Genomic DNA, 72,089 nt, shown 5'->3' with positions numbered 1-72,089 from the left:
GAAATGATCCAACCATTTAGGAGAACAATTTGGAACTATGCCCAAAGGGCTACAAAAATATGCATACTCTTTGATCCAGCAATAGCACTTCTAGGGCTATATCCCAAAGAGATCAAACAAATGGGAAAAGGGCCCACATGTACAAAAATATTCATAGCAACTCTTTTTGTGGTGGCAAAGAATTGGAAATTGAGAGGATGCCCATCCATTGGGGAATGGCTGAGCAAGTTGTGGTATATGACTGTAATGGAATACTATTGTGCTATAAGAAATGATGAACAGGCTGACTTCAGAAAAACCTGGAAAGAGTTGTATGGTCTGATGCTGAGTGAAGTGAGCAGAACCAAGAGGACTTTGTACACAATAACAGCCACGTTATGCAATGACTAAGATTGTTAAACTGAACCCTTCTCAGCATTACGAGGATCTAAGACATCCCCAGAGGCCTCGGGATGGAAAATGCTGTCCACATCCAAAGAAAGAACTATGGAAGTCGAATCACTATCACTTATTTTTACCTTCTGTTGAGTTTTGTTTCATCTTTCTGATGGTTCCTCCTATTGGTTTTAATTTTTACTTACAACTTCACTAATGTGAAAATATGTTTAATAGGTATGTAAATGTAAAGCCTATATCAGATTGTGCACCATCTTGGGGAGGGTGGGGGGGGAGGAAGGGAGAGAAAAATTTTAAACTCAAAAGCATATTGAAGTGATTGTTGATAAATCAAAATAAATTAATAAAATTTAAGAAAAAAAAGAATTCAAAAAAAGATATCAAGGATGTTAAAGTGAAGATTAAAATGTATTCTTTATATTTTCAAAAAAAAAGAAAAATCTACTTAATTAGGGGTTATTTATTTGAAAAAGGCTAGAAGTTAGAAATGTTTTATTATAAATAACTTACTTGAAATGGCCCTATTTTAAAATTGATTACTCAATGTTTTTATATATACCATTCCTGAGCCTTTCCTTATAGTTGTAGTTAATCTGACAACTTTTAAATGAATTAATTTATGCATTGGAGTCCATCTTCTTATAAAGTGTTCTGTTATGAATTCCTTAGTGGAATCTCATCCTCCTAATGGGGGAATTAATAATGCAAAGTATAGAAACTGGGTTCTAATTTTTCTGTTTTTATTTGAGTTCTTAGATATATCAATATGACAATTGGCTAACCTAAAAATATAAGTTCACTGGTCTAAAAGATTCCAATTTAGATTTTATAATAATAGAGACATAAGAGTTGAGTTAACATTCATTATTTGACCTGCTTATTGGCAAAGTAATTTAAAATTGTGCTACAAAAAATTCTGTAGGATATTTTTAACAAAGAAAGAGGATCTTTACAAGGAGTCTAAGAAGACAGTCAACTGGAAACTGCTTAGATCACTTCCAGACCAGAGAAGTTCATCAGAGGTGTCCCAAGAACAAGACAGCTGCATGCAATGAGACTTCTGAGCCTCAAATGGACAATTTTATTCACTGCTTACTTTTTCCCCTTTGCATCTTTTATCTGTATGGTTTACTTACAAAAGGGCACTGCCTCCTTGATTATGTCAATGCACTGATAAGTAGCTCCTTTCCCCCTCCCCCCCCCCTTGTTACCCATCATAAGTCCCAGAAACCCTTGGGTCATATCAGTTAGTGATTCATTGAGGAGGCTATGCCTCTCATTAGAATCAGATGGGTATATGTGAAAATGATTTTTAATAATCATTATCTTGAATATTCAGAGTTTCCTCCAGCCTCTTTCTTTCAAAGTCCTGACTTTAAGTTCAGTTTTTCTTCAGAAGGACATTTCTGATAATAAAATTGCATTGACTCTCCTTCTCCTGGTCAAAGCCCAAACCAAGCTTGCAAGTAATTTAATCTAAGGTAGGAAGCCCCATTGTGCTCTGCTCAGGCTTGGATGGAGACAGATTCTTCTGTCTAGGTAGCCCAAGGCTGGGAGTAGTCTGGTATGGTTGGGGGGGGGGGGTCTGATAGAAGAGGGATTTCCTCTGTCCAGAGATGAGATGATGATGAAATGGTATCAGCCCCGTTGGAAGGGTTTAAAAACTATGTACCCCAACTCCAAAGGGAGCTCAGGTCCAACACTGCAGCTCCTATGTAATGCATGACTTCCTGCTTTGAGAGAAATAAAACTATGGATACAATCTAATTCTGTTTGTCTTTCTTAGACCAAACCCTGGGTTTGACAGCAAGGGAGGGCTGTGCAAATTCACCAGCCTCACTTTCTCCTCTGGAGCCATCTGGGTCTAGTGGTCAGATATAGATCAGGACAATGGGAGATGGCCCAGGATGCAATGGAGACCTTGACCTTTTCAAGCTAAGGTCTTTAACAAGTCTCAGTTTGACTGAGGCTTAATAAGAATTGAGGCAGAGAATGGTGTCTTTACCTAGTAAAAAATTAAATAGCTAGACAGACACACAGACAGACAGATAGGTAGATAGACTGATCTGAGAGGGGAAGTTCCTCAGGGCTTCTGGCCAAAACAGAAACAATTGCTATTTACATTCATTCTGAGCCAATCTGAGTTCAAAAAAGACTAAATAAGGCTTGGCCAATCAATGAGAGCCAGAGTGATTTGAGGTTAATTGTGAACATGTAATGGATGGCCCTGGGAAAAAGGGGGAGCTAAATCTCTCAGTGAGCACCTGGTGCTGGTCCACTTTGCCAGAGGGTGATATTATCCTGCAAAGGATTATTGTTATGTCAAGTTCAGGGCACAGCCCACTTGTTAGGCTTTAGCTTTGGAAAACAAGATATCTCCAAAATATTTTGACAAGACTCTATTAGACTTAGCCATGTTGTTGTTATTGTTGAGATGTTCAGTCCTGTCCAACTTTCATGATCCCATGGACGAATAGCAGCCAGCCCCTTCTATCCCTCACTATCTCTGGAAGTCTGTCCAAGTTCATGTTATGACTTGGGGCCCAATCTTTCCTGCTTGCAGCCCCAGGATGTTAGGTGGGGTTTTTTGTTTCATTATTGAATAAGAGGCGTGTTTCTGGTCACAGACCTGCCACTATTCAAGGAGGAGAGCTTGTGCTGACCTTCCATTGGCCTGAGGGCCCTCGTGTCCATGTGACAGTGTAGTCAGTGCAAACAAGTCAAATCTGAGGTACACTGTTACTCAAAAGGGAGCAAGAACAGTGCAGCCCTGATGGGTGCTGTGGCCAACCCCAATGCACCTCCCCAGACTTGCCACCCTCTTTTATCCCTGGGGCCTAAACCTGCCCCAAGTGGCTCATTGACCAAGCCCAGCAGCCTCAGCAACATCCTTGGCAACCCCAAGCACAGCTACAGATGCCTCAATAGCCACATGAACAATATCAGTCTCTCCAACTGACTCATTTTTCACCACCTCCTCTGCTGATTATATACCAACAGACACCTCTGCAGCCCCAGCAGCAGTTCTAGACTCTCCCACGAGACCCAGACTCCCCCTAAGTCTCCTGTGCAGCCCCAGGCACCCCTTCTCCCAACCCAGCAGCAATCTCAGTTCCAGGTGCCCCTAGAACAGAGGACCTTTCCCTAGTATTTATTTTATTCAAAACACTAAAGAGTTAATTGTAAAGAATTGTAGGCAGAATACATAGTACTATAAGAAATAATGAGCAGAGAGATTTCAGAAAAACCTGGAAAGATGTACATGAATTTATGCTGGATCTTCATTCATTTGTTGAACTGAATTCACTGAGTTGAATCAGGACAACATTGTATAGAGTAACAGCAACACTGTGCAATGACCAACTTTGTTAGACTCAGTTCTTCTCACCAGTACAGTGATCTAACAGAATTCCAAAAGACTCATGATGGAAAATGTTATCCACATCCAGCAAAATAACTATGGAGTCTGAATGTAGATCGAAGCATATTATTTTCACTTTTTTGTTTTTTTAAAAAATTTTTTCTTTCTTGTGGTTTTTCCCTTTCATTCTGATTCTTCTGTCACAACATGACTAATGTGGAAACATACATAACCTCTATCAGATTGCTTTCTGCTTTGGGGAGGGTGGAGGGGAGAGTGGAAGAAAAATTTGGAACTCAAAATTCAAAAAAAATGAATGTTGAAAACTATCTTTACATGTTATTGGAAAAAAACACTATGAAGGGGAAAAAAGGAATAATAAGTTGTCAATTGACAAGAAAATACATAGATTCCAAAGTCCCCAAATCATAGCCAGTCACAAGAGGGTGGGACCTTAGGTCAGGCCTGAGAACAGATTGTATCTAGGATCTTAAGTGCCCAGGAGAAGAGACTGTCAGAATTGACAGGGTATTGTCAGAAAGGGATATCACAACTATGGAAGATTAGAATTAATAGTGGCCTTTTAGCCTAATGAATTTTAAGGTTGGAACAAGCCTCATGACACATCTAATAGGTACCATTTGCTTTAAGGTGGGAAAGCATTTTGCATTGTGAGCTCATTTGATCCTCACTACAACCAGCTGAGCAAGTTACTGTTATCATTCCTCTTTTTAGAGCAGAGGACAGTGAGGTCCAGAAAGCTAGAAAAAATGGCCCAGGGTCACAGACCTAGTTAGGTGTCTAAGGTAAGACTGGAATACAGCTCTTTCTGACTCTAGGCCCAGGGCTACAAGCTCAGAGGCAACAATAGGTCCCAGTGAGGAGTCCAAGAAAACCAGAAAACACTAAGAGGGTGCACATTGTTTCAAGTTTTAGTTTTTGGGTCAATTGCACAAATGTCTAGGGAGAGATAGAGGAACGACTAAATAAGCTGTGGTATATGATTGTAATAGAATATTATTGTGCTATAAGAAATGACAAGCAGAATGATTTCAGAAAAACCTGAAAAGACTTTAATGAATTGATGCATAGTGAAGTGAACCAAACCAGGAGAATGTTGTACACAGTAATAGCGATATTTCTCAATGAAGAACTGTGAATGACTTAGCTATTCTCAGGAGTGTGTAAACCCACTTTCTTTAATGTAACCAATCGTGATCCCTTGACCCCATGATATTAACAGTTCAATGACCAATGATATGAATTCTGTTCTGTTCTTTGTTCTATGTTTGTAAAAATGAGTCACATCTTCATTTTGGCATAAAGTGAGGCAAGTCATTGACACGTTTATTGACAGCTATACACATCACTGTTAACTAACGTTATCTTGCTCAGAGACAATATACTTTGGTCTCTTTTTTGTTAAATTGTGCTTGCGTTATAGTTATCTCAGAAGTTTTTAATCAAATAGGGATTTTATTCCTAAGTAATTTATGCTTTCAGATTTACCAAACATGGGATATGAAAATCCATTGATGCTGGTTCTCCCTTGTCTGGTCTGCTTTATTGATCTATTGCTCTATTTTTTAACTATTGCCAAATATGTGATGGCTGATGCTTTATAATAGAATTTGTGTTCCAAACATGTAGTTCTCCCTTCCTTCCAAACCTTTTCATTATTTCCCTTGATATTCTAGAACTTTTGTGACTCCAAATTATTTTTGTTATTTTTTAAGATATCTATAAAGTAGCCCATTGATCATATCATGGCTATAGCTTTGAATTTGTGAATTAACTCTGCAAGTATCATCCTTTTAATTGAATTGGCATTGCCTGGCCATGAGCACCAAATAAAATTCCACTAATTACAGCCATTTTTTATTTCTTTAAGGATAATTTTGTAACCGAGTCTATATAGTTATGTTGTGGTCTCAGACTGACCCCTAAAAATTTTATGCACTTTTTCATTATTCTGAATGGGCTAAGGGTTATCAGCTCTAAACTCCAGATATTTTCACTTTCTGTCCTTATGCCTGGAACTCTCTCCCTCCTCATCTATACTCCCAGGTTTCCTGGCTTCTTTTAAGTCCCAGTTAAGTTCCCATAATCTACAAGGAACCATTCCTGATCCACCTACATGTTATTGCCTTTTATTCTCTTAGTTGTCATTAAGTTTTCTTGTAAATATCTTGTTTCTGCATGGTTTTTTATACACTGTTTCTGAAATTAGACTGTAAGGTACTTGATAGTTGGGACTGTCTTTTACCTTTCTTTCTATCCCAAGCACTTAACCAGCGCATGGCACATAGTTGATGCTTCAAAGAACGCTTATTGATTATTGACTATCTATCTAATGCTCCTCACTGTCTCTCTGATCCCATGTGTAATCAGTTGCCTAGTTTTCACTCTGGACTTCCTCTACTTTGTTTCAACTATTCATCCTGAAGTTTCATTCCAGCTCTGGAATGCCTGCCTGGAAAATAGCCTTCCTCTCTGCAGTCCCTCCTTTTGATTAAACGGGTCCTCCCAGAACCTACACTGAAGGAGGGACTCAGGCCAGCCATGGAACATTCCTCTCCAGTTCCCTTTTCTACGACAAACCAGCCCTGCACTATCCCCTCCCCAACCTCTATGGCTTTTTAACTTCTATTTATGTGTTATCTTCTCCCATTAGAAGGAAAACATTTGGAGGACAGGGACCGTCTTCCTTTCTAGTTGTATTTATAGTCCCAATGCTCCGCACAGTGCTTGGCACTTAGGTGCTTGTTAACTGATTGACTTACTCATTCAAACTCATGTTTTCTCACCTGGACAATTGCAATAGACTCCCAGCTGGTCTCCCTACCTAATATATCTCCCCTCTGTAATCCCTCCTCCACTCAGCTTTACAAAGCATCCTAGATTCCATGTCGGCTCATGTCAATCCCATGTCTAACAAACAACTTCAGCACTGTTCTGCTCTCCAGCACCTCTGGGATCAAACACTTCTCTCTTTATATTGAATGCCATTCATAACCTGGCTAAAATCCACCTTTCTAGCTTTATCATGTATGATTCCCTTTCATACATTCTGTGGTCCACACAAATTTATCTTCTTGTTGTTCTTCACCTATGGCACTTTATTTCTCACTTCCATGCCTTTGCAAAGGCTGTTTCCTATGCCTAAATTGAAGTCAATTACAAGTCATGTCATCATCTCCCTGATGTCATGATCCTTCTCAAGAATGAAGCACAAACACAACCTGTGAGTAGTCCAAGCTGCTTGAATAAGGGACCCACCTGGCCAGTTCCAGTTGAGTAACTCAGCTGATGGTCACCTCTCCCTCTCCCTCTGTTCTCTGGGGTTTACTGTATACATTTCTTTCTTAAAGTAAAAGCCTTATGCCCATTCCTATTAAAAACACCAAAGAGCATAGGAATAAACTGAGTCTTCCTTAAAATGGTAGGTAGCATTTATCAAAAACAATTAGCAAGCTTTGTATGTAATGGAGATAAGGTAGAAGCATTTCCAATAAGAGTGGGGTTGAAACAAGAATGTCCATTATCACCACTGTTATTCAATATTGTGCTAGAAATTTTAGCTGTAGCAATTAGGGAAGAAAAAGAAATTGAAGGAATTAGAATAGGCAAAGTTATCACTCTTTACAGATGATATGATAGCATATTTAGAGAATCCTAGAGAATCAAGTGAAAAATTACTTGAAATAATAAACAACTTTGGTAAAATTGCAGGATATAAAAGCAACCTACACAAATCATTGACATTTCTATATATTACTAACAAAGCCCAAAGAGAAATTACATTTAAAATTACTGCAGACATTATAAAAAATTTAGGAGTCTATCTACTGAAACAAACCCAGGAACTATATGAACACAATTACAAAACACTTTTCACACAAATAAAGTCAGATCTAAATAATTGGAAAAACATCAGTTGTTCATGGGTAGGCTGCACTAACAGAATAATAATAACTGTTCTATGTAAGTTAATTTATTTATTCAGTTCCATGCCAATCAAGCTACCAAAATTATTTTATAGAGCTAGAAAAAACAATAACAAAATTCATCTGGAAGAACAAAAAGTCTAGAATATCAAGGGAACTAATGAAAAGAAATGCAAAGGAAGGTGGCCTAGCTGTACCAGATCTTAAATTGTATTATAAAGCAGCAATCATAAAAACTACTTGGTACTGGCTAAGAAATAGAGTGGTGGATCAGTGGAGTAGGTTAGGTATGCAAGACACAACAGTCAATGACTATACTAATTTGATAAATCCAAAGACTCCAGCTTCTGAGATGAGAAATCATTATTTAGCAAAAACATCTGGGAAAACTGGAAAAATATATGGCAGGAACTGGGCATAGACCAACATCTTACACCCTTTATCAAAATAGTCAAAATGGGTACACAATTTAGATATAAAGACTGATACCATAAGCAAACTAGAAGAGCAAGGAACAGTATACCTTTCAGATCTATGAAGAAGGGAAGAATTTAAGACCAAACAAGAGATAGAGAACATTACAAAATGCAAAATGGATAATTTTGATTACATTAAATTGAAAAGTTTTTGCACAAACAAAGCCAACTCAACCAATATTAGGAGGGAAGCAGAAAACTGTGAAAGAATTTTTAAAACCGATGTCTCTGATGAAGGCCTCCTTTCTAAAATATATAGAGAACTAAATCAAATTTATAAGAATACAAATCATTCCCCAACTGATAAACTGTCAAATGAATAGGCAGTTTTCAGATGAAGAAATTAAAGCTATCTAAATTCATATGAAAAAATGCTCTAAATCACTATTGATTAGTGAAATGCAAATCAAAGTGACTCTGAGGTACCACACCACACCTATCAGATTGGCTAACATGACAAAACAGGAAAATGAACACAAAGTGGTAAAAATAAATAAGAGTTGAGGCACAGCAGTGGTCCTCCTGAGATGATAGGAGAAGATCTAAAGAAAAATCCCAGGATGGAAGTTTGGTCCCTGTGAAGAGTAAACACCTTTGGGCTAGTTCTGCTGAAAACAGCAAGCAGTGAACCCTGGGGCTAGCTGGATTGGGAGGTAACCTTGGCCCAAGCCACAGGAACTGTCACCTCCCAGACAGTGTGGTGTGGAGAGTTGGGCATCTGAGCCAGGGAAGGTTGAGGGAACCTCAGCCGAAAAGGAACACCAGACCCAGCTGTATTGCCTAGATGTCAACCTGAGCAAGAAGGAGCCCACACACTCCTGGTGAGCACAGAAGTAGTGGGGGCAGGGACACCACTGGCTGTGGGCACTTACAGGAGGGTAGAGTTCTTGGTTTCAGTTCCACGCCAGAAGAGGGAACTGAAGGAGGATGTGAAGCCAGAGACACCATCCCTCATCCCCCAGGACTAGAGGTGATTACAAATTTTAAAAATGAGGAAGCAAAGGAGAAAGAATCCAACTATTGAAAGTTACTATGGACAAATGGAAACATACGTGTTTATGAAAAGGGGTTATTTGTAAGAAAGTCACCTAAACATGACTTTTCCAGTTTGGGGAATTCTAGAATGGTAGGAAGTCTCTCTAGCTAGCCTTCATGCAGTTTTGTAGATTAAAAACAAAAAGTACAGTACAAAATTCAAAAATGTAGATGCCATCCTAAATTGTTAAAATGCTTTACCAAATCTACATGATACAATCAGTGGTCAAATGTTCAAAATATCATGTTGTAGATTTACTACTAGTTTCCAGGGTTTTTTTTAGATTTAAGCATGTGAACATGTAACAACCACCACAAATTTTTTTTTGTTTTGTTTTTGTTACACAGATAAATGCACACAAGCATTAAGTAGCCTTTCTAGGTCCAATCCCGGGGGGAAAATTATTTGTGGGAGGAAGGGGGGAGTTATTTTTCATTTAAAATTAATTATTTTCCTGCAATATACATTTTTTCTCAGACATTTTACACATGAATAATAATGAGGAATATTTTGTGACTTTAATCAGTAATCATGTTAATATAACCAGGTACTTAAACTTTCTTTATAGTTACTTGTATCTTAGGTAACTTCATTGGTCTCAGTTTCACATCATCCATCTGTGGAACTCAGAAAGTTCAATCACTGAATTTGGGAATCATTACATCTATGTCCCTGCAGTGATACGGAGTACAAACATCCAGGTATATATTCCTGGCTCTCTTTGAGGCTACTTTTGAAATTTACTTTGATAAATTAACAAGGAAAAAAATTGTGGCAATATTAGGTTCACAATAATACTGGGAATAAAGAAGATAATGAAGAATTCTACATCATTTTCTTTAGGAAATCAACTGAGATCTTGCTTGTGGAAAGAAGAAATAATTATTCTGCTTATCAGTAGTGTGTATGTGTGTGTTTGTGTGTGTGTGTGTGTGTGTGTGTGTGTAAAATCCACCTTCTCTCTCTTGCCTTTTTAATTTGAAGCTGGTGAGATTAAGTGGGAAAAATATTCCTGTGAATTGCTACAAATATAAATATAGTTCTTGGGAAGTTTTAGAAAGTCAAATTCTACTATGCCCATACCCAGCCCCACAACCTCCACCCTAACCCCCTCTTAACATATCTTGATTTATGCTAAGTAATTTTAGTGCCATATTTGTTTTCAGGTCTGTAGACATCAGAAATTTTACTAGAATTTGGAAAAATACTCACATTTTAATTTGCCTTTTAGAGTCTTTGGGCTTCTATAGGACAGAAAGCTTTTAAACAGCACATTCCCCTATGGTTAACCAAAGCAAATCTACCATGCTTACCATTTCAAGGAAGGTTGATAAGGGATGTTTGCCCCTTCCCCTCACCCCTTTAAAATGTTTCTTGCTTCTGTAGATATTCCATTTAAAAAACTAGACTATGATGGAACTTATCATAATATTCTACAATTTTTCTTTCAATGACTGTTCATTGTTCTGCATGTGATAGTGAAGGCATTAAAAATAAAAAGCAAGCTTGTAAAGTACTGTTCTCTATAAAAAGTAACAGGAAGCATTTCATCTTTGTTCATATAATTTTTAAGCACATATTTTTATAATTGAGATTGTTTACACCCTCACCAATCTGGTCAGAAATCATGTTTGATTTTGTTAGGAAAGTTCAATAGCTTGGTGGAGTAGTATATTGAGTACAAGTGGCCCAAGAGATTAAAATATTGAATCTTAAAAGAAACTGGTTTATGCAGTAAACATTTTGTGTCTTGGTCAAAAATTAACATTATTTTTGTATAAAAGGAAAAAAAACCCAATGTTTATTCATGCTACTTTTCATCTATATTTCGTGTTATACCAGATTGCTGAATTGTTCTTTAAAGCAAATTTGACTGAATTAAAGTTTATTGTAAACATTTGCTGTCATACTGACAGTTATGTCCTTGCCAGAGATTTCAGTAATTAGAGTGAGAAATAGAAGCTAAGGTTATTTTCCTTATTGTTAAAAAACTAATGTCCTTAGAACCAGAATATTACAGTTTTTGTGCTTTTGTAAACTGGATTCTTAAGCTGAGTACAGTTCAGGGGATCCTTTCTAATTCCAGGAAAGTATTGCTTTCTCAACACTGATGTGATCTGTGACAAATCTGTAAATGGCTAATAAGTCAATTGCAGACAAACTGAATGTACAAATCTTAGTGCTGGTGCTGAAATCTCTTCAGAAGAGTCATCATGATTTAAAAATTTGTTGTTTAAAAAAAAAATTTCTCCCCACATCAAGAGTCAATCAAAACTGAAGATACTAATACTAATAAGATGCTAAAATACTAATGAATGTTGAATTTTCATGCTTTAGGTGTACCTCCTTTTTAGATTTCATTTTTCAGTTTGTTCTCTGCTTTTTTTTTTACCACATGCCATCATTTAAATTTCTGACATGCTAACTTGTCATATGTATGATTAAAATAAAATTGCAATAAAAAAAAGTTATTGTGGGAATAGACAGTACCGGAGTCTGTCTTCAGAGGAGGATACTGAAGCAAAAAAGGCTTCTCATCCCCTAAAGAGAAACGTCAAATGGTCACCTGCCCAAAAAGAATTCATAGAAAAACTTTAAAAAAAACTTTAAAAATCAAACTAGAAAAACAACAATCCAAGAAAAACAACCAATTAGAAAAGGAGACCCAGAATCTTAAGGAAGAAAATGACTCTTTGAAAATTAGAATTGGGCAAGGGGAAGCCAGTGAAGACCAGGAAATAAATAAAACAAAATAAAAAGAATGAAAAAAAAATAGAAGAGAACATGAAGCATCTCATAGGGAAAACGACTTATCTGGAGAACAGATCAAGAAGAGAAAACATAAGAATAAACTGGACTACCTGAAAGCTATGATCAAAAAAAAGAATCTTGATACAATAATACAGGAAATAATTAGAGAAAATTGTCCTGAAGCATTAGTGCAAGAGGGGAAAGTAGAAATAGAAAAAAAATCTACCAATCACCAACTGAAAGAGATCCTATGAGGAAAACCTATAAGAATATTGTAGTCAAATTCTGAAAGCTGCTGCTCGAAGATAAAATATTATGAGCAACAAAAAAAAAAAAATTTAAATATGGTGGTATGACAGTTAGAATCACACAAGACCTAGCAGCAACAACACTAAAAGACTGCAGGTCTTGGAACACTATATATAGAAGAGCAGAAGATCTGGGGTTGTGACCAAAAATGTCAGACCCAGCAAAACTAAGCATAACCTTGAATGAAAAAAAAAGGGATATTCAATGAATTGCCAGACTTTCAGGATTTTGTTTAAAAAAAACCCCCTTAACTTGATAGAAGATTTGACATATCAGATGCAAAAGAAATGTAAGGTACATGTCAAAGACTAATTACAAAGGACTCAATAAAGACCGACTTTTTATATGAGGAAATGTAAAACATATGTCTAAGATTGTTATTAGTAATTGGGTAGTTCAAAAGAAATATTGGGTTAGATCTGAGTATGATATGATTCTAAAAAGTAAAACCATTTAGGAAAAGGTAAAAAGTGCAATTATCTTATACAAATGATATGCAAGAGGAAGAAATGACACAGAAAAATTAAATAGGAGAGGAGGGCTGGTAGTTCTGGAACCCCACCCTCATCTGGAATGGGTTAAAAAGGGAGCAATACACACACACACACACACACACACACACACACACACATATGTCTTCTACATTCAGAAAGAAATAAAAGGCTAAAGGGATTGGAAGGGGGAGAGGATAAGAGAGGGATCTCTAGGGGGGAGAGTCAGGGAATAGGATGAGGAGGGTATAGAAGGGTGTTTAGATTAATGGGAATGGGAAGATAAGGGAGGAATCCTTGGAGGGGTATAGGTTAAGTAATAGGAGGGCAAGGAAGCAGGTAGAAATAAAGTATAGGAGGCAGGAGGGATAGGAAATAAGAGATACACACAAACATAAAATAAAGATCAGGAGTAGAATTTGTTAGGGAAAAAAGCAGGGGTAGTAATCATGATCTCAAAGTTAAAGCTAAAATAGATTTAATTAGAAGAGAAAAATAAGGAAACTACACTATATGTCTGCCATATTAACCAATATTGTTTAAGACTATTTAAAATAACTGGACTGTATAAGGTTGGAATCCTGCTGTGTTGTAGGAAATGATGAGTTGGTGGACTGTTAAATGATGAACAGGATGCTTTCAGAAAGACCTGTGAAGGCTTATACGAACTGATGCAAAGTGAACATCGTACACAGTTACAGCAATATTGTAACAGTGATCAACTGTGAAAGATTTAGCTACTCTAATCAATACAATTATCTACAACAATTTCAAAAGATTTATGATGAAAATTCTATCCACATTGAGAGAGAAAATTGATAAACTCTGAGAGCAGATAGAAATATTTTTTCATTTTCTTTTTCTTTTCTTTTGTTTCTTTCTTTTTCTTTCTTCCTTTCTTGCAACATGCCTCATGTGGAAATCTACTTTGCATCACTTCATATGTATAAATGGTATTATACTGCTTGCCTGAGGAAAAGAATTTGGAACTAAGAGTAAAAAAAAAAATCAATATTAAAAATCAATTAAAATTTTTTACTCCTAGGCACCCTAATTTGGTTATGTTGTTATCTTTTATACCTAAGTCATGTACCCATTTGGAGTTTATCATGGGATTTCGCGTGAGGCATTGGTCTAAACATAATTTCTGACAGACTAGTGTCCAGTTTTTTCAAATACTGAGTCCTTTTCCCCAGTAACTAAGAACTTTAAGTTTATCAATCACTTTCCTACTGTGATTGCTTTCTGCTGTACATCATCAATCTGATCTGTTTCACTGATCAACCTCTCCATTACTTAACCAGTAACAAGTCATTTTAATGATTACTACTTTGTAATATAGTACTAATAGCCCCCTTCTTTTCCATACTATTTTCATTATTAGCTATGAAATTTTTGACCATTTATTCCTTCACATGAAATTGGTCATTATTTTTCTTACTCTAAACAATATATTATTTGTACTTTGCTTGGTATAGTACTAAATAAGGAAATTAATTTAGGTAGTAGTGCTTTTTTATTTTGTTGGATCATCCTACCCACTGGCAATTAATGTTTCTCTCATTATTCAAAACTCTTTATTTCTACAAAGAAGGTTTTATACTTGTATTCATAGAGTTCCAGGGTGCATCTTGGAAGCTACATTCCCAAATATTTTGGAGTTTGTTCCATGAAGTTTGGATTCAGTCAAAGAGCCACACTTGAGGACCTGAAGGGCCACATGTCGCCTCGAGGCCTCAGGCTGCCAACCCCTTAGTCTCAGGTGAATTTATTTTATATCTCACAACTCTGCTAAATTTGTTAATTATTTCAATTAATTTTTGTTTGACTCTTTAGAGTTTTCTAAATAAATCATCATATCATCTACAGAAAGTGATCCTTTTCCTTCCTCTTTTCCTATGCTTATCCTCTTTGGTTTTCTTCTCTTATTGCAACAGCTAATTTTTCTAGAATTGTTAAATAAGAATGAAGATAATGGGCATCCTTAGTTTATATATATATATATATATATATATATATATATATATATATATATATATATATGTATATATTTTTGTAAAGGTCTCTAATATTTCTCTACTACGTGTAATTTTTACTCTTAGACTTTGATATTGTTGACTATATGAAAGAAAGTTCAGTTGATTACTATGCCTTCTAGAATAATAAAAATGAATGTTGAAGTTTGTTGAAAGTTTTTTTTTGTCATCAGTTGACAGTCATATGGCTTTAATGATTTATATGATTAACATGATTTATCATACTCATAGTCTTCTTGATATTGAACTAACCCTACAGACTCAGCTCACTCCCCTTCCATCTTCAGTCAGATTGGTACATGGCTCACAATTATTCTTTCCTCTGCAACTCCTCCCCTCATACTAAAAGATTTCAAAACACATACTGACTCTCCCTTTATCACCATAACTACTCAGTTCCTCAACCTACTAACTTTCCACTCTACCACACCTCAGATACAAACAAACATGGTCATGCCCTTGATCTTGCCATCTGTCACAAATGTACCACTTCCAAGTCTAACAACTTCAAAATCCCCTCATTCAACCATAGCCTTTTGGCTTTTCACTGCTCCCTCTGCCTTTGCTTATAGAATTCTACTCTTTGTCCACACTATTACTTCCAATCCTTTGACTCCTCATTTCTCTTCTGGACCACCACCCCTTAACTAGCCACTATTTTCCCTGCCCCCCATCTTGACCATTTGTTGAACCAGTTAAACTCTATACTGTCTTCCACTCTTGAATCCCTAGACCTCTTATATTGCTTATATTATATTGCTTACCTACCCAAGTATCAGCCTTGGAATACTCACACAAAGGATTGGCTTACCTCCTCCATATGTGCTACTGAATGAAGGTGGAAAAAAAATCATGCATCAGTTCTGACTCAGTCATGAAATTACACAAACTCAACTGGGCCTTCTCTGCTGCTAGGCAATCATATCATGGCTCCTATCAACTCACTATCCCACCCTCCATGGCAGGTCTTCCCAGTCTTTTCAGCTTTCCTCAAAACTCTCATGGCACCTCCTTCCACAACCTCTCAGCCAAAATTCCTCTTCCTCATCTGTGATCACTCAGATTCCTTCTGCCACTATCTCCTCCTTCATTCTTCTCACAGGATTAGGTGGCTTTACTCCTTAGCAAAGTTAACTACCTGCCCCTTTACTTGTTCTAGAAAAGCCATTCCATCCCAGGTTCTCCAACAGACTCCCCTGTCATTGCTACTCTATCACTTATTTGCAATCTTTCCCTGTTTACTGCCTACAAGTAGGTCCAGGTCTCCCCCATCCTCAAAAAACTCTCACTTGACCTTTTCATTTCCACTAACTATTGTCTATATCTCTTCTGGGTTTTATAGCTAAACTCTTTAAAAAAGCTCTCTATAAGTGCCTCTGCTTTCTCTCTTCTTAATCCCTTATGTTCTGGCTTCCAAATTTATCATTCCATTGAAACTGCTCTTTCCAAAGTTACTATGATCTCTTAATTGCAAAATTCAATGTGCTTTTTTTCAATTCTTATTCTCCTTCACTTCTCTGCAGCCTTTGACACTGGTGATCTCCCTCTCCTTCTTGACACTCCCTTCTCCTTAGATTTCTCAGACCATTCTCTTCTGATTCCCTTCCTACCTATCTGACCACCCCTTTTTAGTATCCTTTCCTGGATCCTCCAGATCACAACCTCTAATCATAGGGGTCCCTCAGGGTTCTATCCTGGACCCTCTCCTCTTCCTCCTCTACACTATGATCTCATCAGATCCCATGGATTTAATTACCATCGTTATGCTTTTGATTCTAAAACCTACCTTTCCTGCCTGAAACTCTGCTGACCTCCAGTCTTGCATCTCCAAGTGCCTTTAAGCCATCTTAAATCAGATGTTTTGTAGATATCTTAAATTTAATATGTCCAGAACAGAACTCATTATCCTTCTTTTTAAGCCCCCCCCCTTCTACTTTCCTTATTGTAGTAGGAAGAAATATGATCCTCCTGGTACTTCAGGCTCCCAACCTGGGAGACCTCTTCAACCCCTCACTATCTCTCACCCCATATCCAATCTGTTGCCAAGGCCTGTCAACTTCACCTCTGTAATATCTCTTTAATATGCCCCCTTCTCTTCTTTGACACTGCCACCATTCAGGTGCAGGTCCTCATCAACCCCCAACTCCCCATCATGCCTGGACTACTGCAGTAGAATGCTGGTGGGCCCACTATTTCCCCACTCCAATCCGTCCTCCATTTGTCCACTGAAGTGCTTTTTCAAAAGAGTAGGCCCTATCATGTCACTCCCTGAGTCCCAACTCCCCCAGTAACTCCCTATAACCTCCAGGAGCAAATACAAAATGCACTGTTTGGCATTGAAAACCCTTCATTTCATAGCCACCTTCTACCTTTCCAGACCTCTTACACCTTACTCTCCACCAAGTACTATTTGGTCCCGGGTCACTGGACTCCTAAATTATCCACAAGTAGAACAAGCTATCTGTCACCATTTTCTCAGGCTGCCCCTCATGCCAGGATTTCCTCAACTCCACTGGCTGACTTACCTGACTTCCTTTTGGTCTCAACTAAAATCTCATATTTTACAGGAATATTTTCCCAGTCCCTCTTAATTCTAGTTCTTTCAATCTTAATTATTTACTATTTCTTCTGTATATAGTTTGTTTATATTCATTTTGCATGTTGTTTCCCCATTATATTGCAATCTCCTTGAGGGCAAAGATTGTTTTTTGCCTTTTATTGTATCCCCAATGCTTAGTTCACAGTAAGTGCATAATGTTTATTGACTGATAACAGATTGTCTATATGTATTTACTCTGGATTATACTATTATCCTCTTCTCAAACATTTATTTTTGTTCAAGAATGGTCTCTACATAAGTGCATTCCATCCTGAAAATTTGGCTGACTGGGCAGGATTCTCAGGAACTGAAGGAGTGGTGAGTGAACTCTACCCAATGTCTTGGAGAGTAAAGAGATGTGAAGAAATTGGAAACTAGGTACTGTAAATTATAAATTTTATGGCACATGCTCTGAAAATATTCTATCTGGATCTTCACTGGCTGAAAAGTTAGAGAAATTCTGAAAGCTCAATATGTTGCTGGCATGTCTATCCAAGAGGTTAATACCTTTCTGTCATGAGTGGAATATTTCTATGAAAAGTAAGATTTGTAGTGGCTATAAGATTCATTTGTAATAGGTAAGTTGCATACTCAGTGGGACTTTGAGAAACATTGTATCCAAAGCAAAGGGATTACTGATATCTTTGAAGTGGGTATTATGCCTCCAACAAACTTAAAAATTATTTCAATGGTCAGAAAGAAGAAAACATTGAACTGGAAAAAAGGTAAAATAGTTAAAAGCTCTCTTACTCTTTCCAAACCCTCTATTCAAATAGGACCTATAATTGAAAATCATGCTTTTTTGCTATTATTTAATTTGCTGGTTAGTCTGTTGGGAAGAGACTATCTGTGTAAATTATGGTATATAACCTGTTTATTTTTTGGAACTCCAGTGTTTTTGGAACTCCAGTAGGAAAAGGCTGAGTTAGGTACTATGTGGCTTCAGGTTCAGGAAGAGGACGAACGAAAGTGGCAGTTTCACCTCAGGCTAAAAAACCAATCCTTAATGAAGGAAATTTAGTCTGTATTGTGGGTCTGGTCTAGGAATGATTCTAGCTTGATAAAAGGAATAGAACTCACTATAATCAGTTATGCCAAGGATAAGCCATAGCTATGCATTAATCAATTCTAAAGTTCAAATTGATGGAATACAGTCAATAACTGAATATTTAGAGAAATGAGAACTTACCAAAAAATAGGCAGTACCCATATAGTACTTAATTTTACTGTTATGAAGAAAAATCAGATAAAGTTAAATTGTGTTTTGGCTTTATCCAAATTAAGCATTCCTGTGATTTGTCTGCTATCTTTTCTAGACATTTGCAGGAAATTAAAGGTGTTTATTCCACCGAATGGGTGCACCTTAATTCATTATGCCTTCCCAGCCTCCAGCCTGTGCTTGGGTCCCCAGTGATTTTGGCTCTTGCATCCTCCACATGTGAGACTCAAGCATCCTCCTGGCTCACATGAAGGAATTGCTGATTTGTACCTCATAAAAAGGTAAGAGTACAGATGAATGTACACACTAAATCATCAACATCTCTCAGTTTGCAATGATTTTAATGGAATTACAAACAGAAAGGAAAACAAGGAACTGAACAAATCACTTGTGAAAATAGATCAGAAATACATCTGGCATCTTCTAAATGGATCTGCAGAAGAATATACATATTTTCACAGTAGCACATGGAACTTTTACAAAAATTGACCACATTAATTTAGGGCACAGAGATATTACAAACAAATATTAAAAACACATAGTTAATAATTTCCTTACAGACCATAACCTTTTATTTTCTGATCATGACATAGCTTTGAATTTATTAGATACTTCTGTCACAGCCATTAAATGTCTCCCATAATATAAACATAGAGCCAGAGTCAGATGATTTCATTATTTAGAAAACCAAGTAGATATCATTAGAGCTACAATATATAATCTTTTGCACTAGGGCAATAGAGTGTGACATCATCAATAAGCTCTTCATAACTGGGAAAGAAACCTCTCTGTATCACAGGTTCTCTTTCATTCTCCAAGCAATGCTACACAATCCAGTATATAAGCTCCTAATGAATATTTCTCCTTAGTTTCTGTAGGAAATACAAAACAATGGACTCATTCAGAGATGAATGGGCATTTTATCTGTTGCCCTACAAGTACACTTTTGAGGGATCACCTAGAACAATGGCAAATTGAGCAGACAATTTTGTGGAGGTTGAGTTATAAAATATTTGGATATGAATGTGGTCTCACTAAAACTAGACAGAGCAATTACCACAAGTTACACTCCAAAAGGTGAGCTAAGAGGGCAGAGAACCAGGGCAATACACAAGCTAATGCCAGTAGCCTACTAATCTGGAAACTCTCAACAAGTACTTATTAAGTGCCTACTATATTCTAGGCACTGTGCTAGGTGCTGGGGATAAAAAAAAAAAGCAAAAGACAGTCTCTGCCCTCAAGTAACTCATAGTCTAATGGGGAAGACAATATGCAACAGCTATGTACAATCAAACTACATACAAGATAAATTGGAGATAATCCACAGAGGAAAAGCACTAGTAATAAGGGGGTTTGGGAAAGACTTCATATAGAAGGTGGGATTTTAGGGACAACTTGAAAGAAGTCAGGGAAGCTGGTTGCTGGAAATGTGGAAGAAAAGAATTCCAAGTATGGTGGATATCCAATGAAAATGCAAATCTGGAGAGATGGTGTTTCTTGTGCAAGGAACGCCAAGGAGATCAGCATCACTGAATCATAGAGTACATCTTGGGGGAATAAAGGGATGGGTAAGGTTATGAAGGGCTTTCAATGTCAAACAGAGGATTTTTTATTTGTTCCTGAAAGTGATCAGAAGTCACTGGACTTGATTGAAGACAGAAATATCTTTCCCCACTCAATTTATATTAAATTTGCCAGAGCCCCAAGGATGGATTGTTTCTTTCTGAAATGAAGGATTCATGTAAGTATTTGGAGACTATAATTTTCTTCAAGATGTCTTTCAATTTTTTTTAATGTTCCTGGCTACCATTCCAGTTAGAAGGGAGCAAGCTCTGATCAGTTCTGAGGCCACCAACAGCTTACGACAAATAATGTGAATGGACCCGAGGGTTGGTCATCATCTTGTGAAAGTGGTACAATGGAAAATTTATAACTCCAGCATCCCTGGTGACAGCAAACTGGAGACAGGCAGGAAAGCACTGAGAGATACACTTTGGGTTCTCACTGGAGTGACTTTTATATTCCTACAAGGCTCTCAGTTTGTCTAGTGAAAAGTAAAAACAAAAAACAAAAAAAAAGCTCCAAGAAATTAGACAAGTTAGCACAACAGCTCATCCCACTCACTCCTAAGCAAACTAATTTCTTCTCAAATTCTTTTATTTTTTCTCTAAATGGTGCCTACACACACATATATTTTATGATTCCTTTGATTCCTTTCCACAGCTACAGCTTTTGTAAGCCAAGCTCTGGAGACATCCTTGACATCAGCACTCTTACTCAATTCCTTTAGCCTTCAGTTCCTGCTTGACTCGTTGCAGGTAGCTGGGATCAGGGTAACCAAAGTTTTCTGGCCCACCAAATTGGAGAGTTTTGTGGTGAATATCATTCCAAGTGATCACATCCTTGGCTCCTGATGTCTGAGACTGTCCTACTGTGAAAATCAGCCTTTGGTCAAAAGCTCTTCTGAGGAGATGCAAAACCTGTCGTCCTTCTTCATTATTTGGCAAGTATGCCACCCGTCTTGTTCCTTCATAGCGTTTTCCTGGGTTGGGATGCTCTTCTGTCTGTACGCCTCCCCGCATGTCATAATGAATCACAATAGTGCCATAGGAATTATAACCTGGAAGTGAAGAAGCTCTGTAAGAGGTTGTCATTGTTCCATCTGGCTGATTCCCTTTCACGATGCCATAGGAAGTCTGGCATACAGGGCACACTGGCTTATGTTTCATGGCCTCTCTGATACAAGGGCCACAGAACTCATGCTTGCACTTTGGGAGGACTTCTTTCTGGCGAATGATTTCCATACAGATGACACACTCCTCTTCCTCCTCTTCCTCCTCTTCCTCCTCTTCCTCCTCTTCTTCTTCTTCCTCCTCTTCTTCCTCTTCCTCCTCCTCCTCTTTTCCTAAGTCCCACCAGCTAGGCGATCCCTTGAAGGGAGGTAAATCCATGTTGAAATCAACACCATTTCTGTCCAAGGAGGATCTGGGGTCTCTATTCCAATTCCCTCCAAAAGAGAGAGGTGGCCCTTGCCTCTGCTGAGCAAGACCTTCAATACCAAAATATCTCTTAACAAATTCCATTGCTTCTGCAAGGTCCTTGGCCAAACCAGTCAATGTCAGTTCTTGTTCATTCCACTCCAAGTTTACACAGGGGTGCTTTCCTTCAAAATCTTCAAAGAATGTCTTTTCAGGCCAACATTTTCTCTCTTCATCTAATGGTTTCAGGATAACGACTTCTTTGACAATTTGAGGTAAGAGCATCTGAAAGGCATAAATTAAATCTTCATAAGCATGTTCAGAGAGGTCTAAGTCTACGTTTTTTGGTTTAAACACAATGAGGGTTTTCTGAGTTTGGGGATTGTTCACCAATTCTGCTGCTGTGTTATATGTTTTCTCTATTTCTGTGATGTCTTGGTGCAGGAAGCGCAAGTAAGTGGTGTCAATCTCAAATCCATTCTTTATCATGTTTTGGGAAACCATAATTTTCACAGGTTCTTCACGGGAGAAGTTTGTTTCAATGAAATGTTTAGCTTCTGAAATATCCTTTGTGTTTCCCCAGAGGATTAAGACTTTTCCTTCAGCTTTAATATGGAGGTTTTGAAACATGTCAGTCAGTGTTTTTTGTACTTCAAGAGCCAGCTTATTATCTGTGAAATGAACATCCTGACGAGTTACATTCTGCATTTCCCTCTGAAATGCTCTGACAAAAGCTTTTTGAGCTGCTTTCTTGTCATCTGAATTACTTGTCTCGAAGTCTAAACACACATTGCCCGTAGGATATGCCAAAGTACTTTGGATACGTACTTGATGCTCACTTTCTATTCTGTCCAGAGTTTCAGCAAAGAAATATTTGAAATATTCATACAAATATGAAGGAACCGAGATAAGGTCTGACTCTTCTTCTGTCATGTTTTTGGGGTCTGAGTGAAGAACAGGAATGTCATAGTCACTTGGCATAATTTGCTCTACTTCTCTTGCTGAGGCTGAGTGGGACAAATCCTCTTTACGGTCATTTCCCAGCACGGTGTCTCTTAAGAATTGATGAGCTTTTTCAACATCTTCGTAGTCACCAATCACTCTCTCAGGTCCATCATAGCCTCCATCTATTATGAGATTTGGGCAGAGGTTAATAATTTTCTCCCTTTGTTCTTCAGAAAGATTGAAGTTCAGCTGGGCCCGAACGTGCAGAAATATCTTTTCAATGAAGGAATTAGAGGAGCTAGCAGCACCTCCTTCATCTGTGTGATTCTCATCTGGAGATTCCCTTGGGAGTGACTGAGTCTCAGAGGAAAGCTGGCTTATCTCCAAAGTGTTGTTCTCATCTGGGTCTTCACTTGCTTCTACAAAGACATTTACATATGCTGTATCGCTGACTGCCACAGAATGATCTCTCTTTGCTATCACACCTTCCTTGGCTTGTCTTTTATAAAACTCTAACCAGAAAGTGCCTTCATGGGGACCGGCTTTGACCTTGCACTTTCCTCCCCCGGACTTCCATGGGTTCTGGAAATACTTATGCAGCTTCCTCTCCATTCTTGGGCAATTCTCAGACACCCGGACAAGGACCCGGTACAGCGGGCTGTAGGAAAGGCTGCTAGTGGCCATCAGGGTAGAGTAGGGACTTGTGAGTTGAAGATTCGGGACTACAATGTTTATTCACTGTTCTCTGGAGGGAGAAACTGGGGAGCAGAGAGGGGAGACAAAAGGGTGCTGTCAGCTCACTACCCTCACCTCTCTGTCCAGACCATAACTTAAAAAAAAAATAGTAATTGGTTCAGACAACAGAAACATAACACAGAACCAAATGGCAACTTAGCAATGAAATCCTAAATAATGACAAATTCAAAGAATAAATTTTTAAAAATACAAGTAATTATTTTAAAGAATGATGATGATGATGATAAAACAATATATAACAATTTCTAGGATGTAGATGAAGCAGTCCTAGAGACAAAAAAAATCCTCATAAACATACTTTAAGAACATAGAAAGAAGAGGAATAATGAACTGACCATTCATTGAAAAAAATTAGAAAGCCAACAAATAAACATTCTTAAAATAAGCACAAAGATATTAAAAATAGAGGAGAAATAGATAAATAGAAGACAAAAATACTCCAAAAGAAATTATATCTGAAACTATAGGCAGTTCTTTGAAAAGACTAATGAAACTGATAAACATTTAGATAATCTGATTAGAAAGAAGAGGAGAGAAAATCAAATCAATAAAATAGCAAATGAGGAAAGTAAAATATCAATAGAACCAGAAGAAAAAAAATAATCCACATATTATGCACAATGTTAACCAAAAACAACATCACAAGTCTATGAGACATGTGTTGCAACTGGTTTTATTACAAGAGGAAGGCACATGCAAGTGGGAACTCCCTATGCCAAGGAGCCCAGAAGTGCAGGGAAAGTCTTGTTATTTAAGTTATAGGGAAAAGAGGAAGTCATAAAGGCAGGGAAAAAGGACTAATCTCCTCCCAAAGGGGAGAAGAAATCATGAATAAGTAAAATAACAAAAGCAGCATTTTTCTTTTCTTTTTGAGAACTGCTAGACCATGAAGATATAATAATCTACTTATTCGCCAGCATCCCAGCTACAGAAATATTTTCTCAGTCTGGTGCAGACTGACTGGTGCCTGTCTTGACTTCCAAGGACATACAAGGAGTCTAGCTTGGGGTGTAAACAACAATTCATGTCATCTCAGTGGGGCTTCATCTTTGACACTTTGTGTATGCCCCTGGCTTGTTCCAGGTCCAGTGTTTCTGGAGAACATGGCAACTCAATGTGGAAAATATGGCAACTCAAAAAGACAAGTTTAGGGGACCCCTTAACATTCTTCCCCACCCATTGGTCACAGACAACCCCTAAGTATGTTGATGACCACAGAGTGCACACTTGTGAAACATTTCCATCGATGCTCCCTGGGAAGGGTCTCAGAAGGCAAGAGAAAGAAACACTTCACAAGGATAAAGGTCAACAGATAGAAAGCTCACAAGAGATCTTGAGCATTTTACATCTCAAGTCTAATTCAGGATAGTTCTAGTTACAAAGTGAGATTAGAATCAGAACCATAAACAAAGAACATAGTAAGAATGCTCAAAATCAGGGATTAATCTCAAGGGGGAAAAATCAAACAACCTCAAGAAAACCAAGAGAACTTACTATACGGATACAGAAAATAAAAGCCAAAGGGGTGCAATAATCGACATCAATATTAACAAACATTAAGTATCCCTGCAATAACCCTTCCCAATATCCATCCAATCAACACATTCCATCTTGGATCTCAGACATTAATGCAGTCATCCTGTCCTTGGCACATCTTTTCTTGGAGCAATCTGGAAAATATCATGTCCTCAGGGGCACCACTTCAGTGGGCTTCCTTTCTGGTTCCCAGCTACTTGTAAAGACTCCTTAGAGATTTATGCTAAAATCTTCCACAAAATAGATCTCAATGCAAGATTTCTATACTAGTCACAAAATTTACTTCTCTAACAACTACTACATGTGGTAGAAATCAACTGGACCCTCATGGTTGTGATCTAATCAATAACAGAACTATAAGAGGAACATAAAATTAGGAGCCCATCGTTCACCTGAAACTTCAGAGAATTTAGATTATAAATATCCCTTGCTATTTCTATCTTTATTTAAACTGTGCATGTGACATAAACATTGTTAACATTTATTTGAACAAATGTTTAGTAATTACAAATATTTATCAAGTTCTTGGGGTTTTGAAATGTTCTCATTTGTAAAATAATCTTTTCTTATTCGATTGTCATGATGCCCATTGAAATGTGTGAAAAAATTTGTTGTTCAAAAAGAAAAAAATACTGTTAACTACAAGCTAAAGGATTACTGTTACACTGATAAATATATATATATATATATATATATATATATATATATATATGACATTTAAATACAAATCAAAAGTTTTAAATACCATGGAAGGCAGAACTCTTAAAACTTTCCAAATTACACACACACACACACACACACACACACACACACACATCCATACATATATACACACATTTATACATATGCATACATAAATATTCATTTGATCTTCTTGTTTTCTGAACATTTTTACTCATTTTTTCATTTTACAATTTTTACTTTAACTATTATTTTAGAACTCCAAATTTAAATACCACTTAATTTAATTCCAATTCAATTAGATTCAATTATTCAATTCCCTCTTAGGAGCAGAGATAGATATGGATCCAATCCTCACATAAAAACATACATAGAACACTTTTTATAAGATGACCTATGATACACAAATGAATTTACATAAAACTTACCAAGTTAATTTCAACTGCAGCAAAAGACTTGGGATGGGATGTGGAGATACACTTAAGTAATCAGTTTCAAACAGTGCATATCAAATAAGTTGTTTATTAAAACACATGTTTGTACCACAGGAAACAACAAGTGTTATTTCCACATTAATTAAGAATCTTAAATAAAACTGATGTTTCCATTGGTGTAACACAAATTATTCTGTAAGTTACTCTCCTCTAAGAGAATTGATTGCACTAAAATTCATATCTTTAAACCAGACTGAAGATGTTTCTGATTTCATTTTAATGATTAACAGAATAACAGCTTGGTCCCATAAACTGTTACATCAACATCTAATTATTCTTAGATGATTTTGAAACATTTAAGGACCTTATTTTATGCAGAAATACATATCTAGTAACAGGCAGATGACTAGGGCAAGTACTCATTTACTAAGTTGTCTAGCATATAGAAAGGACTATAAGCCAGGCTGAATAGCTCAGATCTTACACACAAGCATTTTATTATAGTAGCTCAGATGTGTTCCAGCCTTAGTCTATGAGATGATTTAACATTGTGTTTTTATCTTTGTTTCACAAGCTTCTTTTATCTTTGTCTAATTATTCCCAAAGCATTCACAAAAAAATGAGCTATTCCAGGGCCTTAATCTTACACATGACAATGTAAGTATCAGCAGGCAGATGACATGCCCAAGTACTAAGTTACTTAATTCTTTGGGATATGGAATGACTACATGTTTAGAATGAAAAGAGTAAGATCTTACGTACTTGAATTGTGCTCATACCTTCTACGATCCACTTTCTCTGATTCTAGAAATTTGCTATAAAAGGAAAAGGCAGGCACACGATTCTAATAGCATCAGAACTAGCCCTTAATGACTCAACACATATATGGCAGGATAAAGCATTCTTAGCTCTGTTTGACTTCAGGTAAGAGTCAGAGTTGATAACCAATCTTGCAGTAATAATTCCACTAGATAGCCAGACTCAGGAATAGCCAGGTGGGAAACATTTCTGTTTAATAAGAAGTAATACAATGGGGAAGCTGAGCCAGAGGACCCTACCTTAGGCTATGCCAAGCTGTACTCTCAACTTTTTCCCAGATATAGGCATCCACCTGTAACAGTTCAGGATCACATTCCTTTTGAATAGCTTTTGGCATTTCTCTCAAATGGTGGATTACTGACTTAATGATACATTAGACGATTATACCTGAATTCAAACTCAAAACATATCACTGACAATCCCAAGATCTTTTATCTCAAATGACAAGTTTCACTAATCACAGCTTAGGGTTAGATAGAGTTGTTTTTACTCTCATGGAGTTGCCATAAGCAATAAAAGTTTACCATGATTCATACATTCATGACAGATTTCACTTACCATTCTTCACTTGCTTTTCTTTTCTTCTCCTTGAGCTAAGACTCATCCTGGTATAAGTATCAATCATTAGAAATCACTTCCACATTATACACAGATTTGTAAATTCTTAGTAAACCAATTTCATTGTTTAGGAACTCCATAACCCATAATAAGCTCTTTTGCAGGGCTGATGACTTGCCCACACAGATGGTCCAGGAACCCAGCAAGTTTACAAAGTAAGAGGAGTCTACAAGGTCTTTTCTTTGTATCATTTCTCACACATAATCAATTACCATTTTTCCTTTAAAAATACCTATGTAGATACTTAATAAGTTTTAATATTATGACAATAATCTCAAATAACTTAGTTAACAATCTTACAACTTTCATAAGTGATAGCCAAATACTTTTAGCTGTAACTTCCTCTTAACTATAGGGAAAGATAGAAATTTCCACTTTCTTAACTTGCAGTTAGAAACCATTATAAAACAGGGTTAGCAAGGCTGATAAAACAACAAAATAGTTTACAATTTTTTTCCACATTCTTTTAGTTGTTCAGTCAGTTCACACTCTAATAACATACAAGTTATGAAATGTTCTTCTAATGGCATAATTGATACAACTAGTTACCAATTTCACAATATAAGAAAATGTAGAAATATAACACTGCCATAAACAATAGTATGTATTTAGGACTTGAAACAATCCCATTAACAATCAGGTAACCTCAATTCAGTTGAATGTATTTCCAAATTACCTTACATAGAAAATAATTTTATCACATTATATTCTTATCATACCTATAATCTTTATAAAGTCATCATGTATGATACAATTACATCTAATTAAAGAAATAATATCAGTTAACATTCACGTAGTGTTTGCTCTATGTCAGACATTGTGTTAAGTGCTTAATAATCATGTGATCCTCATAACAACCCTGGGAGGTGGATGCAATTATTATCCCCTTACAGATTAGTGAACTGAGGTAAAGAGACATGAGTTACATGAGTAACTTGCTTAAGTTCATCCAATTAACAAAATTTCAGATCTATGCATTCTCCCCATTTGTCTTAATGCCAAATAGTATAATAAATTTTGATGTATCACAAATATCATATTAGGAGAGACACATTTCACCTAAAATAAGATAAAAATAAATTAAATCACACAGGAATCTATTTTCCAAATGGTCATGAACCTCAATTCATAATTTTAATTATGTAGTATTATATTTTATACAAGCGATATTTATTCCAAGTATTTCATATTATGGGGTCCATTATTTCCAGCCAGTCCACTGCCAAAGACCATAAAGGTGGCAGTCTGATATTAGGTTTCAATTTACCCCAATTATTACACTTAAGAACATATTTTAATTTAGTTCAAATTTGGGTTTTGCAATCTCGGAAAGAACCCATTGCTTATCAGTTTACTCCTAGCACTCTGTAACTGTTTCTCTATATTCTTCCAAACCAAATAGCAACTGTTAATTACAATAGTTCCCAGTAAGATAAGCACCTGAAGTTTCACACAACCTTCCCACTTAAACAAAGCCAAAACTTTTTCAACCCTTTTCTTTCACCATACTTAAACCTTGTCGAAGTGCTTAAACCTTCTGAAGTTGGCAAAAGTGGACCCAGAGCACATCCAGGGACAGGATGTGTCCCCAACCCTCTTATCTACCTTCTATATTTTCCTTCCAGACTTTATTTCTCTTTCCAAAACTTCCAAAGCAGTTACTCAGACTACACAACTTTCTTTTACTCAAATCCTACATTTCAATCATATTCCAGACTATATTCACTCCACTGAATATTTCCTTTTATAATTTTAGTACATATTGTTGTTTAAAGAAACCCAATGACTTATTAAAACTCTATTCTCCTAGCTGTATAGCTTTACAAGGGGGTGAAAATAATTTGGCCACAGTTCAGAAATGTGAAGGAAGAGAACAGAATCTTTTTAAAAACCTAGATTAGCTAATAAGGCACAGAGAGAGAGAGCTTTGGGGCAAAGTTTTTCCTTGTAAGCTATATGAGCACAATTATAGAGTCTGACACATGAACACAGACACAAGAAACATAAAAAGACCGGTACAAAATGTTACCTCTTGCCTGCCCTTCTATGTATCTCCAGAGGGGTCACGCTGTATATCACACACAAACACATACAGCCTAAAAAATTATTACCCACTTAAAATTGTACTTGTTTTCTTGTATATTCTGACATTTCCTTGTATCAGTCATATCCCAAATAATCTTTGCTTCACTAAGTTTGTCTTCCTATCCTTCTCTCCTGACTCCTGCTGTGTGCAGTCAAAAAAGGGTTGGGTGGGGTGAGAGAAAGAGAAACTTTCTCTGTTCTTTATTCTATGATACAGAGGGCAATGGCCATTTCCGAGTCTCTCTTAACAGCACTCAAAGTTCTCATCTTTGCCTAGGCTATAAATCTACAAATCAACTTTGAAATGCACATCTGACTAGAATTCCAGATATTTGAATCTTTCGGCCAATTACCTGCAGGTTCTTAGGGCTGTATAGCTGTAACATTTAGCCCTTGGCAGTCCCCTTGGGGGGTGGGAGGGATAAAGCCATCTTTGGACACTTTATTACCCATGGGGAACACAGAGAGAGACAAAAACAACCCCCCCCATTTTATATTTTCAACTCATACCCATTTATTTTATTTATTATTTTTCATTCACTTAATCATGTTTTAGTCAATAATTAGTCAATAATACCAGGGCTCACCTGAGCTTTCTTTGACTGCAATTTGGCCAGACCACCCAGATACAAGGCTCACTCACCATGAACCCTCCTCAGGACGCCCTTAGGCCAGCAATACCTGGAAACAGAGCTAGAGCTCTCTTTGGCCAAGTCTTCCAGCTAGCAACAACCTAAATCTGGAGTGGAGTAACTCAATCCTGTCCTAGCTAAGATAACCATGATTATCATCCAGCGAAATTATCCAGACTGGACTTTCAAATCAGCTTTGGCTAGAATACCCTTATAAACAACAACAACAAAAAAAGGCCTTACCTTTCAACCCTTAACCACAGACAACTTGACTTCTCTTGTAATAGGGAACTCAGCTGAAAGAGATGAGAGTTCAAGATATGAGTGGAGAAGTGAAACTCCCCCAACCAGAACTCTGATACAGATGGGGCACAAAGGGGCCCCATAATGGTACCTAGTCCTGTATCTGCAGCCCTTGGCCAGTCTGAATTACTTTTTCTCATCATATCCCACAGCTGCACCATTTATTGTTAACCAAAAACAATATCACAAGTCCATAAGACATGTGTTGCAACTGGATTTATTACAAGAGAAAAGGCAGATGCATATGGGAACTCTCTATCCAGGCATGGGGAACCTGCAGCCTCGAGGCCACATGTGGCCTTCTAGGTCCTTTGGTATGGCCTTTTGACTGAGTCCAAGTTTTACAAAACAAATCCTTTTATTAATGGGATTTGTTCTGTGAAGTTTGGATTCAGTCAAAAGGCCACACTTGAGGATCTAGAGGGCCACATGTGGCCTAAAGGCCACAGGTTCCCTACCCCTGCCCTATGCCAAAGAGCCTAACTGTGCAGGGAAAGCTTTGGTATTTAAGTTACAGGGAAAGGGGAAAGTTATAGGGTAGGGGAAAAGGACAAATCCTTTCCCAAAGGGGAGGAGATATCACGAATAAGTAAAATGGCAAAAGCAGATTTCTTTCCTCTTGGGAACTGCTAGACCATGAACATATATGAGGTCTGCATATCTACAAAAGTCTCAGCAGTAGAAACAGTTTTTCAGTCTGGTGCAGACTGATTGGTGCCTGTCTTGACTCCCAAGGACACACAGGGAGTCCAGCTTGGGGTGCAAACAGCAAATCATGTCACCTCGGGGCAGGGAGGCTTCATCCTTGACACATTCAGGCCCTCTTGCATACTCCAGGTCAGTTTTTCTGGAAAATATGGCAACTCAAAAAGACAAGTTTAGGGGACCCCTAACAACAGTTATATGTTAACAAAACTGAGAACTCTTGGTCCCGATGGATGCACAGGAGAATTCTATCAAATTTTCAAAGAACAAATCATACCTATACTTTATAAATCATTCTCAAAAATTGAGGGAGATAAGCACTATAACAGAACTCTCTTATGAGATAAATATAGTCCTAATAGCTAAACTAGGGACAGGCAAGGTATGGCAAAAGAAAACCTCCTTAGCTATTTGATTTCAGGTAAAAGTCTTAGATACCTTTTGGAACAGTCAATCAAGCAACAGAATTCCACATTATTCAAAAAGTGTCATAGCCTAGTCTAGAATCAACTAAAGTGGAAAATTCCTGCGTAAAAAGGAGATAACACTGGGGAAATTAATTCAAGAGGCTCTTGCCATTACTTTCCTACAGCTGTCTTTTCAAACTACTCAGTCTTCAACATTCACTTTTTGTGGTTTAGAGGAGGATACAATTGCTGTTTTTTTTTTTCCTGTTGCAATAACAGTTGGTTTATAATGAATAAGAATAAAACATTTATCTTCCTTACTTATTAAGCACATACAAAGTTTATCCCACGGGTGGGGAACCTGAGGCCTGGAGGCCACGTGTGGTCTTCTATGTCCTTGGGTGCGGCAGCCTTTTGGCTCAGTCTAAGTTTTACAGAACAAATCCTTTTATTAAGGGGATTTTTTCTGTAAAGTTTGGATTCAGTCGAAGGGCTGCACTTGAAGACCTAGAGGATTACATGTGGTCTTGAGGCTGAAGGCTCCCCACCCCTGGTCTATCCAAAAGCATTTCTTTATCATTTTATTTTTCTAGTTCAAACATCCTGATGTAAAAATCAAGAAGAAATTTAAAAAACACATTATGGAGTTTTATACATAAAGTGAACATATGGTGGTTCACTCATACCCAAGAAACAAAACATAAAAACCAATCACAATTATTATCTTTTATGTCTGTAAGTATTTATAGTAACCCCTAGATTGAAAAGGAAAGCCCTTTGTAACTGGAGTCTGTTGATATTAAGTAGACTGTGAGTGTTCCTGTGGCAGGAGGGGCTTTGTCCCTCTATGAGACAATGTCCCATATCACTTCTAGTCTCAGGGGAGATTTTATAAGGCACTCAATGTTATACTAATTCTTGTGCCTTCTTCTTTCACAGAGTTAATAAGATTTATGATCCTTATAAGGATGGAAAATATAAAGAGATTTCTCAAGCAAACCAGGTAACTTTGACAAAACAGAACATATTCACTTAAATATTAAAAACAAATCTTCAAACAAAAGTTTCTAATAAGTAACAGTTCAAAGTTATAAAACGGGAGCATTCAAATCAAAAGATGAGCTAACCTCCAACAAATGTATTCCACTCTAGTTATCATATTTCAAATTGACAGCATATATAATAATTTCCCAAAATCATAATATAAGAAATTATGAGCATATTACCAAAATAAAACAATATCTGGATTTAAAACATAGACCCAAAATAAAATTTATTGTCAGTCAAATGATATCAATCCAGGAGAATGTTGTTCTGAATTACTTTACAAAAACAAATTTCATACGTCTGTCAATTCAGACATTCTATTCTAGTTTCATTCAGAGACTAGTACAGAGTAACAATGATCCAATAACACTTAAGAGCTATTCAGTTGTTTAGTTGTTTTTCAGCTGTGTCTGAATCTTTGTGACCTCATTTGGAGTTTTCTTAGCAAAGATAATGGATTGGTTTGCAATTTCCTTCTCCAGCTCACTTTATAGATAAGGAAACTGAAGCAAACAGGGTTAAATTGCCCAAGGTCACACAGCTAATAATTATCTGAGGCCAGATTTGAACTGAGGTCTTCTCAACTCCAGGCCCCATACTCTGACCCCTTTGGGGCTATAAGGGAGGACAAAAGCATTACCATTCGAGGCATAAATCAACCCACACTGTGAATAATAATTTTCCTAATTCACTAATCAAAACCCAGTAGAAAAATTTCAAAATCTTTAACTTAAAGTTATTCAGTATGTCAACCATCTCCAGAGCTCTAAATATGATTTAATTTTAACAGAAAACTTTCATTTACACTTTTCATTTTTGCAGTCTAGAATAATTTTTTCCATAGCACCAAATTTTAAGTGTTGTTTTGCATCAAGATCTATTTTACTTAAAGGGGGTCAAATATCACAATTGCCCAAAGTGAAAAAACACACTTCACTTTAAGTAAGACTGTATTATAATTCTGTTTAGGATTAATGCAATAAAATCCAACCTGGAGTTATTGTTATAAATGGAATCCTACAGAATTCTCAAATTTCACAAGGCCCATTCATCACCAGAACTTCAAATTATAGACCCCACTACCTTCAGTAAGTCTATTGCCAAGGATTGACTTGGCAGTCCTGCTTTTTCAACTCTGTCTTTTGGGTAGATTCTAAGTTCTTTGGAAATGTGTAACCTCTGTTACATAATAAAGAAATTGTTAATGTATATTCCCCACCTAAAGATTAGAATATATACTTCTATTGGTCCTTTGAGGACAGAATTTTAGTATGTTATTCTCAAATGGTTTCATGATACTGATGGCAAATGAAAAGTTGGAAATACTGAGCCCTCTATGAAGGAATGAAACGGGAGGAGTTTTTTTGACCTATCATGCAAGCCTTTAATCAAAGGAGAGAGGTAATAGAATCACAAGATTAAAGTGGGGGAAAATTAAATATGAAAGCTAAATCAAAATTAAAGGTGGTGAGATTTCTGATAGCTAATATAACCCAGAGGAAGAATGATGGAGATTCCTGGAGAGGAAACAAAGTAGTAGAAATTATAGGAAATAAAAAAAGAAATTATAGGAAATAAGAAAGTAGGAATTCTACCTAGAGAGACACTTTGGCAGGAGCCATTTTTCTTGACCTTGCAGCCCTCTAGTTTTAATTAGCACCCAGAGAGAAAGAGTCAACCTAGGGCACATAGGAACTGTGGAAGACCAAATTTCCATGATGATGTGATTTCTGGTGATGAGGATATCTGCAAAGAAGAATGATATTCCCAGTGTGGAATCCAAGCAGAGAAATTGGAGGTACAGTAAGAGAGGGAAATTCAAAAATAGTAAAAGAAGACTCTTGAAAACAAGAAAAACTATAGAACAATTTCCCTGATGAATACTGTTGCATAAACTGTAACTAAAACGCTAGCAAAAAGAGTATAACAGTACTATCACACAAAGATCATCCAATATGACCTAGTGCTTTTTAACTCAGGAATTAATATGAGGGATTGATACCAGGTGGGAGTCATGTCAGGGCAGGTTCAATATTAGGAAAACCATCATCAGAATTGAACATATTGACAATAATCACATGGTTATTTTAATAGATGCATATAAAGTTTTGGATATTTGTTCCTATTAAAAACAGCACTGAGGAAACAAAACATTACTTTTTGAAGGGTCTATAACTGTTGACTTACAGAGAGTCAACTAATAAACTAGTGGAAATAATTAATAACTTTATTATGGCAGAGCCAATAATTTTTAGATAGTTTTGTCATTTCTAGCATTCCTATGCCCTACCCAGAAACAAGTACTATTCTCCCAACTTCTTACATCTATGTTTCTGTGAATAGGGTTTTGTAATTGTACTCATCTAGTTTGTCTCTTGCCGGGTAGACTCCCACCTCTTTTATTCAGCCTGCAGTTATTTTGAATGGTCTTTTTCTTTCTTTTCCTGCTGTGTTTTTTTGGGAATGTAGAGAAATGTTGCTGATTTCTGTGGATTTATTTTATATCAGGCAACTTTGTTGAAGTTGTTAATAATTTCAACTTTCCTTCTTCCTAACTCTCTATTCTTCTTTCTGTATTCTCTTCCTATTTCCCCTCCCCATCTCTCTATCCTTCTCCATCCTTCTTTCCTTTCCTTTCTTTCTCTTTCCCATTCTCTCCCTCTCCATCTTTCTCTTTTCTCTCTCTCTCTCTCTCTCTCTCTCTCTCTCTCTCTCTCTCTGCTAACACCCTCTGCCTTTCTCTCTCTTACTCCCTGTCTCATTGTCTCTTTCTGTATCTCTTTGTTCATCCTTCTCTCTCTGCTTCTCTGCCCCCTTCTCTCTGTCTGTTGTTCTTCCCTCTCTCTATGCACTGTCAAACCCCAATTTATTACAGAGTCTGTTCTAAGAAAGAGATAAACAAGATTAGGGTGCATGTGTTCATGGTTTAATTTCACTCAAGCTGGCTTGACATGCATTGCATGGGAGTTCAATCCAAAACTGGTTCAGAACTAGCTCAATTTGGGATTTTGGGGTACAGAATTATATGCCCTTCGAAGAGTAAGTGCTCCCAAGGGGTGCCAATCAATCATGATTGGTTGACATACTAAGAGGTGGGTTATATTAAAATGAGGTCTAGAGTATGTGACTTAGGTCACTTAAAAACATGGGCCTATATCACCCACCACCAAAGGAAATACCAACCCCGGTCTTGGAAATCTGTCTCCACCTGAACCTGCATAGAGTAGGATAAATCAGTTCAGACTTGGGTTGGAGTTTGACCAAGATAAGAAGATTCAATGCAATCTCATTATCAGAAATGTCCTTCTGAAGCACTTTGGATGGAAGGCTGGGGGGGGGGGCGGGCTGGGAGCTCTGAGTCTCCAAGACACAGATTACCCAGAGAAATCATTTTTCACGTTCCCCCATATGATTCTAATGAAAGCTGTAGCCTTCTCAATGAATCATTAACTTATATGGTCAACACTTCATCAAGGAGTTTTGGGGACTTATAACAATATGGGAGAGGGGAGGGAGAAATTGATCAACACATTGACAAACCAAGGGGCAGTCCCCTTAGTAAGTAAATAGCAACGGGGAAATGTAAACAACAATTTGTCCATTTAAGGGGCTCAGAAGTCTTATCTCAGCTGTCTAGGAGGACATCATCTGATGAAGTTTTCTGGTCTGAGTGTTGTTCAGGCAGTCTCCAGTGGAGTGTCTTCTTGTAGAGTTCCTCTTTCTTGTGTCCACTCTCCTACAAAATTGATCTTAACACAATTTTAAATTACCTTGCCAATAACCAGGACAAATAATGAAAGTTAACTCAACCCTTATGTCTCTATTATTATAATATCCAAATTGGAACCTTGGCCAATTGTCATGTTGATAATAAACTCAAATAAAAACAGGAAAATTAAAACCCAGTTTAAATTTTTTTATACTTCATATTCATTTCCCCATCAGGAGGATGAGATTCCACTAAGGAATTAACAACAGAACAAGTTTTATAAAAAGATGGACTCCAATACATATATAATACATTGAGTGATCAATTTAAAAACAGTACATATCAAATTAAAAAAACAATTCCAACTTCTGGTCATGTTCAAATAAATAACCCCTAATTAAATTGGCTGCTTCTTCTAAGGCACTTACAAGATAGACCACAAGCCATTCTCCTTTTAACATTAACTAATTGTAACAAACTGAGACCGGTAATATATTAACTAAGTAACAGAATAACATCCTGCTTTAACAAACCCTTGGCCTGATTATCCCCGTACCATTATGAGGAATTAAAGGACCCTAACTTACACAGGAATACATACTAGTAATAGATGTCAAGGCTAAATACTTAATTCTAAAATTCTAAGCCAAATAGCTCAATCTTATACTTGCATCTTACTACAATAACCTCAGATGTTCTAGCATCAATCTACTATTTAATAAATTTAATATTGTGCTTACAAAACTTTTTGATTGTAGAAATTTTCCATAAAAGAAGAGGGACATAATTAAAGTAAGGGGACAATATTTCCCTAACTTCATGTCAATTCCAGGCAAAAGTGATATAGATGGCCAACTGCATTGAGTCAGGCTTAAAGTCTGCCAGGTGTCATAGTAGGAAAATTGAGTTAAGAGAATCCTACCTCAGCTCATGCAAAAGAGTCATTCTCTCCACCTTCCCATGAGAACACTCTTTGCAGTTCATATACCCCCCACAGGGTTGCTGGCATCATGGGTCAGTGGCTCAATAGCATTCCTTGATAACCATACCTGAAGTCAGACTCAGAATCTAACAGTCAGTTAACAGTCTTATATGGTCTTGAATAACAAGTTCCAATAATCAGATTTTCAGATGTGACTATAATCTCACATTAGTTAGGGAACACCTTTAAAGTGAGCCTAAAGTAGTTTGCATGCATTCCTACACATGTTCTAGTTCCTGATTAAATAACAACATAAAATATTTCAGGAATTGAATTTTATACATATGATAAGTTCAAACACTAATTTTAACTCATGTTTAGGCCATGGAATGAATTTTGATCAAAACAGCAAGATTTTTCACACTTGCAGCTCATTACAGTAATGGCTTTAGTATTAATACCTCTGATGTTGCTCCCATTGAGCGGCTGACTCTGACTCTGTTTCTCAGAAAGCACCCATTAAGGCCAGTCTAAGGACACAACAAATCTAGGACTGAAACTTGAAATTCACAGCAGGTTTGGACATAATTATCATTAATATCAATTATTACTGCAACAAAGTAGCTTGCAAATGGAAATTTAGTTAGGCCTTTTAAAATCACACAAAAGAATCAAAACATTTCTTCATAAAAGTATTTCCCTTTCTTAAAAACAGCTTACAATTTATCTTGTTACTATAACAAACTAAATTAATTACAAGGAGATTTTACAAGGTCCTTTCTTTGCACAATTACCAATTGCATAATCACAAAAATACTTTTGTAAATACTTGATTTAAACAATAACTCCAAATAGGTTAATTAACAATCTTAATTTTCATAAGTGAGAACCAAATAATTTTAGCTGAAACTTGGAAGTTTATGATTTCTTATATTACAGTACTTCAAAATGGTCAGATAGAATGACCTAACAACTTCTTAACTCACTTATTTTTTTTTCTCTGACAGTACAATTTTTAATCTAACAACATCTAGATTATAAAAGAAATTGCTTTTCTAACAACATAGGTAATGTAATTGTTTACCATGTTGCACAATTTAGAAATGCAACAATACACTACACATTATGATGCATTTAAAACTTGAAAAAACCCATTATCAATTTAGATAAATGCATTTCTAAATCACCTTGCATAGAGAATCATTCATTTCATCATTAATATGCTGAAACTACAATCTGAAACCACTTTATTTCACAATAGCTAAGATTTCACATGAAAAAAATCTGCTCTCATAGTAAATATCAATATTATTAAAGTTACTCATTTATAACCAAATATACTTCATTAAATGTTTTCAAAATTTTATTGCATCTTATTTTTTAATTATTTTTAAGGTCCAATTCATATGCAACAAAATCCAGATTAAAATTGCTTTGACACCATTTCTACCTCACAGTGGTCTCTCAAATTTTACAATCTATGAGAATTTTAGAAATACAATACAATTTAGAAATGCAATAATAATAAACTTCAGATGACATCAATTGCATTTTCAGATTATCACATATAGAAATTATTGATCATATTACTTTTGATATTTTAAAACTACTTCAAAGTTATCAGGTATGGAACAATTACATTAAATTAGAGAGATAATAATAATCTTGTGTCTAGCATAAGCTAGTCACTGTGTTAAGCATTTTACAATAATGTGATCCTCACAATATCCCTGGGAAGTGGGTTCCACTATTATCCCTTTACAGAACAGTGAACTGAGGTAAACAGACTTAAATCAAATCAAATCTGGATTTATAATTGCTAATGATAAACATTTGATTTTTTTAAATCCAATACTCTTGGCCCTTTAAAAGGAAAATATTCTCCATAAATTCATACATTCCCTTGAAAAAAGACACGTGGTCTGGGAAATACACATAAAGCTTTACAAACAGTTTGAAATAACCTGTAATCATCAGGTTAGCTTAAAATATGCTGGGCCAATTTTGGCCCAGACAAAAGGAGATATAAGGAATTTGATTTAGTGACAGGGTGTGGCTGGTTTCCCCAGGCATAAACCTCCAGAGCCTCCAATAATTAATTGAACAGTATAAGGAAACATCTCAAGATTTTTTAATAATCACAGACCACAATAACCAGTATCTTTACCACAGCCAATATTTATGTAAGATTAGATTTAATAAGGCCTTCCTATGGGTTTATCCTGCAGGGCAGGTAGAGATAATTCCTTCTAACCCTCTATAACCTTATTTATTGGTTTTCAAATCAAGCTACAACATTTTCATTTTTAATCTTTCTACTTAAAACAAAATCAAACTTCCTTACACTGTGATCTGAAGCTGGTGCAAAGGCACCCACAACAACTATCCAAGGATGGGGGAGCTTAGAGCACATGGCACTCCCATCTATTCCCAAATCATTTTTTTCTACCCATCATATTTTTGCTCAAACCTTTATCTGGCTTTCCTAATCTTTCACACCCATTATTCAGACTCCCTCCACTTTCCTTTACATTCCAAATTAAAAAATTATGTTAACCGCACTTTTGTCCTGCTTCTCTTCCCCCATTAGAATCTGGAGGAAGTTAATGACTAGCAATTTACAAATCAAGAGAGCTGCATTTCCCCCATACCCTTCACAAACAGCTTTTATAATGTTAATGCTTAAAAGACAGGAAAACCCTTATTTTTGCAATTTTAAACACATTGCCATGACATCAGATGCATTGGCAGGAGACATGCAAAGACAGCAATTCAAACTCTCAGCTTTTTCCTCTCTCTCAGCCTATGCCTGGTTTAGGTTCTTATCAGTCTAAAGCTGCTTGCTAACTAATTCCACCATCCACTAATTTCTGGGAGTCTCTCCCTGATTTTTTATTCCATTACTCATGTCATCCCAATTTGGCCAATGTTGGGACTCTCCCTCCAAAAAAAAAAAAAGAGTCTTAATCTCCCACTGAAAGCCTAAGGTGAGAGTTCTTTCCCAATGCTCCCTCTAATTACAGACCTCAGAAATTCCTTAGAAGTTTTTCTGGTTGCTTTTTAAATTTTTCACCACAAACGTGGAACATTTTACAAACACACAGAGACAGAAACAGCTTGACAAGACAAAGTGCACACGAATCTAATTTTCTTGTTGGCTTTTTAGACTTAGTTTTTTTTTAAGATAAACCAATTTAGAATTAGCAGATTACAATAAAATTTATATTACACTGGTCAAAATTCAGAGTTTTCACATGCCAATTTACTCTGACTTACCCTTAGCCAATTACAGAGAATGTCCTTCAGAGGAGACTTTTTTTTTTGAGGTCCCCAATCCCAGAGTTACTTGGTGAAAAATGGACTGCAACCTAAAATAGATAAGGAGCAGGGACTTTGGAGATGACCTAGCCACCCTTTGGAGCTGGGACTTCAGGAGAAAGTTTTGTGGGCACCCATTCTAAGAAATGTTGGGGTGAAAAAATATACCCCCAAAATCCAAGTCCAAATGCAAGTCATGGCACCATTTAATGTCCAACCCCAATTTATTACAGAGTCTGTTCTAAGAAAGAGACAAACAAGATAAGGGTGTATGTGTCCATGGTTTAATTTCTCTCAAGCTGGCTTGACATGGATTGCATGGGAGTTCAGTCCAAAACTGGGACCCCTAAGGGGGCCAGTTCAGAACTGGCTCAATTTGGGATTTTGGAGTACAGAATTATATGCCCTTCAAAGAGTAGGTGTTCCCAAGGGGTGCCAATCAATAGTGATTGGTTGACTTACTAGGAGGTTGGTTATATTAAAATGAGGTCTTGAGTAGTGACTTAGGTCACTTAGTAAACACGGGCCTATATCACCCACCATCAAAGGAAATACCACCTCCAGTCTTGGAAATCTGTCTCCACCTGAACCTGCATAGAGTAGGATAAAATCAGTTCAGACTTGGGTTGGAGTTTGACCAAGATAAGAAGATTCAATGCAATCTCATTATCAGAAATGTCCTTCTGAAGCACTTTGGATGGAAGGCTGGTGGGGGGGAGGGGCTGGGAGCTCTGAGTCTCTAAGACACAGATTACCCAGAGAAATCATTTTTTGCAGTACCTACCTCTCTCATTCTTTCTGTATCTCTCTTTCTGTCTCTGTCACTCTCTCAAACTCCATCCTTCTCAATTTCTTTTTCTGTCTTTATCTCTATGCATATGTTTTTCTCTTTTCTGTCTTTCTACTTTTCTCCCTGCCTCCCCCCCCTCCTTCTCTCTATCCCCATGTTTTTGTTTCTCTCTCTCTTTTTTTCTCTCTGAAAAGACTAGACAGGTGAGAATTAACAATATTGGAACTTAATAATCCAAAGTTCAATATGGTAGAAAATATATGTTACTCTTAGGAAAGAACTCCCAATTTGATAAAAGAAAACTGCTGGAAAACTGGAAAGCAGTCTTGTAGAAAGTAGGCTAAGATGGTATCATATTCCAGAATTAATTTTAAATGGATATGTGACCTTATGATCATGAAATAAAAATATCAGAAGAGAAACAGATCATATACCTCTCACTGTTATGGGTAGGAGATGTATTCTTAACCAAATAAAGGTTAGAGGCAAGTATAAAAGATAAAACAAATGCTATAAATTACATAAAAAGGAAAGGCTTCTGCACAGACAAAATGAGTGCAACTTGGATAAGCAAGGAAATGGTCGAATGGGGAAAAAAAAGCTTTGTATCAACTTGCTCTTACAAGGTATTAGTATCCAAGATATATAAACAATTAACAGATACATAAGAGAACAAAAGAGATTAGATAAGCAGTAAAAGAATATGTACAAACAATTCTCAAAAGCAGAAGTGAAAAATATTTACAGCCACATTGAAAAAATGCCACAAATCTCTACTAAGAGAGATGCAAATCAAAATAACCCTGACGTTCTGCCTCATACCTTGACAACTGGCAAAATGACAAAAGATGGGAATAATCAGTGTTGGAGGAGTTATGGGAAGTGAGGCACACTAAGAACTACAGATAGAATTGTGAATTGGTACAACCATTTTGTAAAGGAATTTGGAATTACGTAAAGAAAGTGACTAAAATGTCCATATTTTTTGACCCAGAAACTCCATTACTGCGTTTATTTATTTATTTTTTGGCGAGGCAATTGGGGTCAGTGACCTGCCCAGGGTCACACAACTAATAAGTGCCAAATGTCTGGTCTGAGACTGGATTTGAACTCAGGTCCTCCTGACTTCAGGGCCTCTGCTCTGTCTACTGAGTCACCTAGCTGCTCCAGGTTTATTTCTTAAGGAGGCCACTGATAAGCAGAAAAATCCTATTAGGAAAAAAATGTTTATAGCACTACTTGTGGAGTTAGCGAAAAAATTAGAAACAAAGTAGATCTGACCAGCTGGGGATTTGCAAAGCAAATCATGATGCATGAATGTAATGGAATATTACTGAACTATAATGATGAACATGAATAAGATAACTATGGAAAGATCTATATAAACTGATACAGTCAAGAAAGGAGAGCCAAGGAAGCAATATACACAAAGTTTTTAACAATGTAAATGGAAAGAGCAAAGAGACATGCAAAAAATTAAATAGAGAGACAGATAGCAAAATTATAAAGAAATCTGTTGAAATGTATTGAAGGGAGAGGTATTAGAATACACCCATAATCCGATACTTAGTGGAGGTGAGAGGTCCATAGGGGTTGCAATGTATCAATCAATTGTACTCATTTTCTTTTGTTTTCTTTATTTTGCATCAATGTCACCATTGTTGAAGAAAGAGATAAGAGGTTGGCAGCCAAATAGCTTAAAGGGTAGAGGGTTGCAGATTAAAACATGCTTTCTCTGTCCCAATAAATACTTTGCAAAGTATGGGGGGCGGGGGGAAGGAGAGAAGGAAGATAATGACAACAACCAGACAACACATCAAAATTTGTGAGATGCAGAGAAAGCAGTGTTTAGAAGAAATTTTTATATCTTTAAACACTTACATCAATAAATAAGAGAAAGAGCAGATCAATGACCTGGGTATGCAACTTAAAAAATGAACAACCTCCAATTAAACAACAAAATCAAAATCCTAAAAATCACAGAAAAAAATAAAATCAAAAGTAAAAACACACCATTGAACTAATAAATAAAGCTAGAATCTGGTTTATGAAAAAAAAACCTATAAATTAAATAAATCATTGGTTAATTTGATTAAAAATAAAAGAAAAAAACAAATTACCAGTATCAAAAATGAAAAAGGTGAATCCACCACCAAGGAAGATGAAATTAAAGCAATTATTAGGAACTACTTTTCCCAATTATGTGCTAATAAAACTGACAATGTACATGAAATGGATGAAAATTTACAAAAACATAAATTGCTCGGATGAACAGAAGAGGAAATAGAATTCTTGAATAATCCTATCTTAGAAAAAGAAATTGTACAAGCCACAAATTAGCTCCCTAAGAAAAATCTCCAGCACCAGATGGATTTACAAGTGAATTCTACCAAATGCTTATCTATTTGACAAAACAAATAAAGGAGTCCTACCAAATTCCTTCTATGACACAAATATGGTTTTGATGCCTAAACCAGGGAGAGCAAAAGCAGAGAACGACTATAGACTAATTTCCATAATGAATACTGATGTAAAGTTTTTTAAACAAAATACTAGCAAGGAGATTACAGCAATACATCGCAAAAATCACATTTGATCAGGTGTTATTTATACCAGGAATATAAAGCTGATTCAATACTGGGAAAACTATAAGCATAACTGATCACATAACTAACAAAAACAACAAAAATCATATGATTATACCAATAGGCACAGGAAAAGCTTTTGACAAACTGCAACACCCATTCTTATTAAAAACTCTAGAAAGTATAGAAATAAGCGCAGCCTTTCATAAAATGAATTATTTACCCAAAACTTAGAGCACACATTATCTCTAATGGGGAAAAAGGAGAACCCTTCCCAATAAGGCCAGGGGTGAAGCAAGGATATCCATTATCACCATTATCATTCAATATTGTACTAGAAATGCTAGCTATAGCAATAAGACAAGAAAAATAAATTACATAGGAGTAGGGAATGAGACAACTATCATTCTCTGTAGAAGATATGATGGTATACTTAGAGAACTCTGGAGAATCAACTCAAAAAGTAGCTGAAACAATGAACAACTTTACAAAGGTTTCAGAATATAAAATAAACCCACATAAATCATCTACATTTCTATATTTTCCCAAAAAAATTCAGTAGGAAGAGCTGGAAAGAGAACCTCCATTTAAAATAACAACTCAATATAAAATACTTGGGAGTCTATCTGTAAGACAAACTCAAGAACTATATGAACACAATTATGAAACACTTTTCACATAAAGACAGATCTAAAGAATTAGAAAAAATATTAATTGCTCATGGATAAGCCAAAACAATATAATAAAATGACAATTCTACCTAAATTAATTTATTCATTCAGTACCATACCAATCATACTACTAAAGAATTATTTCATAGAGGTAGAAAAAATAGTAACAGAATTCATCTGGAATAATAACGGGTCAAGAATATCAAGGAAAACAATGGAAAACAATGTGAAGGAAGGCTTCAAAGCAGTGTCAGATTTCAAACTGTGTTACAAAGCAGTGATTATCAAAACAACTTGGCTAAGAAATAGAGTGCTGGATCAGCTGAATAGATTAGGTACACAATACATACTACTAAATAACCTTAGTAACCTAGTGCTTGAGCAACCCAAAGATCTAAGCTTTTGGGGCAAAAACTTAGCATCTGATATAAATTGCTGGGAAAACTGGAAAGCACTTTGGCAGAAACTAGGTTGAAACCAACATCTCATAGTGTATACAAAGATAAGCTCAAAATGGGTAAAGGATTTAGAGAAATTATGGAAGCATGGAAAAATTTGCCTGTCAGACCTATGGATGAGGAAACTAAGCCAAGTTGATAAAAATAAAAACCATTCCCCAACTGGTATAAACAAGTAGTTCTCAGAAGAAGAGATCAAAGCTATCAATAGGCAAATGGAAAAAAAATGCTCTAAATTATTCTTGATCACTTTCAGAGAGAGAATAGATCAACTCTGAGTGCAGATTGAAGCATTTTTTTTCATTTTCTTTGTTTTTCTTGTTTTTTATATTGCAAAATGGCTAATATACTTTGCCTTTCCAATGAATAGGGGAGGGAATGAAGAGAAGGAGAGTATGTGAAACTCAAAATAAAAAAAAAGATTAATTTAAATTATTTAATTCAGCAAACAAATTGAACTCTTTCAAATATTCAAGCAACAATTATTTCCAATACTACATAAATTGTTTGAAAAAAGGAGATAAAGATGGGATTTTATGAGATCCCTTCTATGACAAAAACTTGGTAACTAGATACAGGGAGTCAAAAGGAGAAAGAAAACTATAGACCATTTTTAATAATAATAATCATTGGGTTTTGGGGGGGGGCTAGGCAATGGGGTTAAGTGACTTGCCCAGGGTCACACAGCTAGTAAGTATTATGTGTCTGAGGCTAGATTTGAACTCAGGTCCTCCCGAATCCAGGGCCGGTGCTTTATCCACTGTGTCACCTAGCTGCCCCAATAATAATTATTGATAAGGAAACTTTCAATAAAATATTAGCAAGAAGGCTACAGTAATATATGCTATCATCAGGCTACATTTATGCCAGGAATGTAGGTCTAGTTCAATATAAGGAAAACTATAAACATAATTGACCATACTAATAATAAAACTCACAAAACCATATGATTATTTTAATAGAAGCAGGAAAAGGTTTTGATAAAATACCAATTCCTGTTAAAAAAAAAGGCATAGGAATAATTGGAGAGTTTCTTAAAATAAGAAGTATATCTAAAACTAAGAGCAAGCAATATCTTTAATTGTGGTTAGCCAGAAAACTTTCTAATACAATTAGGGGTGAAACAAGGATGTCCATTATAACCATTGCTATTTGACATTTTACTACAAATTCAAGGCATAGAAATGACAAAAACATTTTGAAGAAATAAACATTGGCAAAGGGAAAAAAAACAATTACTTTATATGGATGATATATGATGGTTTAAGAAATCACCTAAAAACTAATCAGAAAATGAACCCCTTTAGTAGTGTAGCATAATATATAATAAACTAAGAAAAATATTCAGCATTTCTGTATATTACCAATAATCCCTCAGGTAGGCTGGCTCTTTGAGGGAGGTAAAACTATCTTTTAGGGACAGCTAGGTGGCAGAATGGTTAGAACACTGGCTCTGGAATCAGGAAGACCCGAGTTCAAAGCCAGCCTCAGACACTTGTGTGACCCTGGGCAAGTCACTTAACCCCACTGTGTAGCCAAACAAACAAAAATATGTTTTACCATTCTTTTCAACTGTTCTATCCAAGAGGCTGAGAGTATTCTTGGGAATTGCATCATACTTAAAACAAAAAGAAACACAGGTTACAGTAGAGGTATTCACTTCACCTAATTTCTACCAGGTGCTAGATTCACCCTGTCCACTAGGTATAAATCTGAAGCTATAATGAGTATAGGATCATGGGATGAATTTATAGTGTGGCGCCTCCTAGGGATTCTGAGGTTGAAATAAATGTCCTCCTCTCTCATTACAGAAATCTTGAAGTTTTTAATCCTGAAACTGAATGGGGAGTATCTTCTTTTTTTTTGGCTATCAATAATTATATGCATTTTGTCCCACTAAAATACAGCATGTGACAACATCATTCACATTGTGTAGCATTTTAAATAGAGAGTCTGAGGTGTCATCCACTATGGCCAAGAGCACACATTATAGGATATGGAGAAACTAGAAAAGCAAAGGGAGAAATTACCTTTCACATCTACAGATAACGGAAGAGGTCCTGAGTAAACAAATTGTCTGCATAAGATGATCATAGAAAATAAAATGAACAATTTTAATTGTATAAAATTGAAAAAAGCTTTTACACAAACAAATATAATATCATTAAAATTAGAAGGGAAAAAGGTTAAGGTGGGAAAATTTGCAGCAAAGTTCTCTATTAAAGGCTTTATATATGAATATATGTGTGTGTATATACCTACACATATATACATACATACACATATGGAGTTGATTAAAATCTATCAGACTAAGAGCCATTCATCAATAGATAAAAGCTCAAAAGGCTATGAAGAGGTAGGCTTCAAAGGAAGAAATCCCAGCACTCAACAACCATATGATAAAATGCTTCAAATTACTAATAATTCAAGAAATGCACATTAAAGTAACTTTGAGGTTTCACCTCCCACCCATCAGACTGGGTAGCAAAGTTTAAAAATGAACCACCCTCCCTCCCCTGGCCACGCCAGCTTTTTTGTGTGTATTATCTCCCTCCATTAAATTATAAATTTCTTGAGACAGGGATTGTCTTTCTTTTTGGTAATTTTTTTTTAATTAAGGCAATTAAAGTGACTTGCCCAGAGTCACACAGCTAGTGTCAAGTGCTTGGTCTGAGACGGGATTTGAACTCAGATTCTTTGGACATCAGGGCTGGTGCTGTATCCACTGAGCCACCTAGCTGCCCCTCTTTTTGGTATTTGTATCCCCAGTGCTTAGCACAGTGGCTGGCACATAGTAGGTGCACAGCAAATGTTTATTGACTATTAATAGGCAACGTGACAAATGTTGCAGAAGCTGCAGGAAAACAGGGAGACAAAAGCATTGTTCACACATACTAGAAAACAATTTATAATTGTACCCAAAAGTTACTAAATTGTGGCCCATTTGTAACTCCATTGGGCTTATATCACATGGGGAGCAAAGAAAAAGGAAAAGGACCCACACATATAAAAATATTTATAGGAAGCCTTTTTGAAGTAACCAAAAACCATAAACTAAAGTGGTGTCTATATATGGTGATGTAAAATAAATTATGGTCTGTGACCGAAATGACAGGATAATATTTTATTGTGCCATAAGAAATGGACAGTTTCAGAGGAAACTTGGAAAAACTCTTAAGATCTGATACAGACTAAAGTGAGCAGGACTAGAACAACTTACACAATGACAATAACATTATAGAGGAAAAAAAAACTTAAAAAAATTTAGAACCCAAATTAATGCAGTCCAGAGGGCTGTGGATGAATCACGCTACCCACCTCCTGTCAGAGAGGTGATAGACTGAAAATCCAGAATGACACCTGCCTATTTGGACATAGTCAAAATGGGAATTGGTTTTGCTAGAATATACATATTTATTGTGAGGGTTTTGTCATTGTCATTGTTGTGGGGGAGGGGGGCCACTGGGAGGAAATGATAATAAATGCTTGTAAAAATAATTTAAAAAACCATTTAAAATAAAAGAATTACTCTTCCAAGTCCAATTAAATTGGTTAGATGTCTTATATAGGAACCACTTTTTTTGCATTTTTAAATATTTAAGATGGGGACTCGTCCATACCTGCTGGCCTCACAAAGCTATATTAGCTCTGCATCCAGTTCAGTGAGCCTAAAAGAGGTGGGTTTTGCCCTTGTGAAAGGCTTCAGAACTCTGATCAATGCAATGGAACCAATTAAGATTCTAGAAGACTGAAGATGAAGCACGGGAACCACATCTTGACAGGTGAGGGAATCTAGATGCAGAATAAGACACATTTTCACACACAGAAAAAGCGGAGATTTGTTTTTTTTTTTGTTTGACTATGTAGATTTGTTACAAAGGCTTATCTTTTTCTTTCTTTTTTTAATGAAGTGAGGTGTGGAAGGTAGAGGAGACAGAGATGGGGGGGAAGGAAAAACAATAATAAATAACAAAAGACTGTCACTAAGGCATCTTAAAAAAACCTGGACAAGAACCGAAGGAAAGTCAGAAAGAAGCACTGCGGCTTTAAAAATTACAGATTGAATTACACACACACACACACACACACACACACACACACACACACGCACGCACGCACGCACGCACACACACACACACACGCACGCACGCGCGCGCGCGCGCACACACACGCACGAGCGTGCGCGCACACGAAAGCGAGCGCGCGAGCGCGCGCACGACCGCGAGTGCGCGCACACGAACGCGCGCGAGCGCACACACGCATTAAATTAAGCTATAGATGGCAGAGATCAACAGGTACATGGAAAATCTCTTTTTTCTGTTATAGTATGTACATGGAAATGTTTATTCCATCAGGCTTTTGTTGGATCCAGAATAAGAATGAATGAATGAATGAATGAATGAATGAATGAATGAATGAGTGAATGAACGAATGAAAGGGTACAAAAATAAGAGATATTTAGTAGACTGCTTCTTCTTTTCCCACCATCACCCACCATTCCCACCTTCTGGGCCGTGCTGCACGGGGCGGGGGGGTCGGGGTGTCGGGGTGTCGGGCACAGTGGAGAAGCCGGGGGCGGGGGGGGGGATCATCGGATGCGTTCCCGGGGGCCCTCCATCCCTCAGGACATACAGACAGAGGCCTAGGAACATCCAGCTGCGGATCCATCCATGAATGAGGTCCAAAAGGCCCTGGACTGGGATGCGGTGGTGTGGGTGGGGGTGTGGGGGGTGCGCACACGTCTTAGGGGTTCTGGGGAAGGGAGGGAGGGAGGGAGTAATGGGGCGCCCCTCTAAGACTTACTTACCTCTCACACACAGGGACTCCCACGGACGATCAGGCAGGCCTGGGGTCCGGGGGCAGCGGGGCAGACAGCGGGGCAGACAGAGCTGTCCGCTGTCCGCAGCTCCTTGTCGCAGAATGCGCAACACCACAGCCCAGGTGAAAACCGCAGAAAGGAGGAGACTTGTGACGTCACATTGGAAGGCAGGGATTGGTTCAGCCTATGGAACGCAGGTGGTGACATGGAGGGGGAGAGTGCCACCCCCTTAGAACCAATCAGTCAAGCAGTCAATCAATATTTGGTGAACTCCTACTACGTGTCAGGCACTGGGCCAGAGCTGGAAATCAGAAAGGACAAAGGATATCAAAAAAGGAAGAGATCATCTCATCGAATAAATTGATGAAGTGACCCAATATACTGAAACATTCAGGATTCAGGCCAAGCAATCCTTATGTACAGTTTATCTTTCCAAATACACTCATGAATAAAAGAGAAAATGGAAAGACCAAAAGAAAAACACCTGGAAAAGGAATAAATAGGGGGAAAAAAACACTGTGCACAAAGAAAAATTCTGAAAATAAAAAAGAAATAAATAAAATTTGGGCAAAAATCGAATCAAATAGACAAACAGGTAAATGATTTTTTTTTAAAAGGACAACTAAATTACCACGATTTTTTCTTAAATCATGGTCAGTCAGTCAACTGACATTTAACAAGTTCCTGCTATGTGCCACCTACTGTGCTAGGCACTGCGGATAGAAAAAGAAGCTAAAGACAGTCCTTGCCCTCAAAGATCTCACAATCTAAGGGGAGAGGGGAGACAAACACATGAACAAAAAAGCTACATGCAGGATAAATAGGAAATAATTAACAGAGATGAAGTGTCTTGTTGCTAGAACAGCCAGGAGGCCAGTGTCACTGGACTGGAGAATATATGGAAAGGAGTAAGGTGTAAGAAAACTGGGAAGGTAGGTAGAGGTGAGTTTAAGGAAGGGCATTGAATGCCAAACAGAGGATTTTGTGTTTGATCCTACAGGCACTGGGGGAGCCACTGGGCAGACTCTCTCTTTCTCTTTCTCCTTCTCTCTCTCTCTCTCTCTGTGTGGAGGAGGCGGGGAGACAGGGGTGGTATAGTCAGACCTCTGCTTTAGAATAATCACTTTGGTAGCTGAATGAAGAATGGATTGGAGTGGGGAGAGACCTGACGCAGATGAAATAAAGGAAAGTATTAGAAACTCTTTTGCCCAATTTTATGCCAACAAAACTGACAAATGGATGAATATTTACAAAAACATAAAGTACCCTGATTAACAGAACAAAAAGAAATTGAATAAACCATAAATGAACTTGCAAAGGTTGGGGGAGGGAGAGAAGGAACCCAAGAATTAAATGGATTTACAAGGGAATTCTAACAAATATTAAAAGAAAAACTGACTTCAGTTTTACATAAATTGTCTCTGAAAATAGGGAAACTCTTGGGAGAAAAACATGATTTTAAATAACAAAATCTAAGGCAAGAAAAGTAAAAGAAAGGATATGATAGACCACTCTCTCTGATGAATAGCAATAAAAAAATACTGAATAACATATTGGCAAAGAAGCTACACATTACAAAGATTTTACTGTGTCCACATTGTATTTATGGTTTGTGTTTGGTTCAATATTAAGGAAAATTGCAAATATAATATACCACATTAATAATAAAAAGAAGAAAAATGGATAATTATATCAATAGATATTTTGTCTATCTTGATTTTAGGTAAATACTGTTGACCTATTAATGAAAGGGATTCAGTCTTTATTCTTATACTTTCTATTTAAAAGAAAAAAAAGGATGGCATATTTTCTCAAAAATTTTATCATGGGGAAGCATAAGAGGCCTTTCCAATAAGACTAAGGATAAAGGAAGGATATTTATTGATAACACTACTATTAAATAGAGTAATAGAATTGCTGGGTGTAGCAATTAGACAAGATGGGAAAAAAGAAGGAATGACCATAGGTAAACAAGAAACAAAATGATCACTTTTTGCAGTTGATGTGGTATTTTAGGAAACCCTAGAGTCAACTAAAATAGTAAAAGAAATAAGTAAAATCTTCAGCAAAGTAGCAGGATATAAAACAAACCCATAAAAACAGTCAACCTCTCTGTATATTATTTAAAAATCCCAGCAGAGATGGAATAAGCAATTTCATTCAAAACAACCAAAGAATCTATAAAAGATGTGGGAGTCTGCCTAAAAAGCCAAACTCAGGAATTATATGAATACAACCACAAAAAGTGCTCTACAAAAATAAAGGGTCACTCAAACAATTTTAGACAAATTAATTATTCAGGGTTGTGATGTGCTTTGGATAGTCTAAAGACTAGGCTTGTGATTTCATTGTTACAGGGAAATCCCCAAGGAGGAAGCTCCTTCTAGGTCTGGTACCTTCTCTGCAATGTAGACTCTTAGTGAGTTGCCTAGGGCACTGAAAATTTCAGTGACTTACTTAGGGTCACTCACATAGCCAGTGTGTGTCAGAAGAAGGACTTGAGCCTGGCTAGGTCTTCACAAATGTAAAGCTAGCTCTTTATTCACTAAACCGCATGGCTTCTCATGCACCAAGCTCATCTAATAAAGATGATATCATTACATTAAATAAGTTGCAGATTTAGGGGTGGCTACATGGCGCAGTGGATAGAGCATTGGCCCTGGAGTCAGGAGAACCTGAGTTCAAATCCAGCATCAGACACTTGACACTTCCTAGCTGTGTGACCCTGGGCAAGTCACTTAACCCCATTGCCTCACCCCCCCCCCAAAAAGTTGCAGATTTAGCACCGTATCAATCAAACTATCTAAGATCTACTAAAATTCATCTAAAGGTACACATGATCAAAAAGCTCTAAGGAAAACATGAAAAAAATTGGAAAGGAAGTGGGGTGGTCATATCCTGTCTCAAATTATACTTCAAAGCAGTAACTCTCCAAAGAATTTGGAACTAGTAAAAAAAATAGAAAAGCTCATTAGTATAACAGATTAAGCATACAAGGTCCAAAAGTCACTGAATATAATAGCAGTGGATTTGCGAAACCCAATTACACTAAGTATTGGGATAAGGGCTAGATACGTAACAACATATCATGATGCTTGAAAAATTGGAAAAAAACAGAGAAATTAAGCTTGGCCTAATAGCTCAAACCACATAAAACAATAGAATTCAAATGGTGTTCTGCCCCAGATTGAAAGGTCAAATCATTAAGAAATTAGAAGAATAAAGAAGCTACTTTTCCTCCTATGGTTAGGGGAATATGTGTGTGTGTATGTATGCATGTATGTACATGTGTATGTATATATACATGCATGATTGTGTATATACGTATATATACATATACATGTATGTGTGTATATGTTCGTGTGTGTATATCTATCTATCTATATACACTTACCAAACAGGTGATAGATTTAGAGGGGATAGCTTTGATTATATAAAATTGAAAAGCTTTTCTACAAGTGAGATCTAAGAAGTCAGAATTAAAAGTAAAATAGTAAACTGGGGGTGAGAGGGAATCTCTGCAGTAAATTTCTCTAATAAAGGTCTAGTACCCAATATATATATATAGGCAAGTATGACACAAATATATAAGAACAAGAGCCCTTCACCAAAATACAAATAGCCCAGGGAAAGGAAAAGGGAGTTCTCAAAAGAAAAAAAAATGCAGCATATCTATAACCACATGAAAACATGCTTCAAATCACTAATAATGAAACATGCAAATTAAAACTTCTCTGAGTTTTGGCCTCATAACCAGAAGATTGGCAAAGAGTACAAAAAAAAAAAAGCAATTGTTTAAGTGGTTATGGGAAGGACAGGAACCTGTGGTGGAAATGAGAATTGATCAATCTTTCTGGAAAGCAATTTGAAACTATGCCCCCAAAGTCACTGAATTATGCATACTCTTTGGCCCAGCAATACAACTGCTTGCTAGGTGAATGCTCCAAAGAGAACAAAGACAGAAGAAAAAGACCCAGCTGTACCTTTTGTTATATCAAGATCCTGGGTACCCATCATTTGGGGAATGCTTAAATAAATTTTGGAATAGGGATGCAATGGAATGTTATGGTGCTATATGAAATGAATGACTGATTCAGAGACAGAAATGAACTGATTCAGATTAAAGTGAACAGGACTAGGAGAACAAATTATATAGTACAATGTTTGAAAGAAAAATAACTTGGACTTAAAAAAAACCCAACAACACAATACAATGACTAAGCAGAATTCCAGAGACCACTGAGCCCCATTAGTAGCCAGGCCACCTAATGATCAGAATAATAACATCTATCCTTCATAGACACCACACCCTAAGGTAACTGGTCATCAGGACCCTCTAGAGAAAGAAGATTGAGGACATTTAGACTCTGCAATTCTGGAGTTGTGAGTTGCCTTCATAACATGTGTTTTCTACACATATGCCTGTCTGAATTTAAATTTGTTTTAAAAATACACTTTAAATTTGAGCTAACATTTCCTCTTCCCAAATGTGTATTTGTTGAAGATTGTTCCCAAGGTGTTAGTGGAAATGCTTTGAAACTACTCTTCTTGCTATGCCTTTCAAAGAAACATCTTTGCAGTAGAATTGTGTCTATTGACTGAATGTTAAAGGGAAGCACAGTGATTGGGGCCTGAGAGATAGTGTTAGGAGGATAGCTACTCCTGAACATCGTCGCAGCCACCCTGGGGACCCAAACTGGCAGTGCCACTGTGAGTTAGGCCAACGAGCTGCAATGAGTGTCCTGGTGTGACAAGCTCTGCACTGTAACTGGTAGACAAGTAAGCCATGAGTTAGAAGTGACTGAAGGCTCACCATTGACAGCTGCTTCTCCCTTACTCCCCTACCTTCTCTATCCTGATTACAACCTGAGGCACAAAGCCTCAGACACTCCATACCCTCCCCTTTTATTTTTTTTATTTCCTATGAAAAAATTAGGACAGCAAATCCTTCTTAGATTCATCATCTGAAGGATGACAGAAAACCCTACAGGTGGTGAGGATACTTGGGAACATGGGCTCAACAGTGAAAGGTCTGGAAATAATAAAGCTTGACTGAGGCTATATGGGTAGACCCTGCTTCCTCCAAACCCTCTATGACATAGAAGATGGTTTTCGTGGGGAACTGTGGCCAAATACATACTAGAGAGGCAATATAGCACAGCAGATAGAAAGCTGGCCTTAGAGCTAGGAAGACCTGGTTCCAAGTCCTGCTTCTGACACTTACTGGCTATGTGACCCTGAGCAAGTCACTTAAGCTCTCAGCACCCCAGGCAAAATAGATGTGCATTGCTATAAGGCGATTCTCACCTATAGAGGTTCCTCAGCACAGTGCTGATGGCCATTGAAGTAAAGGAGCTGAGGAAGGCCAATGATGGTGTTGCTATGATGGTGTTCATGTTTGCTGATGATGGTTAAGTTCCTAGAAAAAAAAGAACATATACAAGAAGGAATGGCACCTCCTGGAACCATGACAAATTCCTATTGTCTTATCACTGTGTTCTCACTTTTTCATGGGAAAACACCTTTTCCTTACTTCCTTCCTTCATTCTCCATCACATTTCTCTAAATACGTGTTCTTGGCCATCTTCTTTTCTCTTTTCCCCCTAAACTGTCTCCATCTGGCTTCATAACACAGCTGTCATGGAGACTTGGTGGGATGGGATTGTTGTTGTCAGAAGGAACAGAAAGGCTTCTGGGTATGCATACAACCAACAAAATTTCAGATTAAATATTTTGCCCAGACCCTATTATCTCCCCAAACCTCCAGTAAAGAGCAATTATGTACCAAATGTAGAGCGATTATACTCAAATCCACACAAAAAAAGAGAAAATCCCAAGAAGGCAAAATTTGGCTGAATTAACCCTGGAAGAGCACAGGCATCCTTAAAGCACTCACTCAGCACCCCTCCTTTAACAATCTCTCCTTTTCCAGCAGAGAGTCACCTACTGATGGTTCCATTTGTGCCCAGTATTCCCTTGGAATTCCCTTCCTGCATCAGAGACTTTGCCAACACATTCTTTCTTAACACATTGCCCCAATTTCAGGTTCCTATTGCTCTTTAACAAGCAACAGACACTGATTTCTGCTCTATGGTATCAGGGGAAGGAGGGGAGAACTGGAAATATGCTATTGTCTCCCTAGGGTTGGCCCCAGGTTAGGGGCCCTCAAGTTTGTAGAGACTGTCTGGGAAATCCTCCTCCCACCCTGTAGTAGATGCTGATTCAGCTCAGACCCAGAAGGAAAGGAGAGCCAAGAAAGTAAAGGGATGGGGAATGCTTACTGACTCCAAATCCAAAGCAAAATTCCTTTCTATGGCATCACAATGAATGAGTAGAATTTATAGGTCAATGGGGATAGAGGAGAGGACACTTTCTGTGTCTCTTAAATCATACTTCATAGGCAGAGATGCCTTTTCTGCCTACATGAAAAGACAGCACTATAGACAAGTGCCACTGTTTTCTGTCAGGATCCTTCCAACAGCAAAACATTTCATTTCTCAAGAAATGTGGAGTTCATGATGCTACCATTCTGGAGAACACTTTGGAACTATTTCCAAAGAGCTATCAAACTGTATGTGCCCTTTGATCCAGCAACACCATCAACTATGTCTATATCCCAAAAAGATCATAAAAAAGGGAAAAGGAGCTAAATCTACAAAAGTACTTGTAGCAGCTCTTTTTGTGGGGGCCAAGAATTGGAAATCGAGGCAACGCCTATCAATTGGGGAATGGCTGAAAAAAACTGTGGTATATTAGTGTAACAGAATACTATTGTGCTATAAGAAATGATGAATAGGCAGATTTCAGAAAAACTTGGAAAGACTTACATGAACAGATGCTGAGTGAAGTAAGCAGAACCAGGAGAACACTGTACATAGTAACAACAACGTTGTGTGATGATCTACTATGATTGACATAGCTCTTCTCAGCAATACAATAATCCAAGACAATAATAAGAGACTCATCATAGAAAATGCTACCCACATCCAGAGAAAGAACTAGAATCTGGATGCAGATCAAAGCGCACTATTTTCATTTTTTTCATTGCTTTTCTCTTTCGTTCATGTTTCTTTTTTCACAGCATGATAATGTGGAAATGTTTAACGTGATTGCACATGTATCACATTGCTTCCCATCTTGGAGAGGTGGAAGGGAAGAGAAGGAGGCAAAAAATTGGAACTCAAAATCTTATAAAAATGAATGTTGATTTATTTGGGTTTATTTTATATTCTGCAACTTTGCTAAAGTTGGTAATTGTGTCAAGTAATTTTTGAGTTAATTCTCTGGGAGTCTCTAAGTATAACATCATATCATCTGCAAAGAATGATAGTTCTGTTTCCTCATTGCTTATTCTAATTCATTCAATTACTTTTTCTTCTCTTATTGCTAAAGCTAACATTTCTAGTACAATTTTAATAATAGTGGTAATACTGCATATCCTTGTTTCAACCCAGACCTTATTGGGAATGCTTCTAGCTTATCCCCATTACATATAATGCTGACTGATGGCTTTAGATAGATATTGCTTATGATTTAAAAAAAACCTCCATTTATTCTTATACTTCTTGGCTCTTGTGAGTAGGGTTTGTTTCATTCTTTGTATTTGTAGCCCCAGTGCCTAGAACATACTAGGAGCATACCAAATGCTTGTTGATTGGAATGGATTAGGAAGCATTCCCTGCTGATTAGCTCCCTTTATTCTAAGAATGATCAGTCTTCAGGCCACCAGAATACAGTGCAGCCTTGCTCAACAAAAGGCAGCCCAAGCTCTCTGGTGGCAGAGTTTAAATTGGGGTCTGGCTTTCCATCAGTGAGGTTTGGCTCACTTCAAACAATGCTTATGCTAAAACAGAGGCCTAAGGAGAATGATAAAAACTAGTAATAGCCTTCATCTCTGTAGACATTCAAGTTTACAAAGCTCTACTCTCCCTAAAACTCTGTGGGGTAGATCATGGAAAGGTTTATTGTGGGTTGAGAGGGAGGGATGAGTAGCATCAGTCTAGAGATAGAAGTCCCTGGGAAGGTGGGGCCCACCAGAGGCAATGGGATGGACTCTATTTACCATAAGTGCTTTCCCTTTGGTGAAGGAGAATCTCAACCCTTAGGCAAGTAAAGACCCGTGGAAAGGGAAAAAGAACTGTCTTGACTATTTATAGGTCCAATTAATCAAACAGAAATTTGTTAAGTGCCCTGCTCTATGGTCATGTCCAAATCTTTGAACTTCGCATTTTCTGCCTGGTGAAGTGACACCTGCCCTATATTTGCTGTGGTGTGACATTGATTGGTAACTAGTAGACTTTTATCCTTTTTTTTTTTTTTTGCTTTTTGGTGAGGTGATTGGGGTTAAATGACTTCACCAGGATCACACAGCTAGTAAGTGTAAAGTGTCTGAGGCTGTTTTGAACTCAGGTCCTCCTGACTCTAAGGCCAGAGCTCTATTCACTGCAGTACCTAGCTGGCCCCTTTTATCCTTTTTTCATGAATACATAGAGTCTAGGCCCTAGAGAGGTGCAAAATCCTGATATTCCTTGGGGAAACCATAGGTATGGTGGAAAAGGTTCCCTGGAACCCAGAACTATATGTAGAAAGAACAAATGATACCTCTGATGCTTGGTACCTGTGTGACCTTGGAACAACCACTTACCCTTTCTGGGCTTCATTCACCTCACTTGTAAAAGGAGAGGGTTGGCCTCCATGGCCATGAAGTCCTTCCCAGCTCTAGCTCTAAGATCCTCTGCCAAGACTTGTGAGGTTCAGGCTGAAGGCTGAATTTCTTTCACTACATCCACTCAGAAAGCAATGGATCCTTGAATTGTACCAATATGTAACATTAAGAGTCTGTATGTCCTCCCTTCCTCTTTGTACAGAGAGGGGATACTAAAACCTCCAGGCGCTGCTGCTGACTCTCTGGACTTCATTCTCCAGCATCACCCAGCAACCCTCTCACCTGGAACATGCCTCCATTATGCAATCTATCTGATTGTTCAGTTCCTGCCTGAGCTTCCTTCCATTTTAAGGAAGGGCCCAATCCAGACATTTTTACTCCTTCATTCTTTTTATGGCTCTGCTCCTGTCTCTCAGGACTTCCTTTTCCTCCATGCTCCCACACATCTTCTCCCTGATCTACCTCCCTCTCAATGCCCTCCTTTATAGCTTCTTCTGGTGTGCTGAGTTTCCCCACTAGAATGTAAGCTCCTGGAGGGCAGGAACTGTTTTTCTTTTGGCTTCTATTTATATTCTCAGACCTTAGCACTGTGCCTAAAACATAGGAAGTCAAATGAACTAGCAGCAGTCAATTATACAATGGCAGGGAGCTAATTTTTACTTTAATTATTCATTTATTGCCAATAATAACTGGGAAGGCCTCAATCTGGGATTAGATGGACTGTATTTGCACCAAACACACTCCTTCTCTACCACAGGCTAAATGCCAGGGAGAAGAGGGTGGCATTAATTGGATATAAAGAACCATAGGTCATTGGGAATGTATATCTTTATCCTTGGTCTCAGTTCTACTCCCAGGAGGCACATGTGCTCCACAAAGAGAAGTTACTATCCGCATCACAAGCTCTACAACCTTGGCAAAGTTTCCTCCGAGCTCTGCCATGGAGTGTCTGAGGATCCTTAGAGCTCTGTCCATTCACGCACTGGGCCCTTCAAGTGCTGCCAGTCTATGATTAAAGGTCCCTCCCACGCCTGACCTTCTATGACCTGAGGATCCTCCCAGTTCTGCCATTCTATGACCTGTGACCCTCCCAGTCCTGACATCCAGTATTGCAAGGTCCTTTCCATCTCTGACAAGGACATGGTTAGGCCCGCCCATTCAAGTGTTTTGTTTTGTTTTGTTATGTTTGTTTTTGGGAGTGCAGTGTGTGTCATGGGAGTGGGGAGTATTCATAAAATGTGAATTAGAGGTGGGACGTTAGGATATAAAATGTCATAATAGCAAGGGGACTTTGGAGGTCATCCAGTCCAACCCCTTCATCTTACACATGAGGAAACTGAGGTTTCAGGAGATTTCACTTCCCTAGGTTATGGAGTGCCAGGATTTGAAAGCTCAAGTCCTCTGATTCACAGAACATGCCCCTGTCCACTTCTTCCTGCTAACCCTCTGATTACCCCTCCTGCTAACTTACCAAATCTTGCCTGCTGTCTATTAGCCCTGGATCGAATTGAGCCACTGAACTACATGCTTTCTGCTTGCCCTCTCCCACCACCATGTCTTTACTCACACAGGCCCCTATGCTTGGCATCCTTTACTCCCCATCAGCATTGACTGAAGTCCTTTCCTTTCTTTGAGCCCCAGAGCAGTTGAAGCATCCTCCAGGAAGACTTCTCTGAAGCTTTGTGAATGTCTTCTCCTTTCTCAAATTACTCTTAATATTCTGGGTCTGCCATTTGCTACTCCCACAGGCTAATAACAGTTGCTTTTTCTGTAGGCTTTGAAGCTTAGGACAATTTTATTTGCATAATCATTGGAGTTTTACCTTGGATCATTCCTTTCCTCACTCCCCAGCACGTAACCCTGAATAGATCAAGGTCATAAAAGGCAGGGAATTTGACATCAATTTAATGTTTTATGTTTGGATTATGAGCTTAGGAATCATCCACAAACTCAAGCACACAAAGAAGAAAAAAACAGCATCATATGTGATGCCCAAAGTTACTGTTACATGTAGGTTTAAAGTATTTACCAAAGAAGTTATGACCAAATGATCCAATTTGTTTCCACACCCTTTTCTGAACTTTTTCTCTTTTCTTCTTTATTTTTAATGTGGATTATTTCACCATTTTATTTGAATCTCTGCCAGTTCCCACTAACTCACCCACCTTCCCCCCTCCGAGACTGTGCTATCTTCATCTTTATATTTTTCCCAGTAGGAAGCACCAAGGGCCGAGTCAGCATCCAGTAGGGACTCACTGAATGTTTGCTGAATTGACTTGAAAAATTCAGGTTGGGAGTGAAGACCATAGGCTTCTCGGATGGAAGGGGTCTCAGAGATCATCTAGGACAACCCACACATTGTATACAGGAGAAAAGGGAGGCCTAGGAAGGAGCCTTATTTGCCCAAGATCATTCACATGTCCCAGTCCATGAAGTAGGAACCAGGTGCTATGACTTCCAGAGCAGAGCTCTTCCCATTACACCACTAGATGCTTATGCTGGCTTAGGCCCCAAGAGCCCAATTCTCCTTTGCTATGCTCACTACTGCTCTCAGTCCAGGTTACCCTGCTCCTCAGCCTCTCAGGATCCCAAACAAAATGCTCTAGCCTCCCTGTCATAAAGGTCCTCCCCATCCTGGGTGCCTGGAATCCTTCCCTAGCAATCTTAAGGAAACCTTCCCCAATGCATGGAGAAGGGAGGGGTCACCAGGTTTTACAATTTTAGGATGTCAGAGCTAGAAGAAACCTGGGAAATCTTTGAGTATAATATTACTTTTTTTCCCTAAGAGATTTTGCAGAAATAGTTTTTTTTTCTCATAAATCAAACCAAACAAAACACTTGCTATGGAATGGTACACTGAATGAATTTTTATATAAGGCAAATCTATACGAATGTTTTAATTTCTTGTCCTTTTTTATATAGAAATATTCTTTCTTTTTTCTGGATGTGAAGTTCAGAATAAACAAAGATAAAATGTAAACATTTATACAAAGGAAGAAATTACTTAAATTTTTCAATAGGGCTTCTTTTTTTTTGGAAAACCTTGGGAAATTTATGGAAATTGATGCAGCTGGAACCAGCTCATACCAGTTCGAGAAAGCCAACTGTGAAGTTTTCAGTGTGAGCCTTTACAGCATTGAAATTGGAAAATTCTATAAATCTGGGCTTGAATTATCATTTTGTGGACTGTCTATATTAAGAAAGTGATGACAGAAATGTTCATAGTTTAGATTAAACTTAAAAGTATGTCATACATGCATTTTTGGAAAGCCAGCCATTGAACATCTATTAGTGTGGGTTCATCAGATTCCTGGAATGTCAGAGCTGGAAAAGTCCTTGGAGATCAAACACCTCCTCCAACCTCTTCACTTGACAGATGAAGACAGGAAGACCTAGACAGGGAAAGGGACCAGTCAAAGGTCACACAGATAGTGGGGGGCAGAGGGTGCACTAGACCCCAGATCTCCTGGTTCTTCATCTAGTGCTCTTTCTGGAACCCCCAAGCAGCCTCTTCTTTAAAAGCTTTGAAAGGTCTTGTATCAGCAGATGAAAATTCTTATTATGATGAAAAAAGTAAGTGGTCCTAGGAGGGCATTTTGTAATCCTGAGCTGCACCAGAATGTGCCCAGAATCTGTATTTTACCTGGTGAGGTGTATTCACCTTCACCCCTTCAGATCAAAACTTTCCACAGATTAGCCAGTGGTGTTTAAGAGTTATTCTGAGCATAAAAGCCATTCCTCTGCAGATGCTGAAGGGGGATCATGACTGTGAAGACTGTGGTAATGATCTTCTTGGAGACTGGCTAGACTAGTGATTGGACTTCAGACACCCAGTTCATCACTGAGGCATCCCTGGAAGTCTTTTGGGCTTGCTAGATCCTGCCAGAAGATATGCCCATCTGAGGCCCAGAGAACTTTCTTTCTCTTCTGGCACTTCCCCACCAGGCACCAGGAGGGCATTATAAATGGAGAAGTTTGCAGGCATATCAGCAAACACAGACTGCCTTTCTATGAGATATGACAGTGCTTTGCACATGGCAGTCATTCAGAGATGCCTCTAATCTGCCAGTCAAACACTCCTGTTCATTGTTGTCCTTCATTCTTAAAGAGGACCAAAACAACATGATTCAATTGTGGTCCAGCTACAGTGTACACAGCTGTGGCCAATCAGAACAATATGAGCTTGGAAGGCTCTACCACAGATCAGACACAAATAGTTTATTTAATCATCTGGAGTAGAGATGTCTCAATTTGCACATCTGTTTCTTTTGAGATATTGCATTTCTTCTTAGCTCATAGAGCATGTCACCTTCTTTGATACAGACATGACGTTCTGGAAGGTCCTGTGTCAATGTCTGCCATGTCTCACAATGTGTTCCAAAGTTCTTCAGAGACACCTTCAGAATGTCCTTGTACGGTTTCTTTTGACCTCCACGTTAGTGCCTGCCTTGTGTGAGTCCTCTGCACGATAGGCTTTCAGGCAAACATACATTTGGCATTTGAACAACATGGCCAGCCCATCAGAGTTGTGCTCTCTGTAGTAGTTTGAATGCCTGGCAGTTCAGCCTGAGAAAGGACCTCACTGTTCTTATCTTACCAGGTGCTCTTCAGAATCTTCCCAAGAGAATTCAAATAGAAGCAATTCAGTTTCCTGGCATGGTACTGGTACATTGTCAAGGTTTCACTGCCATAAAATGATGAGTTCCACACAACAGCTGTGTAAGACCTTCAGTTTGGTAGGCAGCCTAGTACCTCTTCCCTCCTACACTTTCCTTAAGAGCCTCCCAAACACCGAAGTAGCTGTGGCAATGCATGCATCAACCTGATCATCAGTGTGTACATCCCTGGGAAATATACTTCCAAGGGAAGTGAACTCACTCATAGCGTTCAAAATTTCTCCATTTGCTAAAACCACTGTTTGTACATATGGATGGTGTGGTGCTCCTGGTAGAGAACCTGTTTTCCTGGTGTTAGATATTAGGCCAAAATCAGCAAAAGTGGCAGAGAATCAATCCAGGCTCTATTGCTTGTTGTATTTGTCCTTTGTTTTCGAAGAGGACCATGACATCAGGGAGATGATGATATGACCTGTAATTGACTTTGATTTGAGTGAGGGAGGGCTGTGCAAGGTCACCAGCCTCACTTTCTCCTCCAGAGCCTTCTGGGTCCAGTGGCCAGATATTCGTTTGTTGCATCTCAGCCTCAGAGGCTGCATTGAGGGCACAATCATCTCTGATGTTTACCTCCTCTGTGACTGTAGGCAAGTCACTTAAACTTTCAGTACCTCAGTTTTCATCTGTGAACAAAAAATAGTGCACAAGCCCCTCCCCCATTCCTGTACTGGGTACATGAAGGAAAGCTCACAAATCCCGGAGACAGAGAAAACCCAAAGCAGACCTTCCTAAAACTGCCTTCACATTTTTGTACTCTGGAATGGACCTCTGCTTTTCTTTTTCTAATCTTTGTAATGAAAGTCATAGCTATTCCTGCTCATATGCCCAGTACCTCAAGCACTTCTGTAAAACACCAGGTTTCACAGCAAGAGTCAAACTGCCTTAGTAGAAATCATAAGTGTGGTTCAACCACATTCATAACTATAATAATTCCCTTTGTCATAGCCCTTTTATATTTCCAAAGTACTGGCCTCAAAATAATTCTATAAAGTCATTCCTGAAAATACCATTTTCCTATCTTCAAATATGAGCAAACTGGGCCCCTGAGAAGGGAAGTGATTTGCCTAAAGACATGTTCAAGTTGAGGGAGACAGAGAAAGCAGTGGCTTCATGAAACAAGCATTAAAACAAAGTGAAAAGACTAAAAAAACCAAGAAAATGTAAGTTACATGTTATAACGAACAACGTGCCTGGAATTGGTAAGAGAAGGAAAGTGAATGGTGAGTAGACAATAAGGTGCAGTCTTGGTTCCAAGAAAGATAAGCTGTAAGGAGCCCTATTAGAGGATGACTGTGAGGTTTCAGCCCCAGCTGGTTTGAAGGGTTATGTTGTCCCTGACAATAGTAGAGAAGTTCAGAAGAGGGATGTGTTTGAGGGGAAAGATAATGACTTCTTTTGTGAACATGTAGAGTTTGAGATGCCTATAGAGTAACTTTTCTCAAAATGTCAGGCACACATTTCTCCCTTCCTTTTGTAAGGAAATGGAGGGATACTCCACCTGTAGGTGGACTACTCCATCAGTGAGCAAAGATTGGAGTATCCCACTATATGTGCTATGGGAAGAAGAAGAAGAAGAAGAAGAAGAAGAAGAAGAAGAAGAAGAAGAAGAAGAAGAAGAAGAAGAAGAAGAAGAAGAAGAAGAAGAAGAAGAAGAAGAGGAAGAAGAAATAAAAGAAGAAGAGAAGGAGGAGGAGGAAGAGGAAGGGGGGAGGAAGAAGAAGAGAAGGAGGAGGAAGAAGAAGAAAAAGAGGCATTTATGTAGCGTTTTAAGGTTTGCAAATTAAAAGCTTGTTGGACCATCACAACAGCTACTGAAGAATGCTACAACCATTTTTTCACCAGGAGCGAGAACAAGAGGTTGCCAAAGAGGATATTTTCAGCCTCACTGGTGGGTCATCTGGCCCTGAGGCAGAAGAACAGAAACCCTGATGTGAGGAGCCCCATACTCTCCTAGTCAGCTTACCTCTCTATTTCTTCTGATAGCTGAAATCAGTAGAAATAAGTTCTATCACTTTGGCCCTGGAAATGCTACTGGATATAAAACCACCATGGAAACCTGGTATCATCATCTTAAGGGAAGGGAGAGGTAGTGGCACCAAAGCTCCTATATCCATCCCCATTTCCTTTCATTATTATGAGCAGATTTCCCTTGTAGGAAGCCCAGGTCTTTCTGGGTCAGAACGGTTCATCTAGGGCAAAAGGAATATCTACTTCTCCTTGATTACAAACTGTCTAGTCACTTGGGGTCTCTTAAAATCCGTAGAATCCCCAAAATATACCCCCTTTTGTCAGTAAAATCAATTCTGTACTTTCAATATTGATCAATAAATATTTATTAAGTGACTACTATGTGACAGGCACTTTGCTAAGTGCTGAAGACAGAGAGAGAGCCAGAAACAGATTCATATAAGAGTTAGCTGCAGAACAATATGTATAGGAAGCATTATAAACCAGCTGTGGGTAAATGAATTAAGTCGGGAGAAAGAAGAATCATCTCATCCATCATTCCATTCAAGAACTCAGTGATTGCCTCCTAATCAAGATGTCCATAAGTCTGTCCACGATCCTGAAATCTCAAATTTTCCCAAGAGAATCTACGAATTTAAGGAATGTTCTGCAGATCACAAGAGCCTTCAGTATTACAGTTCTTCTTTCAAATTGCCACATTGAATCTTCACAATCCTTTGAGAGTGTTCTCACTCTCTCACTCACTGTCCTGCCTGGAAAGAATGTTGGTTTCAAGATGGCCATGGGGCTAAGGTTACAGCTAAATAGATGCTTAATTTTATGCCTGTCTCAGTCCTCACTGTCAGGACCTCCAGAAACCATACAGTTGGGGATTAAATCCTTGCAGTTTTAGAATTCTTCCCCCTACCCCCATCACCTCCAGCTGCTTTCTTTGGTGAGTGAGCACAAATTCACCTAGACCACTCTATCTAGCTAGACCCATACGAAGCATTGGTTGTCTTCCTCTCTACCTGGAAATTCCACACATTCACTGTGACACAGAAGAAAGGCCTCTGGTTTTGGACTTCAATCAATTAACAAACATTTATTAGACACCTACTATGTACCCAATACTGTCCAAAGCAATGAGATGGATAGTCATCAGGCATGGCCCCCTACCCAGGTTTTTTCTTAGCCTCCTTTTTCTTCTATGTCTTAGTTGAATTAACATCTACCATATTTAATGGTCATAAAAGGCTCAAAGTGGGAAAGGTCTGAAGTATAACCTGAGTAGAGTCTCTGCAATCTGCAGCCTCTCTAACCTACAACTGGACCCAGACAGAAAATAACATGTTTTTAGGGGTGGAGCTAAGGGGGTGGAGTGAAATCACTGACTTACTGGAACTCTCCCCCAAACCCCTCCAAATACCTGTAAAAAATGGTTCTAAACAAATTCTAGAGCAGCAGAACCCACAAAAAGACAGAGTGAAACAAATTTCCAGCCCATGATAACTTGTGTGGTTGATTGGAAAGGTCTATTGCACCAGGCTAGGAGAGAAACACAGTTCAGCTTGGGACATGCAGACAAAGACCAGGACTTAGGAAACCTGGAGAAGGCCTCAGAGGACTGAATCATGGGAAGCTGTGGTGCTTTCCAGATTTCTTAACCCACAAATGACAAAGACAACTTAAAAAGTCAGTAGGAAAGTTCTGTGACCCCAGTGAGAGAGAAGCTTGGCCTCAGCCCCAATCACAGTATAGCCCTGGGGCTATGGCTACTCAGAGCTCATGGCCAACATACTGAGGGAAAATCAAGACGCTAACAGAAGGGAATTGCAGGGATCTCTTGACTGATACTGTTGCAGGATTCTCTTGCTTTGCCTGTGCTTGGATCAGGGTCACAGTTCTGGTTGGCAGTCCCAAGGCAAGGAGGAGCACTGACATGGTGGAGTTTGTAGTAGTGCCACAGAGAAAATGCTCCTCATAGATCCAAGGCAGAAAAGAGTGCCTGTGGTCACTCATAGACCAGAGCACAGGCCAGCTTGCTAAGGGAGACCCAAAAATACTAAAGAAAATAACAGCTTAAAACATAGCGTAACCCAAATGGCAAAAGAGGTGCAAAAAGCCAATGAGGAGAAGAATGCCTTCAAAAGCAAAACTGGACAAATGGAAAAGGAAGTCCAAAAGCTTACTGAAGAAAATACGTCCTTAAAAATTAGATTGCAGCAATTGGAAGGTAGTGACTTTATAAGAAATCAGGACACTGTAAAAGAAATACAAAAGAATGACAAAATAGAAAACAAGGTAAAAGATCTCACTGGAAAAAACAACTGACCTGGAAAATAGATCCAGGAGAGGCAAGTGAAAAAAAATTATTGAACTATCTGAAAGCCATGATCAAAAAAAGAGCCCAGATATCATCTTTCAACACCTTATCAAGGAAAACTGCCTTAATAATCTAGAATCAGAAGGTAAAATAGAAACTGAAAGAATCCACCAATCACCTCCTGAAAGAGATCCCCAAAGGAAAACACCTAGGAATATGGTAACCAAATTCCAGAGTTCAGAGATCAAAGAGAAAATATTGCAAGCAGCCAGAAAGAAACAATTCAAGTATTGTGGAAACAAAATCAGGATAACATAAGATTTAGCAGCTTCTACACTAAGGGACCAGAAGGCTTAGAATATGATATTTTGGAGGGCAAAGGAGATAGGATTACAACCAAGAAATACCTACTCAGCAAAACTGAATATAATCCTTCAGGGGGAAAAAAAGGTCATTTAGTGAAATAGGGGACTTTCAAACATTCTTGATGAAAAGACCAGAGCTGAATGGATAATTTTACTTTCAAATACAAGACTGAAGAGTAGCATGAAGAGGTAAACAGGAATGAGAAATCATAAAGGACTTATTAACGTTGGACTATTTACATTCTTACATGGAAAGATGATATTTGTAACTCATAAGACCTTTGTCAGTAGTACAATATTTAGAGGGAAAAATTACATATATCTATATGTAGATGGACAGATAGATAGATAGATAGATAGAGCACAAGGTGAATTGAAGATGAAGAGGTGATGTTTGGAGAATAAAATTAAGGGATGAGATAGGATAATACTGGGGGAAGGAGAAAGGGAGAGGTAGAATGGGGTAAATCAGCTCACATAAAAATGACAAGAAAAGGTTTTTACAGTGGAGGGGAATTGGGAGAAGTTGACAGGAAATGAGTGAATCTTATTCTCATTGGGTTTGTCTTAAGGAGGGAATAACATACACACTCAATTGGGTATAGAAATCTATCTTACCCTACAGGAAAATAGGGGGGAAGGGGATAAGAGAACAAGGGGGATGACAAAGGGTAGGGCAGATTGGGGTAGGGGGTAATCAGAAGCAAACACTTCTGAGGAGAGACAGGGTTAAAAGAGAGAATAGATTAAACGGGGGGGAGGGATAGGATGATGGGAAATATACTTAGTTTTTCACAACTTGACTACTATGAAAGTGTTTTGCATGACTATCTATGTATAACCTCTAACTAGTGGTTTGCCTTCTCAATGACAGTGGGTGGGGAGAGAATTTGGAACCCAAACTTTAAAAACCAATGTCAGGAGACTTCCGCTTCTGGGAGCCAAGATGGAAGAGTAAAAAGGTAGTTGCTCTCACACTTCCCTATCAACCTCTGAAAGCCCAGATAATATCACTCCAGGAAAAACCCTGGAACAGTTGAACAAGAAGAAAGATGGGGAGCAGCAGTCCAATAGCTCAGGTAGCTTGAGGGATTAACAGGAAAGGCCCCTCTTGCCCTCAGGAAAGAAGAGGGGTACAGAACAGGAGTCATCCCAGCAAGCTAGCCCCACTCTAGCATACCAGGATGAGATCCTGAAACCCAGGTAGTGGAGCAGGCAAACACCAACACCTGGATGCCCAAGGGCCTCAGTGAGGGCAGGGGAATTGGTGGGAACCAGCTCAGACAAGCACCAGGTGCCTCAGCATTCTATGGTAGTCTCCTAGTGCCTCAGCAAAAATAAGGGAAACAGTACTACAAAGGGCCCCAGGTGGATAAACACCTTGCAACATTCATCTGAAAGGAGCTGAAGAAAGCAAAAGGAAAGGAAAAGCAGGCAACCTAGAGTTGCCCTAGAGTTCCAGCCTTGCTGATTCCAACCCAACACCAGGTAAGCTTCCAGAACCCTACAGCCTCCAACTGCCAACTGGGCAGGTAGATAACTGGTAAAGAATTTTTACAACCAGTCTCTCTGATAAGGGCCTCATTTCTAAAATACGCAGAGAATTAAGTCAAATTTATAAGAATACGAGTCATCCCCCAATTGAGAAATGGTCAAAGGATATGAACAGGCAGCTCTCAGATGAAGAAATTAAAGCCATCTGTAGCCATATGAAAAAATGCTCTAAATCACTATTGATTAGAGGAATGCAAATCAAAACAACTCTTGAAGTACCACATCACACCTATCAGATTGGCCAACGTGACAAAACAAGAAAATGATAAATGTTGGAGAAGATGTGGGAAAATTGGAGCACTAATTCATTGTTGGTGGAGTTGTGAAATGATCCAACCATTTTGGAGAACAATTTGGAACTTTGCCCAAAGGGATATAAAATGTGCATACCCTTTCACACAGCAATACCACTTGTAGGGCTATATCCCAAAGAGATCATACAAATGGGAAAAAGAGCCAGATATACAAAAATATTTATAGCAGCTCTTTTTGTGGTGGCAAAGAATTGGAAATTGAGAGGTTGCCCATCAACTGGGGAAGGCTGAAGAAGTTGTGGTATACGAATGTAATGGAATACTAGTGTGCTGTAAGAAATGATGAACAGGCTAACATCAGAGAAACCTGGAAAGAGTTGTATGGTCTGATGCTGAGTGAAGTGAACAGAACCAAGGGAATGTTGTACACTGTAACAGCCACGTTGTGCAAAGACTAATATTGATAGACTTAACCCTCCTCAGTGACACAAGGATCTAAGACATCTCCAAAGTCCTCATGGTGGAAAATGCTATCCACATCCAAAGATAGAATTATGGAGTTTGAATGCAGATAGAAGCATAGAATTTGCTATTATTTTTTCTCCTGTTGAGTTTTGTTTACCGTTTCTGGTGGTTCCTCCTATTGGTTCTAATTCTTACTTACAACATCACTAATGTGAAAATATGCTTAATAGGAAAAAAAAAATTTTTTTTACATGCAACTGGGAAATACGAAATACAGGTGATGGAGTCTAGAAATCTATTCTGCCCTACAGGAAAATAGAAGTGGAAGGGAATGAAAGAGGTGGGGGAGATAGAAAGGTGGGTAAATTAGGGGAAGGGGTATTCAGAATGCATGCTATCCTGGGATGCAGGAAGGGATGAGATGGGGAGAAAATATGGAACTCAAAATCTTGTGGAAGTAAATGCTAAAAGCTAAAAATATATCAATTAATAAACCAAAAAAGAAAAAAAAATTTTTAAAAATCTTAGTGAGGTTTTAAGCATATGAAACTGCTCTAAGATTCTTGCGATTCCCGGCATATACAAATATAAATATGAAATATCACAAGGAAAAGACATTGACACCAAAATTTCCATTTGCTAGGGAAGTTTAACCCATGTAAAGCAATTAACACAATGAGGACCAACAAACAACCTTGAAACTACCTCAACCAATACACAATTGATAACTCTTTGTTAAATGGAGAGAAATGGCACCCAATAACAAAACTGATTTAAAATATACTCATTTTTTAAAATTTTAAAGAAGGGGAGAGTATAACATTAAAATAATATCCCCTCATAAAAAAGGGAAAAATGGTATATGAAAAGAGTGTTTCTAGAAAATTTGGCAGATCATACCATGAACATTTAAAGTTAAAACTGGAATGAGAATAAAAATAGAGGCAAAAAGTGGAAATGTCAGCCTTCCATTATAAAGTATTTTCTCCATTAATGACATTGGAACCATCACATTTGGACTCTAGTCCTTTATGTACGAAATGAATAGAGATAAAGGCCCTAAACTAAAGACAGGAAGAACAGATGGACAACATCAATCTCTTCTCTACAAGGAAGTGCTAATTGCTCTCTTATGTGTCAAGCTTAGAGCTTCAATGATATTCAGTTCTTTTATGAATCAGACCCATAACTGTACTCAGTCAAGAGAATGAGAGCTTGAAGATCAATCAGGCCTTTCAACTGCTTTGCTTATATCACGGTGGCAATTTCCTCGAACCCTACCTATTTTATATATCTTTACTACTGAAAATAATCTTTGGAGAGGTTGTGAACTAGCAATCCATATGACTATATGCTCACTTTTACAAAATCTTTGTGAATATAATTTGCACACCTATCCAGGATAGCCTTGATAAAAACATAAGAGGGGAACAAGAAAGCCCCATGTTCTTTATTTCTTTGTTCTTTCTGGAACTTTGGCCGATTCTAGCTACCTAGGCTTTTGTAGTTCTGCTTGTAACTAGAAATAATTTATTGTGAAGTTTCTACACTTATGGCTGTATATGTAAATACAAGATATAACTTTGAATTCCCATCACTAATATTAAAGACTAAGTGGGGCAGCTAGGTGTTGCAGTGGATAGAGTACTGGCCCTGAAGTCAGTAGGACCTGAGTTCAAATCTGGCCTCAGACCAAATACTTGACACTAGCTGTGTGACCCTGGGCAAGTCACTTAACCCCAATTGCCTAAAAACAAAAACAAAAAAAAATATTAAAGACTAAGTTGAAAAAAAGAAAATAACTTATTTTCAATGTCTATCTCCCTCTTCTTCCTTCTGAAGTGACTGTGCAGAAGATATGTCTGCTGCTCATTGAGGGAAGATGTGACAAAGTCTCTACAGCAGGGGGAAAGTCAAAATAGACCAGTCTGTCACACACAGGTCATATGGTACATCCCTCCTTCCTGGGATGTGGAGGCTGGTGGGGCAAGGAGGAGTGCT

At 37.8% G+C, this 72,089-nt stretch overlaps 1 pseudogene across 4 annotated transcripts; it reads right to left on the bottom strand.

Moving 5' to 3' along the window:
- Nucleotides 1-18,943: 18,943 nt before the first annotated feature.
- On the bottom strand, nucleotides 18,944-49,977 carry LOC110202156 (E3 ubiquitin-protein ligase DTX3L pseudogene; annotated as a pseudogene). 4 transcript variants are annotated; one of them, XR_013483562.1, is made up of 5 exons: nucleotides 49,828-49,977; nucleotides 48,641-48,812; nucleotides 47,051-47,097; nucleotides 30,349-30,401; nucleotides 18,944-23,302 (listed from the first exon to the last, which is right to left on the bottom strand). The product of XR_013483562.1 is annotated as an E3 ubiquitin-protein ligase DTX3L pseudogene, transcript variant X1 (transcript). The 4 variants fall into 4 exon arrangements; XR_013483563.1 differs by lacking the exon at nucleotides 30,349-30,401; XR_013483564.1 differs by lacking the exons at nucleotides 30,349-30,401; nucleotides 47,051-47,097.
- Between the last annotated feature and the right edge of the window lie 22,112 nt (nucleotides 49,978-72,089).

Source organism: Phascolarctos cinereus, unplaced genomic scaffold, assembly GCF_003287225.1.
Source record: "Phascolarctos cinereus isolate Bilbo 61053 unplaced genomic scaffold, phaCin_HiC Scaffold_8;HRSCAF=390, whole genome shotgun sequence".
NCBI classification, from domain to species: domain Eukaryota; kingdom Metazoa; phylum Chordata; class Mammalia; order Diprotodontia; family Phascolarctidae; genus Phascolarctos; species Phascolarctos cinereus.
This window is presented reverse-complemented; position numbering and strand designations above follow the sequence as displayed.